This window comes from Salvelinus fontinalis, unplaced genomic scaffold (genome assembly GCF_029448725.1).
Source record: "Salvelinus fontinalis isolate EN_2023a unplaced genomic scaffold, ASM2944872v1 scaffold_0081, whole genome shotgun sequence".
NCBI classification, from domain to species: domain Eukaryota; kingdom Metazoa; phylum Chordata; class Actinopteri; order Salmoniformes; family Salmonidae; genus Salvelinus; species Salvelinus fontinalis.
The window spans coordinates 4-72,092 of NW_026600290.1; the positions used below are offsets into that span (position 1 = coordinate 4).

Below are 72,089 nucleotides of genomic sequence, written 5' to 3' on the forward strand. Positions count from 1 at the left end.
TACCTGGGTGACAGAGAGCTCTATTTAATACTGTGCTTTTCCTAGCCTCTGTTCTGGACGTGGGGACTGTGAAAAGACTGAGTGTTCACACCCATTGCATGTCTTGTGTTGTACCCGTGAGTGTTCAAACTGTGTGCTAACTGGTTGAAACAGACAGTCGGTACGTTCAACACATCAACACCTCACACAAAAGACCAATAGTGATGCAGTCAATCTCGCCTCAACATTGAGCCGGGAGAGATTGACAGGTCATTGTCATTCTCCCTCCTTGTACGTCTAAGTGCTGTTAGGTGCCTCCTCTGACATGTCATTGTCATTCTCCCTCCTTGTACATCTAAGTGCTGTTAGGTGCCTCCTCCGACATGTCGACTTTCGGCTACTTTCACAGTATCTTTTCCTTTAGCTTGTTGACTAGTTACACAAATGAACTCAATGAAACAAATACAAGAGGTTTCAAAGTTAGACTAAAACAATTATATTAAATCTAATAAATCGACCATTTGAAATTTGACCCAAATCATATAATTAATATCTAAGGGTTCATACTTCAATCAATTAAAATCCATAAATCACAATAAAATACACATTTTAAAATCTGACTTTAGACTAGATTGTACAAACTCCTCCCACTCCTCCCACCCCTGCTCCTTACTGGTTGCCACACCTCAGTCAATCTCATCAACCTGGAAGGGGCGGGTCAAGCCCTTTAATGGAACCCTAGAGATGTGTTACTGACTGTGACTATGGACCACCATGGAACCCTAGAGATGTGTTATTGACTGACTATGGACCAGCATGGAACCCTAGAGATGTGTTATTGACTGAGTATAGACCAGCATGGAACCCTAGAGATGTGTTATTGACTGAGTATGGACCAGCATGGAACCCTAGAGATGTGTTATTGACTGAGTATAGACCAGCATGGAACCCTAGAGATGTGTTATTGACTGAGTATGGACCAGCATGGAACCCTAGAGATGTGTTATTGACTGAGTATGGACCAGCATGGAACCCTAGAGATGTGTTATTGACTGAGTATGGACCAGCATGGAACCCTAGAGATGTGTTATTGACTGAGTATGGACCAGCATGGAACCCTAGAGATGTGTTATTGACTGTGACTATGGACCAGCATGGAACCCTAGAGATGTGTTATTGACTGAGTATGGACCAGCATGGAACCCTAGAGATGTGTTATTGACTGAGTATGGACCAGCATGGAACCCTAGAGATGTGCTATTGACTGACTATGGACCAGCATGGAACCCTAGAGATGTGTTATTGACTGTGACTATGGACCAGCATGGAACCCTAGAGATGTGTTATTGACTGAGTATGGACCAGCATGGAACCCTAGAGATGTGTTATTGACTGAGTATGGACCAGCATGGAACCCTAGAGATGTGTTATTGACTGAGTATGGACCAGCATGGAACCCTAGAGATGTGTTATTGACTGAGTATGGACCAGCATGGAACCCTAGAGATGTGTTATTGACTGACTATGGACCAGCATGGAACCCTAGAGATGTGTTATTGACTGTGACTATGGACCAGCATGGAACCCTAGAGATATGTTATTGACTGAGAATGGACCAGCATGGAAACCTAGAGATGTGTTATTGACTGAGAGTATGGACCAGCATGGAACCCTAGAGATGTGTTATTGACTAAGTATGTACCAGCATGGAACCCTAGAGATGTGTTATTGACTGAGAGTATGGACCAGCATGGAACCCTAGAGATGTGTTATTGACTGAGAGTATGGACCAGCATGGAACCCTAGAGATGTGTTATTGACTGAGAGTATGGACCAGCATGGAACCCTAGAGATGTGTTATTGACTGAGTATGGACCAGCATGGAACCCTAGAGATGTGTTATTGACTGTGACTATGGACCAGCATGGAACCCTAGAGATGTGTTATTGACTGACTATGGACCAGCATGGAACCCTAGAGATGTGTTATTGACTAAGTATGGACCAGCATGGAACCCTAGAGATGTGTTATTGACTGTGACTATGGACCAGCATGGAACCCTAGAGATGTGTTATTGACTGTGACTATGGACCAGCATGGAACCCTAGAGATGTGTTATTGACTGTGAGTATGGACCAGCATGGAACCCTAGAGATGTGTTATTGACTGAGAGTATGGACCAGCATGGAACCCTAGAGATGTGTTATTGACTGAGAGTATGGACCAGCATGGAACCATAGATACAGTTGAAGTCGGAAGTTTACATACACTTAAGTTGGAGTCATTAAAACTAGTTTTTCAACCACTCCACAAATTTCTTGTTTACAAACTATAGTTTTGGAAAGTCGGTTAGTACATCTACTTTGTGCATGACACAAGTAATTTTTCCGACAATTGTTTACAGACAGATTATTTCACTTATAATTCACTGTATCACAATTCCAGTGGGTCAGAAGTTTACATACGCTAAGTTGACTGTGCCTTTAAACAGCTTGGGAAAATACAGAAAATTATGTCATGGCTTTAGAAGCTTCCGATAGGCTAATTGACATCATTCGAGTCAATTGGAGATGTACCTGTGGATGTATTTCAAGGCCTACCTTCAAACTCAGTGCCTCTTTGCTTGACATCATGGGAAAATCAAAAGAAATCAGCCAAGACCTCAGAAAAACAATTGTAGACCACAAGTCTGGTTCATCCTTGAGAGCAATTTCCAAACGCCTGAAGGTACCACATTTATCTGTACAAATAATAGTATGCAAGTATAAACACCATGGGATCACGCAGCCATCATTCCCCTCAGGAAGGAGACTCCTAGAGATGAACGTACTTTGGTGTGAAAAGTACAAATCAATCCCAGAACAACAGCAAAGGACCTTGTGAAGATGCTGGAGGAAACAGGTACAAAATGACCTATATCCACAGTAAAACAAGTCCTATATCGACATAACCTGAAAGGCTGCTCAGCAAGGAAGAAGCTACTGTTCCAAAACTGCCATAAAAAAGCCAGACTACAGTTTGCAACTGCACATGGGGACAAAGATCGTACTTTTAGGAGAAATGTCCTCTGGTCTGATGAAACAAAAATAGAACTGTTTGGCCATAATGACCATCATTATGTTTGGAGGAAAAAGGGGGATGCTTGCAAGCCGAAGAACACCATCCCAACCGTGAAGCACGGGGGTGGCAGCAACATGTTGTGGAGGTGCTTTGCTGCAGGAGGGACTGGTGCACTTCACAAAATAGATGACATCAGGCTGCAGGAAAATTATGTGGATATATTGAAGCAACATCTCAAGACATCAGTCAGGAAGTTAAAGCTTGGTCGCAAATGTGTCTTCCAAATGGACAATGGCCCCAAGCATACTTCCAAAGTTGTGGCAAAATTGCTTAAGGACAACAAAGTCAAGGTATTGGAGTGGCAATCACAAAGCCCTGACCTCAATCCTATAGAAAATTTGTGGACAGAACTGAAAAAGCGTGTGTGAGCAAGGAGGTCTACAAACCTGACTCAGTTACACCAGCTCTGTCAGGAGGAATGGGCCAAAATTAACCCAACTTTTTGTGGGAAGCTTGTGGAAGGCTACCCAAAAAGTTTGACCCAAGTTAAACAATTTAAAGGCAATGCTACCAAATACTAATTGAGTGTATGTAAACTTCTGACCCACTGGGAATGTGATGAAAGAAATAATAGCTTAAATAAATCATTCTCTCTACTATTATTCTGACATTTCAGATTATTAAAATAAAGTGGTGATCCTAACTGACCTAATACAGGGCATTTTTACAAGGATTAAATGTCAGGAATTGTGAAAAACTGAGTTTAAATGTATTTGGCGAAGGTATATGTAAACTTCAAACTTCAACTGTATGTTAGTGATGTTTCCTATAAACAATTTGGTTTATATTTTTGAGTAAGGGTTCACTTAAACAATTTGGTTTATGTGAGTAAGGGTTCACTTAAACAATTTGGTTTATGTGAGTAAGGTTTCATATAAACAATGATTTATTTGTTCATAAAAACAATATGACTTCAAGTTGCATAAACAAAGACACAAATTCTCAGTCAAAAACATAAGTCGGAACACAGCCTCTCTATTCTCTCATGTGATTTCAGGTCCTCTGACTGGGAAAATGCCTTTCCACAATGAGAACAGTGAAAAGGCTTCTCTCCTGAATGTGTTCTTTCATGTGATTTCAGGTGCTTTAACTGTTTAAAAGTCTTTCCACATTGGGAGCAGTGGTAAGACTTCTTTCCAGAGTGTATTTTGTTATGTATTTTCAGGCTCCCTAACTGGGTGAAACTCTTGCCACACTGAGAACATTGGTAAGGCTTTTCTCCTGTGTGTATTCTCTCATGCCTTTTCATGTTAACTAACAAGGTAAAACTCTTTCCACACTGAGAACATTGGTAAGGCTTTTCTCCTGTGTGTATTCTCTCATGCCTTTTCATGTTAACTAACACGGTAAAACTCTTTCCACAGTGGGAACATTGGAAAGGCTTTTCTCCCGTGTGTGTCCTCTCATGCTCTTTTAGGTTCCGTAACTTAGTAAAACTCTTTCCACAATGGGAACAGAGGTGTCGTCTTGCTGGTTTGGGAGTCTCTGGTTCCGGTTTCCCTGAAGGACTCTTCCTGCTATCGCAGAATCTCTTCCTGCTGGAGTGAGAATCTGGTCTCTTTCCTGCCAAAGACATATTATTTTGTTAAACAGAGACCTGAATGAAATCTACACATGATAAAACTTTATTTATTTTAGGGTTGCAAAAACCCAGTAGCATTCACAAAATTCCCAAGTTGTTCAGATATCCTGGTTGGAGGTAGAGGTCTTCACAGGTCCGAAAAGTTGGACCTGTTCCCGAAAGGGTCCGAAAGGGACCTGGGGCTCTACCACCCATATCCGTAAATCTACTTTATTATCTGAAGCTGACAAAGCACGAGAAGAGCGGGAGAGGTGCCGCTCTAGCAGGCGGAGGAGGGGCCGTACTGTGAAAGCTCGGGCTATAGTAGACTAATAGCTGCCATTACTAGGTTATTTATCAAATAAGATTACGTAGTACCCGTCTTGGAGTAAAAAACGGGAGAAACTAGTTGAGCTACATAGCTAAGGTTAGCTAGCTATGCTAATTGAGGATGGAGTGCATACGCTTTCTGATCCTACAGTTACAAATAACAACACCTCCATTCAGACTATTAAATAGCAGCCTGTTGGCTCTTGGTCGGTGTAGCCTGTCCTTCTTTAACTTTTAATTCCGTCATTTTAATTCCATCTTCCATTGATTAGATTCTCCAAACTTTTACAGAGAGTATCTGTAGCCTAGCGCTGCTTTGATGACTTGTGATTGGCCAACAACAAGCTACATGTTCAACGCTCCACTTTTCGTGAAAATCAAGAGCAGCAGCATAAATTATATTTAAAAAAATAAAATGTCTCTCTCTCTGCTGCAGAAGTCACGTTTGGATCTGTATGGGCCCTTCCGGACAAGTCAGTTAAAATTACACCCGAGACCCGTGACAATCATTTTAGATCCCAAAACACTATTTACAATACCAGGATTGCGTCTCGGTTATTCGGGAATAGTTGGAGCTGTGAAGACCTCTGATTCAGAAGACCTATAGTTATAATAGATGGAGACCTATAGTTATAATAGATGGAGACCTATAGTTATAATAGTTGGAGACCTATAGTTGTAATAGATGGAGACCTATAGTTATAATAGTTGGAGACCTATAGTTATAATAGTTGGAGACCTATAGTTATAATAGTTGGAGACCTATAGTTATAATAGATGGAGACCTATAGTTATAATAGTTGGAGACCTATAGTTATAATAGATGGAGACCTATAGTTATAATAGTTGGAGACCTATAGTTATAATAGTTGGAGACCTATAGTTATAATAGTTGGAGACCTATAGTTATAATAGTTGGGAGACCTATAGTTATAATAGATGGAGACCTATAGTTATAATAGTTGGAGACCTATAGTTATAATAGTTGGAGACCTATAGTTATAATAGTTGGAGACCTATAGTTATAATAGATGGAGACCTATAGTTATAATAGTTGGAGACCTATAGTTATAATAGATGGAGACCTATAGTTATAATAGTTGGAGACCTATAGTTATAATAGTTGGAGACCTATAGTTATAATAGTTGGAGACCTATAGTTATAATAGTTGGAGCTGTGAAGACCTCTGATTCAGGAGACCTATAGTTATAATAGTTGGAGACCTATAGTTATAATAGTTGGAGACCTATAGTTATAATAGTTGGAGCTGTGAAGACCTCTGATTCAGGAGACCTATAGTTATAATAGTTGGAGACCTATAGTTATAATAGATGGAGACCTATAGTTATAATAGTTAGATACCTATAGTTATAATAGTTGGAGACCTATAGTTATAATAGTTGGAGACCTATAGTTATAATAGTTGGAGACCTATAGTTATAATAGTTGGAGACCTATAGTTATAATAGTTGGAGACCTATAGTTATAATAGTTGGAGACCTATAGTTATGATAGATGGAGACCTATAGTTATAATAGTTGGAGACCTATAGTTATAATAGTTGGAGACCTATAGTTATAATAGTTGGAGACCTATAGTTATAATAGTTGGAGACCTATAGTTATAATAGTTGGAGACCTATAGTTATAATATTTGGAGACCTATAGTTATAATAGATGGAGACCTATAGTTATAATAGTTGGAGACCTATAGTTATAATAGTTGGAGACCTATAGTTATAATAGTTGGAGACCTATAGTTATAATAGTTGGAGACCTAAAGTTATAATAGATGGAGACCTATAGTTATAATAGTTGGAGACCTATAGTTATAATAGTTGGAGACCTATAGTTATAATAGTTGGAGACCTATAGTTATAATAGTTGGAGACCTATAGTTATAATAGTTGGAGACCTATAGTTATAATAGTTGGAGACCTACAGTTATAATAGTTGGAGACCTACAGTTATAATAGTTGGAGACCTATAGTTATAATAGTTGGAGACCTATAGTTATAATAGTTGGAGACCTATAGTTATAATAGATGGAGACCTATAGTTATAATAGTTAGAGACCTATAGTTATAATAGTTGGAGACCTATAGTTATAATAGTTGGAGACCTATAGTTATAATAGTTGGAGACCTATAGTTATAATAGTTGGAGCTGTGAAGACCTCTGATTCAGGAGACCTATAGTTATAATAGTTGGAGACCTATAGTTATAATAGTTGGAGACCTATAGTTATAATAGTTGGATACCTATAGTTATAATAGTTGGAGACCTATAGTTATAATAGTTGGAGACCTATAGTTATAATAGATGGAGACCTATAGTTATAATAGATGGATACCTATAGTTATAATAGATGGAGACCTATAGTTATAATAGTTTGAGACCTATAGTTATAATAGTTGGAGACCTATAGTTATAATAGTTGGAGACCTATAGTTATAATAGTTGGAGACCTATAGTTATAATAGTTGTAGACCTATAGTTATAATAGTTGGAGACCTATAGTTATAATAGATGGAGACCTATAGTTATAATAGTTGGAGACCTATAGTTATAATAGTTGGAGCTGTGAAGACCTCTGATTCAGGAGACCTACAGTTATAATAGTTGGAGACCTATAGTTATAATAGATGGAGACCTATAGTTATAATAGTTGGAGACCTATAGTTATAATAGTTGGAGACCTATAGTTATAATAGTTGGAGACCTATAGTTATAATAGATGGAGACCTATAGTTATAATAGTTGGAGACCTATAGTTATAATAGTTGGAGACCTATAGTTATAATAGTTGGAGACCTATAGTTATAATAGTTGGAGACCTATAGTTATAATAGATGGAGACCTATAGTTATAATAGTTGGAGACCTATAGTGATAATAGTTGGAGACCTATAGTGATAATAGTTGGAGACCTATAGTTATAATAGTTGGAGACCTATAGTTATAATAGATGGAGACCTATAGTTATAATAGATGGAAACCTATAGTTATAATAGTTGGAGACCTATAGTTATAATAGATGGAGACCTATAGTTATAATAGATGGAGACCTATAGTTATAATAGATGGAGACCTATAGTTATAATAGATGGAGACCTATAGTTATAATAGTTGGAGACCTATAGTTATAATAGTTGGAGCTGTGAAGACCTCTGATTCAGAAGACCTATAGTTATAATAGATGGAGACCTATAGTTATAATAGATGGAGACCTATAGTTATAATAGTTGGAGACCTATAGTTATAATAGATGGAGACCTATAGTTATAATAGTTGGAGACCTATAGTTATAATAGTTGGAGACCTATAGTTATAATAGATGGAGACCTATAGTTATAATAGATGGAGACCTATAGTTATAATAGATGGAGACCTATAGTTATAATAGTTGGAGACCTATAGTTATAATAGTTGGAGACCTATAGTTATAATAGTTGGAGACCTATAGTTATAATAGTTGGAGACCTATAGTTATAATAGTTGGAGACCTATAGTTATAATAGTTGGAGACCTATAGTTATAATAGTTGGAGACCTATAGTTATAATAGATGGAGACCTATAGTTATAATAGTTGGAGACCTATAGTTATAATAGTTGGAGACCTATAGTTATAATAGTTAGATACCTATAGTTATAATAGTTGGAGACCTATAGTTATAATAGTTGGAGACCTATAGTTATAATAGTTGGAGACCTATAGTTATAATAGATGGAGACCTATAGTTATAATAGATGGAGACCTATAGTTATAATAGTTGGAGCTGTGAAGACCTCTGATTCAGGAGACCTATAGTTATAATAGATGGAGACCTATAGTTATAATAGTTGGAGACCTATAGTTATAATAGTTAGATACCTATAGTTATAATAGTTGGAGACCTATAGTTATAATAGTTGGAGACCTATAGTTATAATAGTTGGAGACCTATAGTTATAATAGATGGAGACCTATAGTTATAATAGTTGGAGACCTATAGTTATAATAGTTGGAGACCTATAGTTATAATAGTTGGAGCTGTGAAGACCTCTGATTCAGAAGACCTATAGTTATAATAGATGGAGACCTACAGTTATAATAGATGGAGACCTATAGTTATAATAGTTGGAGACCTATAGTTATAATAGATGGAGACCTATAGTTATAATAGTTGGAGACCTATAGTTATAATAGTTGGAGACCTATAGTTATAATAGTTGGAGACCTATAGTTATAATAGTTGGAGACCTATAGTTATAATATATGGAGACCTATAGTTATAATAGATGGAGACCTATAGTTATAATAGTTGGAGACCTATAGTTATAATAGATGGAGACCTATAGTTATAATAGTTGGAGACCTATAGTTATAATAGTTGGAGACCTATAGTTATAATAGTTGGAGACCTATAGTTATAATAGTTGGAGACCTATAGTTATAATAGATGGAGACCTATAGTTATAATAGTTGGAGACCTATAGTTATAATAGTTGGAGACCTATAGTTATAATAGTTGGAGACCTATAGTTATAATAGTTGGAGACCTATAGTTATAATAGTTGGAGACCTATAGTTATAATAGATGGAGACCTATAGTTATAATAGTTGGAGACCTATAGTGATAATAGTTGGAGACCTATAGTTATAATAGTTGGAGACCTATAGTTATAATAGTTGGAGACCTATAGTTATAATAGATGGAGACCTATAGTTATAATAGTTGGAGACCTACAGTTATAATAGTTGGAGCTGTGAAGACCTCTGATTCAGGAGACCTATAGTTATAATAGTTGGAGACCTATAGTTATAATAGTTGGAGACCTATTGTTATAATAGATGGAGACCTATAGTTATAATAGTTGGAGACCTATAGTTATAATAGTTGGAGACCTATAGTTATAATAGTTGGAGACCTATAGTTATAATAGTTGGAGACCTATAGTTATAATAGTTGGAGCTGATGAAACGAGGAGCGTGGCTCGCTCATTACAGCAGCAGGCCCCAGTGAAACAGGGGCAAGAGGAGAGTGGCTCGCTCATTACAGCAGCAGGCCCCAGTGAAACAGGGGCAAGAGGAGAGTGGCTCGCTCATTACAGCAGCAGGCCCCAGTGAAACAGGGGCAAGAGGAGAGTGGCTCGCTCATTACAGCAGCAGGCCCCAGTGAAACAGGGGCAAGAGGAGAGTAGCTCATTACAGCAGCAGGCCCCAGTGAAACAGGGGCAAGAGGAGAGTGGCTCATTACAGCAGCAGGCCCCAGTGAAACAGGGGCAAGAGGAGAGTGGCTCGATCATTACAGCAGCAGGCCCCAGTGAAACAGGGGCAAGAGGAGAGTGGCTCATTACAGCAGCAGGCCCCAGTGAAACAGGGGCAAGAGGAGAGTGGCTCGCTCATTACAGCAGCAGGCCCCAGTGAAACAGGGGCAAGAGGAGAGTGGCTCGATCAGTACAGCAGCAGGCCCCAGTGAAACAGGGGCAAGAGGAGAGTGGCTCATTACAGCAGCAGGCCCCAGTGAAACAGGGGCAAGAGGAGAGTGGCTCGCTCATTACAGCAGCAGGCCCCAGTGAAACAGGGGCAGAGCGCACACACGTTCACTGCAGGAATCATGAGGATAATGCGCTTTACTGTTTGATCTAATCATGGTTTTAGCCGACCCAAAAGGTTTCTACGTTCAGTCACCCTTTACATTTGGTACGGTCAATGATCTTGGCTGTCTGACTGATGACAGTCACCCTTTCCATTTGATACGGTCCATGATCTTGGCTGTCTGACTGATGACAGAGTCACCCTTTCCATTTGGTACGGTCCATGATCTTGGCTGTCTAACTGATGACAGGCACCCTTTACATTTGGTACGGTCCATGATCTTGGCTGTCTAACTGATGACAGGCACCCTTTCCATTTGGTACGGTCCATGATCTTGGCTGTCTAACTGACGACAGTCACCCTTTCCATTTGGTACGGTCCATGATCTTGGCTGTCTAACTGATGACAATCACCCTTTCCATTTGGTACGGTCCATGATCTTGGCTGTCTAACTGATGACAGAGTCACCCTTTCCATTTGGTATGGTCCATGATCTTGGCTGTCTAACTGACGACAGAGTCACCCTTTCCATTTCATACGGTCCATGATCTTGGCTGTCTGACTGATGACAGTCACCCTTTCCATTTGATACGGTCCATGATCTTGGCTGTCTGACTGATGACAGAGTCACCCTTTCCATTTGGTACGGTCCATGATCTCTGCTGTCTAACTGATGACAGGCACCCTTTCCATTTGGTACGGTCCATGATCTTGGCTGTCTAACTGATGACAGGCACCCTTTCCATTTGGTACGGTCCATGATCTTGGCTGTCTAACTGACGACAGTCACCCTTTACATTTGGTACGGTCCATGATCTTGGCTGTCTAACTGACGACAGTCACCCTTTCCATTTGGTACGGTCCATGATCTTGGCTGTCTAACTGACGACAGTCACCCTTTACATTTGGTACGGTCCATGATCTTGGCTGTCTAACTGACGACAGTCACCCTTTCCATTTGGTACGGTCCATGATCTTGGCTGTCTAACTGATGACAGAGTCATCCTTTCCATTTGGTACGGTCCATGATCTTGGCTGTCTAACTGATGACAGAGTCATCCTTTCCATTTGGTACGGTCCATGATCTTGGCTGTCTAACTGATGACAGAGTCATCCTTTCCATTTGGTACGGTCCATGATCTTGGCTGTCTAACTGATGACAGAGTCATCCTTTCCATTTGGTACGGTCCATGATCTTGGCTGTCTAACTGATGACAGAGTCATCCTTTCCATTTGGTACGGTCCATGATCTTGGCTGTCTAACTGATGACAGAGTCATCCTTTCCATTTGGTACGGTCCATGATCTTGGCTGTCTAACTGATGACAGTCACCCTTTCCATTTGGTACGGTCCATGATCTTGGCTGTCAGACTGATTACAGAGTCAAAGCAGGTCTCTTTGCTGATGCTGCGGTTGACTTTGAATGTGAGTTTGCGTGAATTCAACAACAACAAAAATATTTTCCACCATAATTGCTCTTGGATCACCAAGATTCAGATCTGTACATATCTATTTCATAATAACTATGTTATTTCATAATAAATATATTATTTTATAAAAAACATGTTATTTTATAATAATTACGTTATCTTTAAGTACACATATTTGGATAAAAAACTAAATGCACCATCAAATTAAGACACACTTAAGTATCCATTTTATTTAGACTAACATTTCCTAAAGATGGTGCTTCATGGTGAAGAAAAGAGGGTTTCAGAAATGAGCATGTTTCGCTAATGAGCGTTGCATTACATCACCAGACTGTACTGATCTCTATCAGAGATTCAGTAACCCAATAAATCACCAAACTGTACTGGTCTCTATCAGTGATTCAGTAACCCAATACATCACCAGACTGTACTGGTCTCTATCAGAGATTCAGTAACCCAATAAATCACCAAACTGTACTGGTCTCTATCAGTGATTCAGTAACCCAATACATCACCAGACTGTACTGGTCTCTATCAGAGATTCAGTAACCCAATACATCACCAAACTGTACTGGTCTCTATCAGAGATTCAGTAACCCAATACATCACCAGACTGTACTGGTCTCTATCAGAGATTCAGTAACCCAATACATCATCAGACTGCACTGGTCTCTATCAGAGATTCAGTAACCCAATACATCACCAGACTGTACTGATGTCTATCAGGTCTTTACAGGAAATATCAGTGTTTTAAGACATGGATAAGTGTGGTTCAAATCAAATTAAACTGTATTTATCAGATGCGCTGAATACAACAAGTGTAGACTTTACCGTGAAATGCTGAATACAACAAGTGTAGACCTTACCGTGAAATGCTGAATACAAAAAGTGTAGACCTTACCGTGAAATGCTGAATACAACAAGTGTAGACCTTACCGTGAAATGCTGAATACAACAAGTGTAGACCTTACCGTGAAATGCTGAATACAACAGGTGTAGACCATACCGTGAAATGCTGAATACAACAAGTGTAGACCTTACCGTGAAATGCCGAATACAACAGGTGTAGACCTTACCGTGAAATGCCGAATACAACAAGTGTAGACCTTACCGTGAAATGGCGAATACAACAAGTGTAGACCTTACCGTGAAATGCTGAATACAACAAGTGTAGACCTTACCGTGAAATGCTGAATACAACAAGTGTAGACCTTACCGTGAAATGCTGAATACAACAAGTGTAGACCTTACCGTGAAATGCCGAATACAACAGGTGTAGACCTTACCGTGAAAAGCCCGAATACAACAGGTGTAGACCTTACCGTGAAATGCTGAATACAACAGGTGTAGACCTTACCGTGAAATGCTGAATACAACAGGTGTAGACCTTACCGTGAAATGCTGAATACAACAAGTGTAGACCTTACCGTGAAATGCTGAATACAACAGGTGTAGACCTTACCGTGAAATGCCGAATACAACAGGTGTAGACCTTACCGTGAAATGCCGAATACAACAAGTGTAGACCTTACCGTGAAATGGCGAATACAACAAGTGTAGACCTTACCGTGAAATGCTGAATACAACAAGTGTAGACCTTACCGTGAAATGCTGAATACAACAAGTGTAGACCTTACCGTGAAATGCTGAATACAACAAGTGTAGACCTTACCGTGAAATGCCGAATACAACAGGTGTAGGCCTTACCGTGAAATGCCGAATACAACAAGTGTAGACCTTACCGTGAAATGCCGAATACAACAAGTGTAGACCTTACCGTGAAATGCTGAATACAACAGGTAACCCAATACATCAGGTAACCTTACCGTGAAATGCTGAATACAACAGGTGTAGACCTTACCGTGAAATGCCGAATACAACAGGTGTAGACCTTACCGTGAAATGCTGAATACAACAAGTGTAGACCTTACCGTGAAATGCTGAATACAACAGGTGTAGACCTTACCGTGAAATGCTGAATACAACAGGTGTAGACCTTACCGTGAAATGCTGAATACAACAGGTGTAGACCTTACCGTGAAAAGCCCGAATACAACAGGTGTAGACCTTACCGTGAAATGCTGAATACAACAGGTGTAGACCTTACCGTGAAATGCTGAATACAACAGGTGTAGACCTTACCGTGAAATGCTGAATACAACAAGTGTAGACCTTACCGTGAAATGCTGAATACAACAGGTGTAGACCTTACCGTGAAATGCTGAATACAACAAGTGTAGACCTTACCGTGAAATGCCGAATACAACAGGTGTAGACCTTACCGTGAAATGCCGAATACAACAGGTGTAGTAGACCTTACCGTGAAATGCTTACTTACAAGCCTTTAACCAACAGTGCAGTTCCAGAAGAGTTAAGAGAATATTTACCAAATAAACTAAAGTAAAAAATAATCAAAAGTAACATAAAGTAACAATAACGAGGCTATATACAGGAGGTACCGGTACAGCGTCAGTGTGAGGGGGTGGGGGGTGTCAATGGAATAGTCCGGTGGCAACGTGATTAGTTGTTCAGCAGTCTTATGGCTTGGGGGTAGAAGCTGTTAAGGAGCCTTTTGGTCCTAGGCTTGGCATTGCGGAACCGCTTGCCGTGCTTTTAAGGTATTTTAGATAGAATCTCACTCAACTTAGAAATATAAGGGAAAATGGCATAACATGATATGCCTTTTAAGTATCTAAATATGTGGGATATGATCCAACAGGTGGGATATCTAACAGCACTATAGGTAGGTGTTATAACAGGTAGGATATCTAACAACACTATAGGTAGGTGTTATAACAGGTAGGATATCTAACACTATAGGTAGGTGTTATAACAGGTAGGATATCTAACAACACTATAGGTAGGTGTTATAACAGGTAGGATATCTAACACTATAGGTAGGTGTTATAACAGGTGGGATACCTAACAACACTATAGGTAGGTGTTATAACAGGTAGGATATCTAACACTATAGGTAGGTGTTATAACAGGTGGGATACCTAACAACACTATAGGTAGGTGTTATAACAGGTAGGATATCTAACACTATAGATAGGTGTTATAACAGGTGGGATATCTAACACTATAGGTAGGTGTTATAACAGGTAGGATATCTAACAACACTATAGGTAGGTGTTATAACAGGTGGGATATCTAACAACACTATAGGAAGGTGTTACAACATGTAGGATATCTAACAACACTATAGGTAGGTGTTATAACAGGTAGGATACCTATCAACACTATAGATAGGTGTTATAACAGGTGGGATATCTAACAACACTATAGGTAGGTGTTATAACAGGTAGGATATCTAACACTATAGGTAGGTGTTATAACAGGTAGGATATCTAACACTATAGGTAGGTGTTATAACAGGTAGGATATCTAACAACACTATAGATAGGTGTTTTAACAGGTAGGATATCTAACAACACTATAGGTAGGTGTTTTAACAGGTAGGATATCTAACAACACTATAGGTAGGTGTTATAACAGGTAGGATACCTATCAACACTATAGATAGGTGTTTTAACAGGTAGGATACCTATCAACACTATAGATAGGTGTTATAACAGGTGGGATATCTAACAACACTATAGGTAGGTGTTATAACAGGTAGGATATCTAACAACACTATAGATAGGTGTTTTAACAGGTAGGATATCTAACAACACTATAGGTAGGTGTTATAACAGGTAGGATATCTAACAACACTATAGATAGGTGTTTTAACAGGTAGGATATCTAACAACACTATAGGTAGGTGTTATAACAGGTAGGATACCTATCAACACTATAGATAGGTGTTTTAACAGGTAGGATACCTATCAACACTATAGATAGGTGTTATAACAGGTGGGATATCTAACAACACTATAGGTAGGTGTTATAACAGGTGGGATATCTAACACTATAGGTAGGTGTTATAACAGGTGGGATATCTAACAACACTATAGGTAGGTGTTATAACAGGTGGGATATCTAACACTATAGGTAGGTGTTATAACAGGTGGGATATCTAACAACACTATAGGTAGGTGTTATAACAGGTGGGATATCTAACACTATAGGTAGGTGTTATAACAGGTGGGATATCTAACAACACTATAGGTAGGTGTTATAACAGGTGGGATATCTAACACTATAGGTAGGTGTTATAACAGGTGGGATATCTAACAACACTATAGGTAGGTGTTATAACAGGTGGGATATCTAACACTATAGGTAGGTGTTATAACAGGTGGGATATCTAACACTATAGGTAGGTGTTATAACAGGTGGGATATCTAACAACACTATAGGTAGGTGTTATAACAGGTAGGATATCTAACACTATAGGTAGGTGTTATAACAGGTGGGATATCTAACAACACTATAGGTAGGTGTTATAACAGGTGGGATATCTAACAACACTATAGGTAGGTGTTATAACAGGTGGGATATCTAACACTATAGGTAGGTGTTATAACAGGTAGGATATCTAACACTATAGGTAGGTGTTATAACAGGTGGGATACCTAACAACACTATAGGTATGTGTTATAACAGGTGGGATATCTAACACTATAGGTAGGTGTTATAACAGGTAGGATATCTAACAACACTATAGGTAGGTGTTATAACAGGTAGGATATCTAACAACACTATAGGTAGGTGTTATAACAGGTGGGATATCTAACAACACTATAGGTAGGTGTTATAACAGGTAGGATATCTAACAACACTATAGGTAGGTGTTATAACAGGTGGGATATCTAACAACACTATAGATAGGTGTTTTAACAGGTGGGATATCTAACACTATAGGTAGGTGTTATAACAGGTGGGATATCTAACAACACTATAGGTAGGTGTTATAACAGGTAGGATATCTAACACTATAGGTAGGTGTTATAACAGGTGGGATACCTAACAACACTATAGGTAGGTGTTATAACAGGTGGGATATCTAACAACACTATAGGTAGGTGTTATAACATGTAGGATATCTAACAACACTATAGGTAGGTGTTATAACAGGTGGGATATCTAACACTATAGGTAGGTGTTATAACAGGTAGGATATCTAACAACACTATAGGTAGGTGTTATAACAGGTGGGATATCTAACACTATAGGTAGGTGTTATAACAGGTAGGATATCTAACAACACTATAGGTAGGTGTTATAACAGGTGGGATATCTAACACTATAGGTAGGTGTTATAACAGGTAGGATACCTAACAACACTATAGGTAGGTGTTATAACAGGTGGGATACCTAACAACACTATAGGTGGGTGTTATAACAGGTGGGATATCTAACAACACTATAGGAAGGTGTTACAACATGTAGGATATCTAACAACACTATAGGAAGGTGTTACAACATGTAGGATATCTAACAACACTATAGGTAGGTGTTATAACAGGTGGGATATCTAACAACACTATAGGTAGGTGTTATAACAGGTGCACACATCAAAATGAGGGGATATCCTTCTTTAAGTGCTCTTTGCTGAAAAACAAACTCCAGATTGTGGCTTTATGTTAATTCAATAGGGTTTTTATACTCCTATTTATTGACAACCTCTCTTAATCAGATAACTGAAGGTTTACAAAATAATCTATACAATAGGTGAAAGCAGTGGTCCGAGTAAATAATGAAAGTTACCAGCACAGCACACCCACTGACGATACATTAGAATTAGCTTATTATCATTACCGAAATTAAGGTTCTCATCCCGAACGGGCCTAAAAATTATGCGGTAATGAGAAATGTGTGTTTTGGTAATGAGAGGCCCTTAGCTTCATCTGGAAGTAACAGGAGACAGACATTATGAGTCAGCAAACTATTGACCACATTACTAAAGCCCATCCATGTCTCCATGTTGGTAAGGTAATGGTTCTCTAAGTGTTTACCACATCACTAAAGCCCATCCATGTCTCCACGCTGGTAAGGTAATGGTTCTCTAAGTGTTTACCACATCACTAAAGCCCATTCATGTCTCCATGTTGGTAAGGTAATGGGTCTCTAAGTGTTTACCACATCACTAAAGCCCATCCATGTCTCCATGTTGGTAAGGTAATGGTTCTCTAAGTGTTTACCACATCACTAAAGCCCATCCATGTCTCCACGCTGGTAAGGTAATGGTTCTCTAAGTGTTTACCACATCACTAAAGCCCATTCATGTCTCCATGTTGGTAAGGTAATGGGTCTCTAAGTGTTTACCACATCACTAAAGCCCATTCATGTCTCCACGCTGGTAAGGTAATGGTTCTCTAAGTGTTTACCACATCACTAAAGCCCATTCATGTCTCCATGTTGGTAAGGTAATGGTTCTCTAAGTGTTTACCACATCACTAAAGCCCATCCATGTCTCCATGTTGGTAAGGTAATGGTTCTCTAAGTGTTTACCACATCACTAAAGCCCATTCATGTCTCAATGTTGGTAAGGTAATGGTTCTCTGAGTGTTTACCACATCACTAAAGCCCATTCATGCCTCCATGTTGGTAAGGTATTGGGTCTCTATGTGTTTACCACATCACTAAAGCCCATTCATGTCTCCATGCTGGTAAGGTAATGGTTCTCTAAGTTTTCCCCAATTTTTTGTCATTTCGGTAATGTCAAGGTCAAGTATCGTAAAGGGGGTGTTTGAGAATAAGATCCTCATTCTGAATGCATATGTGAAAAATGTTAACGAACTTGGGCTCATCTAAGGGCTACTCCACTAGATGATGCATCCTGGGTGAATAAGGGCTACTCCACTAGATGATGCATCCTGGGTAAATAAGGACTACTCCACTAGATGATGCATCCTGGGTAAATAAGGGCTACTCCACTAGATGATGCATCCTGGGTGAATAAGGGCTACTCCACTAGATGATGCATCCTGGGTGAATAAGGGCTACTCCACTAGATGATGCATCCTGGGTAAATAAGGGCTACTCCACTAGATGATGCATCCTGGGTAAATAAGGACTACTCCACTAGATGATGCATCCTGGGTAAATAAGGGCTACTCCACTAGATGATGCATCCTGGGTAAATAAGGACTACTCCACTAGATGATGCATCCTGGGTGAATAAGGGCTACTCCACTAGATGATGCATCCTGGGTAAATAAGGGCTACTCCACTAGATGATGCATTCTGGGTGAATGAGGGCTACTCCACTAGATGATGCATCCTGGGTGAATAAGGGCTACTCCACTAGATGATGCATCCTGGGTAAATAAGGGCTACTCCACTAGATGATGCATCCTGGGTAAATAAGGGCTACTCCACTAGATGATGCATCCTGGGTAAATAAGGGCTACTCCACTAGATGATGCATCCTGGGTGAATAAGGGTTACTCCACTAGATGATGCATCCTGGGTGAATAAGGGTTACTCCACTAGATGATGCATCCTGGGTGAAAAAGGGTTACTCCACTAGATGAAGCATCCTGGGTAAATAAGGACTACTCCACTAGATGATGCATCCTGGGTAAATAAGGGCTACTCCACTAGATGATGCATCCTGGGTAAATAAGGGCTACTCCACTAGATGATGCATCCTGGGTGAATAAGGGCTACTCCACTAGATGATGCATTCTGGGTAAATAAGGACTACTCCACTAGATGATGCATCCTGGGTGAATAAGGGCTACTCCACTAGATGATGCATCCTGGGTGAATAAGGGCTACACCACTAGATGATGCATTCTGGGTAAATAAGGGCTACTCCACTAGATGATGCATCCTGGGTAAATAAGGACTACTCCACTAGATGATGCATCCTGGGTAAATAAGGGCTACTACACTAGATGATGCATCCTGGGTAAATAAGGACTACTCCACTAGATGATGCATCCTGGGTAAATAAAGGCTACTCCACTAGATGATGCATCCTGGGAAAATAAGGACTACTCCACTAGATGATGCATCCTGGGTGAATAAGGGCAACTCCACTAGATGATGCATTCTGGGTAAATAAGGGCTACTCCACTAGATGATGCATCCTGGGTGAAAAAGGGCTACACCACTAGATGATGCATCCTGGGTGAATAAGGGCAACTCCACTAGATGATGCATTCTGGGTAAATAAGGGCTACTCCACTAGATGATGCATCCTGGGTGAATAAGGGCTACACCACTAGATGATGCATCCTGGGTGAATAAGGACTACTCCACTAGATGATGCATCCTGGGTAAATAAGGGCTACTCCACTAGATGATGCATCCTGGGTGAATAAGGGCTACTCCACTAGATGATGCATCCTGGGTAAATAAGGGCTACTCCACTAGATGATGCATCCTGGGTGAATAAGGGCTACTCCACTAGATGATGCATCCTGGGTGAATAAGGGCTACTCCACTAGATGATGCATCCTGGGTAAATAAGGACTACTCCACTAGATGATGCATCCTGGGTGAATAAGGGCTACTCCACTAGATGATGCATCCTGGGTAAATAAGGACTACTCCACTAGATGATGCATCCTGGGTAAATAAGGGCTACTCCACTAGATGATGCATCCTGGGTGAATAAGGGCTACACCACTAGATGATGCATCCTGGGTAAATACGGGCTACTCCACTAGTTGATGCATTCTGGGTGAATAAGGGCTACTCCACTAGATGATGCATCCTGGGTGAATAAGGGCTACACCACTAGATGATGCATCCTGGGTAAATAAGGGCTACTCCACTAGATGATGCATCCTGGGTAAATAAGGGCTACACCACTAGATGATGCATCCTGGGTGAATAAGGACTACTCCACTAGATGATGCATCCTGGGTAAATAAGGGCTACTCCACTAGATGATGCATCCTGGGTGAATAAGGGCTACTCCACTAGATGATGCATCCTGGGTGAATAAGGGCTACTCCACTAGATGATGCATCCTGGGTAAATAAGGACTACTCCACTAGATGATGCATCCTGGGTGAATAAGGGCTACTCCACTAGATGATGCATCCTGGGTAAATAAGGGCTAATCCACTAGATGATGCATCCTGGGTAAATAAGGACTACTCCACTAGATGATGCATCCTGGGTAAATAAGGACTACTCCACTAGATGATGCATCCTGGGTAAATAAGGGCTACTCCACTAGATGATGCATCCTGGGTAAATAAGGGCTACTCCACTAGATGATGCATCCTGGGTAAATACGGGCTACTCCACTAGATGATGCATCCTGGGTGAATAAGGGTTACTCCACTAGATGATGCATCCTGGGTAAATACGGGCTACTCCACTAGATGATGCATCCTGGGTGAATAAGGGCTACTCCACTAGATGATGCATCCTGGGTAAATACGGGCTACTCCACTAGATGATGCATCCTGGGTGAATAAGGGTTACTCCACTAGATGATGCATCCTGGGTAAATAAGGGCTACTCCACTAGATGATGCATCCTGGGTAAATAAGGGTTACTCCACTAGATGATGCATCCTGGGTAAATAAGGGCTACTCCACTAGATGATGCATCCTGGGTAAATAAGGGCTACACCACTAGATGATGCATCCTGGGTAAATAAGGACTACTCCACTAGATGATGCATCCTGGGTGAATAAGGACTACTCCACTAGATGATGCATCCTGGGTGAATAAGGGCTACTCCACTAGATGATGCATCCTGGGTAAATAAGGGCTACTCCACTAGATGATGCATTCTGGGTGAATGAGGGCTACTCCACTAGATGATGCATCCTGGGTGAATAAGGGCTACTCCACTAGATGATGCATCCTGGGTAAATAAGGGCTACTCCACTAGATGATGCATCCTGGGTAAATAAGGGCTACTCCACTAGATGATGCATCCTGGGTAAATAAGGGCTACTCCACTAGATGATGCATCCTGGGTGAATAAGGGTTACTCCACTAGATGATGCATCCTGGGTGAATAAGGGTTACTCCACTAGATGATGCATCCTGGGTGAAAAAGGGTTACTCCACTAGATGAAGCATCCTGGGTAAATAAGGACTACTCCACTAGATGATGCATCCTGGGTAAATAAGGGCTACTCCACTAGATGATGCATCCTGGGTAAATAAGGGCTACTCCACTAGATGATGCATCCTGGGTGAATAAGGGCTACTCCACTAGATGATGCATTCTGGGTAAATAAGGACTACTCCACTAGATGATGCATCCTGGGTGAATAAGGGCTACTCCACTAGATGATGCATCCTGGGTGAATAAGGGCTACACCACTAGATGATGCATTCTGGGTAAATAAGGGCTACTCCACTAGATGATGCATCCTGGGTAAATAAGGACTACTCCACTAGATGATGCATCCTGGGTAAATAAGGGCTACTACACTAGATGATGCATCCTGGGTAAATAAGGACTACTCCACTAGATGATGCATCCTGGGTAAATAAAGGCTACTCCACTAGATGATGCATCCTGGGAAAATAAGGACTACTCCACTAGATGATGCATCCTGGGTGAATAAGGGCAACTCCACTAGATGATGCATTCTGGGTAAATAAGGGCAACTCCACTAGATGATGCATCCTGGGTGAATAAGGGCTACTCCACTAGATGATGCATCCTGGGTAAATAAGGGCTACTCCACTAGATGATGCATCCTGGGTGAATAAGGGCTACTCCACTAGATGATGCATCCTGGGTAAATAAGGACTACTCCACTAGATGATGCATCCAGGGTGAATAAGGGCTACTCCACTAGATGATGCATCCTGGGTAAATAAGGGCTACTCCACTAGATGATGCATCCTGGGTAAATAAGGGCTACTCCACTAGATGATGCATCCTGGGTGAATAAGGGCTACTCCACTAGATGATGCATCCTGGGTGAATAAGGACTACTCCACTAGATGATGCATCCTGGGTGAATAAGGACTACTCCATTAGATGATGCATCCTGGGTAAATAAGGGCTACTCCACTAGATGATGCATCCTGGGTAAATAAGGGCTACTCCACTAGATGATGCATCCTGGGTGAATAAGGGCTACTCCACTAGATGATGCATCCTGGGTGAATAAGGGCTACACCACTAGATGATGCATCCTGGGTGAATAAGGGCTACACCACTAGATGATGCATCCTGGGTGAATAAGGACTACTCCACTAGATGATGCATCCTGGGTAAATAAGGACTACTCCACTAGATGATGCATCCTGGGTGAATAAGGGCTACTCCACTAGATGATGCATCCTGGGTAAATAAGGGCTACTCCACTAGATGATGCATCCTGGGTGAATAAGGGCTACTCCACTAGATGATGCATCCTGGGTGAATAAGGGCTACTCCACTAGATGATGCATCCTGGGTAAATAAGGGCTACTCCACTAGATGATGCATCCTGGGTGAATAAGGGCTACACCACTAGATGATGCATCCTGGGTAAATACGGGCTACTCCACTAGATGATGCATCCTGGGTGAATAAGGGCTACACCACTAGATGATGCATCCTGGGTAAATAAGGGCTACTCCACTAGATGATGCATCCTGGGTAAATAAGGGCTACACCACTAGATGATGCATCCTGGGTGAATAAGGACTACTCCACTAGATGATGCATCCTGGGTAAATAAGGGCTACTCCACTAGATGATGCATCCTGGGTGAATAAGGGTTACTCCACTAGATGATGCATCCTGGGTGAATAAGGACTACTCCACTAGATGATGCATCCTGGGTAAATAAGGGCTACTCCACTAGATGATGCATCCTGGGTGAATAAGGGCTACACCACTAGATGATGCATCCTGGGTAAATACGGGCTACTCCACTAGATGATGCATCCTGGGTGAATAAGGGCTACACCACTAGATGATGCATCCTGGGTAAATAAGGGCTACTCCACTAGATGATGCATCCTGGGTAAATAAGGGCTACACCACTAGATGATGCATCCTGGGTGAATAAGGGCTACACCACTAGATGATGCATCCTGGGTAAATAAGGGCTACTCCACTAGATGATGCATCCTGGGTAAATAAGGGCTACACCACTAGATGATGCATCCTGGGTGAATAAGGACTACTCCACTAGATGATGCATCCTGGGTAAATAAGGGCTACTCCACTAGATGATGCATCCTGGGTGAATAAGGGTTACTCCACTAGATGATGCATCCTGGGTGAATAAGGACTACTCCACTAGATGATGCATCCTGGGTAAATAAGGGCTACTCCACTAGATGATGCATCCTGGGTGAATAAGGGCTACACCACTAGATGATGCATCCTGGGTAAATACGGGCTACTCCACTAGATGATGCATCCTGGGTGAATAAGGGCTACACCACTAGATGATGCATCCTGGGTAAATAAGGGCTACTCCACTAGATGATGCATCCTGGGTAAATAAGGGCTACTCCACTAGATGATGCATCCTGGGTAAATAAGGGCTACTCCACTAGATGATGCATCCTGGGTAAATAAGGGCTACACCACTAGATGATGCATCCTGGGTGAATAAGGACTACTCCACTAGATGATGCATCCTGGGTGAATAAGGACTACTCCACTAGATGATGCATCCTGGGTAAATACGGGCTACTCCACTAGATGATGCATCCTGGGTGAATAAGGGCTACACCACTAGATGATGCATCCTGGGTAAATAAGGGCTACTCCACTAGATGATGCATCCTGGGTAAATAAGGGCTACACCACTAGATGATGCATCCTGGGTAAATAAGGACTACTCCACTAGATGATGCATCCTGGGTGAATAAGGGCTACTCCACTAGATGATGCATCCTGGGTAAATAAGGACTACTCCACTAGATGATGCATCCTGGGTGAATAAGGGCTACTCCACTAGATGATGCATCCTGGGTAAATAAGGGCTAATCCACTAGATGATGCATCCTGGGTAAATAAGGACTACTCCACTAGATGATGCATCCTGGGTAAATAAGGACTACTCCACTAGATGATGCATCCTGGGTAAATAAGGGCTACACCACTAGATGATGCATCCTGGGTGAATAAGGACTACTCCACTAGATGATGCATCCTGGGTAAATACGGGCTACTCCACTAGATGATGCATCCTGGGTAAATAAGGGCTACTCCACTAGATGATGCATCCTGGGTGAATAAGGGTTACTCCACTAGATGATGCATCCTGGGTAAATAAGGACTACTCCACTAGATGATGCATCCTGGGTGAATAAGGGTTACTCCACTAGATGATGCATCCTGGGTAAATAAGGGCTACTCCACTAGATGATGCATCCTGGGTAAATAAGGGCTACTCCACTAGATGATGCATCCTGGGTAAATAAGGACTACTCCACTAGATGATGCATCCTGGGTAAATAAGGGCTACTCCACTAGATGATGCATCCTGGGTAAATAAGGGCTACTCCACTAGATGATGCATCCTGGGTAAATAAGGGCTACACCACTAGATGATGCATCCTGGGTGAATAAGGGCTACTCCACTAGATGATGCATCCTGGGTGAATAAGGACTACTCCACTAGATGATGCATCCTGGGTAAATAAGGGCTACACCACTAGATGATGCATTCTGGGTGAATGAGGGCTACTCCACTAGATGATGCATCCTGGGTGAATAAGGGCTACTCCACTAGATGATGCATCCTGGGTAAATAAGGGCTACTCCACTAGATGATGCATCCTGGGTAAATAAGGGCTACTCCACTAGATGATGCATCCTGGGTAAATAAGGGCTACTCCACTAGATGATGCATCCTGGGTGAATAAGGGTTACTCCACTAGATGATGCATCCTGGGTGAATAAGGGTTACTCCACTAGATGATGCATCCTGGGTGAAAAAGGGTTACTCCACTAGATGAAGCATCCTGGGTAAATAAGGACTACTCCACTAGATGATGCATCCTGGGTAAATAAGGGCTACTCCACTAGATGATGCATCCTGGGTAAATAAGGGCTACTCCACTAGATGATGCATCCTGGGTGAATAAGGGCTACTCCACTAGATGATGCATTCTGGGTAAATAAGGACTACTCCACTAGATGATGCATCCTGGGTGAATAAGGGCTACTCCACTAGATGATGCATCCTGGGTGAATAAGGGCTACACCACTAGATGATGCATTCTGGGTAAATAAGGGCTACTCCACTAGATGATGCATCCTGGGTAAATAAGGACTACTCCACTAGATGATGCATCCTGGGTAAATAAGGGCTACTACACTAGATGATGCATCCTGGGTAAATAAGGACTACTCCACTAGATGATACATCCTGGGTAAATAAAGGCTACTCCACTAGATGATGCATCCTGGGAAAATAAGGACTACTCCACTAGATGATGCATCCTGGGTGAATAAGGGCAACTCCACTAGATGATGCATTCTGGGTAAATAAGGGCAACTCCACTAGATGATGCATCCTGGGTGAAAAAGGGCTACACCACTAGATGATGCATCCTGGGTAAATAAGGGCTACACCACTAGATGATGCATCCTGGGTGAATAAGGACTACTCCACTAGATGATGCATCCTGGGTAAATAAGGGCTACTCCACTAGATGATGCATCCTGGGTGAATAAGGGCTACTCCACTAGATGATGCATCCTGGGTGAATAAGGACTACTCCACTAGATGATGCATCCTGGGTAAATAAGGGCTACTCCACTAGATGATGCATCCTGGGTGAATAAGGGCTACTCCACTAGATGATGCATCCTGGGTGAATAAGGACTACTCCACTAGATGATGCATCCTGGGTGAATAAGGACTACTCCATTAGATGATGCATCCTGGGTAAATAAGGGCTACTCCACTAGATGATGCATCCTGGGTAAATAAGGGCTACTCCACTAGATGATGCATCCTGGGTAAATAAGGGCTACTCCACTAGATGATGCATCCTGGGTGAATAAGGGCTACTCCACTAGATGATGCATCCTGGGTGAATAAGGGCTACTCCACTAGATGATGCATCCTGGGTAAATAAGGACTACTCCACTAGATGATGCATCCTGGGTGAATAAGGGCTACTCCACTAGATGATGCATCCTGGGTAAATAAGGGCTACTCCACTAGATGATGCATCCTGGGTGAATAAGGGCTACTCCACTAGATGATGCATCCTGGGTGAATAAGGGCTACTCCACTAGATGATGCATCCTGGGTAAATAAGGGCTACTCCACTAGATGATGCATCCTGGGTGAATAAGGGCTACACCACTAGATGATGCATCCTGGGTAAATACGGGCTACTCCACTAGTTGATGCATTCTGGGTGAATAAGGGCTACTCCACTAGATGATGCATCCTGGGTGAATAAGGGCTACTCCACTAGATGATGCATCCTGGGTAAATAAGGGCTACTCCACTAGATGATGCATCCTGGGTAAATAAGGGCTACACCACTAGATGATGCATCCTGGGTGAATAAGGACTACTCCACTAGATGATGCATCCTGGGTAAATAAGGGCTACTCCACTAGATGATGCATCCTGGGTGAATAAGGGCTACTCCACTAGATGATGCATCCTGGGTGAATAAGGGCTAATCCACTAGATGATGCATCCTGGGTAAATAAGGACTACTCCACTAGATGATGCATCCTGGGTAAATAAGGACTACTCCACTAGATGATGCATCCTGGGTAAATAAGGGCTACACCACTAGATGATGCATCCTGGGTGAATAAGGGCTACTCCACTAGATGATGCATCCTGGGTAAATACGGGCTACTCCACTAGATGATGCATCCTGGGTGAATAAGGGTTACTCCACTAGATGATGCATCCTGGGTAAATAAGGGCTACTCCACTAGATGATGCATCCTGGGTAAATAAGGGTTACTCCACTAGATGATGCATCCTGGGTAAATAAGGGTTACTCCACTAGATGATGCATCCTGGGTAAATAAGGGCTACTCCACTAGATGATGCATCCTGGGTGAATAAGGGTTACTCCACTAGATGATGCATCCTGGGTGAATAAGGGTTACTCCACTAGATGATGCATCCTGGGTGAATAAGGGTTACTCCACTAGATGATGCATCCTGGGTAAATAAGGGCTACACCACTAGATGATGCATCCTGGGTAAATAAGGGCTACTCCACTAGATGATGCATCCTGGGTAAATAAGGGCTACTCCACTAGATGATGCATCCTGGGTGAATAAGGGCTACACAACTAGATGATGCATTCTGGGTAAATAAGGACTACTCCACTAGATGATGCATCCTGGGTGAATAAGGGCTACTCCACTAGATGATGCATCCTGGGTGAATAAGGGTTACTCCACTAGATGATGCATCCTGGGTGAAAAAGGGTTACTCCACTAGATGAAGCATCCTGGGTAAATAAGGACTACTCCACTAGATGATGCATCCTGGGTAAATAAGGGCTACTCCACTAGATGATGCATCCTGGGTAAATAAGGGCTACTCCACTAGATGATGCATCCTGGGTGAATAAGGGCTACACAACTAGATGATGCATTCTGGGTAAATAAGGACTACTCCACTAGATGATGCATCCTGGGTGAATAAGGGCTACTCCACTAGATGATGCATCCTGGGTGAATAAGGGCTACACCACTAGATGATGCATTCTGGGTAAATAAGGGCTACTCCACTAGATGATGCATCCTGGGTAAATAAGGACTACTCCACTAGATGATGCATCCTGGGTAAATAAGGGCTACTACACTAGATGATGCATCCTGGGTAAATAAGGACTACTCCACTAGATGATGCATCCTGGGTAAATAAAGGCTACTCCACTAGATGATGCATCCTGGGAAAATAAGGACTACTCCACTAGATGATGCATCCTGGGTGAATAAGGGCAACTCCACTAGATGATGCATTCTGGGTAAATAAGGGCAACTCCACTAGATGATGCATCCTGGGTGAAAAAGGGCTACACCACTAGATGATGCATCCTGGGTAAATAAGGGCTACACCACTAGATGATGCATCCTGGGTGAATAAGGACTACTCCACTAGATGATGCATCCTGGGTAAATAAGGGCTACTCCACTAGATGATGCATCCTGGGTGAATAAGGGCTACTCCACTAGATGATGCATCCTGGGTGAATAAGGACTACTCCACTAGATGATGCATCCTGGGTGAATAAGGACTACTCCATTAGATGATGCATCCTGGGTAAATAAGGGCTACTCCACTAGATGATGCATCCTGGGTAAATAAGGGCTACTCCACTAGATGATGCATCCTGGGTGAATAAGGGCTACTCCACTAGATGATGCATCCTGGGTGAATAAGGGCTACTCCACTAGATGATGCATCCTGGGTAAATAAGGACTACTCCACTAGATGATGCATCCTGGGTGAATAAGGGCTACTCCACTAGATGATGCATCCTGGGTAAATAAGGGCTACTCCACTAGATGATGCATCCTGGGTGAATAAGGGCTACTCCACTAGATGATGCATCCTGGGTGAATAAGGGCTACTCCACTAGATGATGCATCCTGGGTAAATAAGGGCTACTCCACTAGATGATGCATCCTGGGTGAATAAGGGCTACACCACTAGATGATGCATCCTGGGTAAATACGGGCTACTCCACTAGATGATGCATCCTGGGTGAATAAGGACTACTCCACTAGATGATGCATCCTGGGTAAATAAGGGCTACTCCACTAGATGATGCATCCTGGGTGAATAAGGGCTACTCCACTAGATGATGCATCCTGGGTGAATAAGGGCTACTCCACTAGATGATGCATCCTGGGTAAATAAGGACTACTCCACTAGATGATGCATCCTGGGTGAATAAGGGCTACTCCACTAGATGATGCATCCTGGGTAAATAAGGGCTAATCCACTAGATGATGCATCCTGGGTAAATAAGGACTACTCCACTAGATGATGCATCCTGGGTAAATAAGGACTACTCCACTAGATGATGCATCCTGGGTAAATAAGGGCTACACCACTAGATGATGCATCCTGGGTAAATAAGGGCTACACCACTAGATGATGCATCCTGGGTGAATAAGGACTACTCCACTAGATGATGCATCCTGGGTAAATACGGGCTACTCCACTAGATGATGCATCCTGGGTGAATAAGGGTTACTCCACTAGATGATGCATCCTGGGTAAATAAGGGCTACTCCACTAGATGATGCATCCTGGGTAAATAAGGGTTACTCCACTAGATGATGCATCCTGGGTAAATAAGGGCTACTCCACTAGATGATGCATCCTGGGTAAATAAGGGCTACACCACTAGATGATGCATCCTGGGTAAATAAGGACTACTCCACTAGATGATGCATCCTGGGTGAATAAGGACTACTCCACTAGATGATGCATCCTGGGTAAATAAGGGCTACTCCACTAGATGATGCATCCTGGGTGAATAAGGGCTACTCCACTAGATGATGCATCCTGGGTAAATAAGGACTACTCCACTAGATGATGCATCCTGGGTGAATAAGGGTTACTCCACTAGATGATGCATCCTGGGTAAATAAGGGTTACTCCACTAGATGATGCATCCTGGGTAAATAAGGGCTACTCCACTAGATGATGCATCCTGGGTGAATAAGGGCTACTCCACTAGATGATGCATCCTGGGTGAATAAGGGCTACTCCACTAGATGATGCATTCTGGGTGAATAAGGGCTACTCCACTAGATGATGCATCCTGGGTGAATAAGGACTACTCCACTAGATGATGCATCCTGGGTAAATAAGGGCTACTCCACTAGATGATGCATCCTGGGTGAATAAGGGCTACTCCACTAGATGATGCATCCTGGGTAAATAAGGACTACTCCACTAGATGATGCATCCTGGGTGAATAAGGGTTACTCCACTAGATGATGCATCCTGGGTAAATAAGGGTTACTCCACTAGATGATGCATCCTGGGTAAATAAGGGCTACTCCACTAGATGATGCATCCTGGGTGAATAAGGGTTACTCCACTAGATGATGCATCCTGGGTAAATAAGGACTACTCCACTAGATGATGCATCCTGGGTGAATAAGGGTTACTCCACTAGATGATGCATCCTGGGTAAATAAGGGCTACTCCACTAGATGATGCATCCTGGGTAAATAAGGACTACTCCACTAGATGATGCATCCTGGGTAAATAAGGGCTACTCCACTAGATGATGCATCCTGGGTAAATAAGGGCTACTCCACTAGATGATGCATCCTGGGTAAATAAGGGCTACACCACTAGATGATGCATCCTGGGTGAATAAGGGCTACTCCACTAGATGATGCATCCTGGGTGAATAAGGGCTACTCCACTAGATGATGCATCCTGGGTAAATAAGGGCTACACCACTAGATGATGCATCCTGGGTGAATAAGGGCTACTCCACTAGATGATGCATCCTGGGTAAATAAGGGCTACTCCACTAGATGATGCATCCTGGGTAAATAAGGGCTACTCCACTAGATGATGCATCATGGGTAAATAAGGGCTACTCCACTATATGATGCATCCTGGGTAAATAAGGGCTACACCACTAGATGATGCATCCTGGGTGAATAAGGGCTACTCCACTAGATGATGCATCCTGGGTAAATAAGGGCTACTCCACTAGATGATGCATCCTGGGTAAATAAGGGTTACTCCACTAGATGATGCATCCTGGGTAAATAAGGGTTACTCCACTAGATGATGCATCCTGGGTAAATAAGGGCTACTCCACTAGATGATGCATCCTGGGTAAATAAGGGCTACACCACTAGATGATGCATCCTGGGTGAATAAGGGCTACACCACTAGATGATGCATCCTGGGTAAATAAGGGCTACACCACTAGATGATGCATCCCGGGTAAATAAGGACTACTCCACTAGATGATGCATCCAGGGTGAATAAGGGCTACTCCACTAGATGATGCATCCTGGGTGAATAAGGGCTACTCCACTAGATGATGCATCCTGGGTAAATAAGGGCTACTCCACTAGATGATGCATCCTGGGTAAATAAGGGCTACTCCACTAGATGATGCATCCTGGGTAAATAAGGGCTACTCCACTAGATGATGCATCATGGGTAAATAAGGGCTACTCCACTATATGATGCATCCTGGGTAAATAAGGGCTACACCACTAGATGATGCATCCTGGGTGAATAAGGGCTACTCCACTAGATGATGCATCCTGGGTAAATAAGGGCTACACCACTAGATGATGAATCCTGGGTGAATAAGGGCTACTCCACTAGATGATGCATCCTGGGTAAATAAGGGCTACTCCACTAGATGATGCATCCTGGGTAATTAAGGGCTACTCCACTAGATGATGCATCCTGGGTAAATAAGGGCTACTCCACTAGATGATGCATCCTGGGTGAATAAGGGCTACTCCACTAGATGATGCATCCTGGGTAAATAAGGGCTACTCCACTAGATGATGCATCCTGGGTAAATAAGGACTACTCCACTAGATGATGCATCCTGGGTAAATAAGGGCTACTCCACTAGATGATGCATCCTGGGTAAATAAGGGCTACTCCACTAGATGATGCATCCTGGGTAAATAAGGACTACTCCACTAGATGATGCATTCTGGGTAAATAAGGGCTACACCACTAGATGATGCATCCTGGGTAAATAAGGGCTACTCCACTAGATGATGCATCCTGGGTAAATAAGGACTACTCCACTAGATGATGCATCCTGGGTAAATAAGGGCTACACCACTAGATGATGCATCCTGGGTAAATAAGGACTACTCCACTAGATGATGCATCCTGGGTAAATACGGGCTACTCCACTAGATGATGCATCCTGGGTGAATAGGGGTTACTCCACTAGATGATGCATCCTGGGTAAATAAGGGCTACTCCACTAGATGATGCATCCTGGGTAAATAGGGGTTACTCCACTAGATGATGCATCCTGGGTAAATAAGGACTACTCCACTAGATGATGCATCCTGGGTAAATAAGGGCTACTCCACTAGATGATGCATCCTGGGTAAATAAGGGCTACTCCACTAGATGATGCATCCTGGGTAAATAAGGGCTACTCCACTAGATGATGCATCCTGGGTGAATAAGGACTACTCCACTAGATGATGCATCCTGGGTAAATAAGGGCTACTCCACTAGATGATGCATCCTGGGTAAATAAGGGCTACACCACTAGATGATGCATCCTGGGTAAATAAGGGCTACTCCACTAGATGATGCATCCTGGGTAATTAAGGGCTACTCCACTAGATGATGCATCCTGGGTAATTAAGGGCTACTCCACTAGATGATGCATCCTGGGTAAACAAGGGCTACTCCACTAGATGATGCATCCTGGGTAAATAAGGACTACTCCACTAGATGATGCATCCTGGGTAAATAAGGGCTACTCCACTAGATGATGCATCCTGGGTGAATAAGGGCTACTCCACTAGATGATGCATCCTGGGTAAAAAAGGCCTACACCACTAGATGATGCATCCTGGGTAAATAAGGGCTACACCACTAGATGATGCATCCTGGGTAAATAAGGGCTACTCCACTAGATGATGCATCCTGGGTAATTAAGGGCTACTCCACTAGATGATGCATCCTGGGTAATTAAGGGCTACTCCACTAGATGATGCATCCTGGGTAAATAAGGGCTACACCACTAGATGATGCATCCTGGGTAAATAAGGGCTACTCCACTAGATGATGCATCCTGGGTAATTAAGGGCTACTCCACTAGATGATGCATCCTGGGTAATTAAGGGCTACTCCACTAGATGATGCATCCTGGGTAAACAAGGGCTACTCCACTAGATGATGCATCCTGGGTAAATAAGGACTACTCCACTAGATGATGCATCCTGGGTAAATAAGGGCTACTCCACTAGATGATGCATCCTGGGTGAATAAGGGCTACTCCACTAGATGATGCATCCTGGGTAAAAAAGGCCTACACCACTAGATGATGCATCCTGGGTAAATAAGGGCTACACCACTAGATGATGCATCCTGGGTAAATAAGGGCTACTCCACTAGATGATGCATCCTGGGTAAATAAGGGCTACTCCACTAGATGATGCATCCTGGGTGAATAAGGACTACTCCACTAGATGATGCATCCTGGGTAAATAAGGGTTACTCCACTAGATGATGCATCCTGGGTGAATAAGGGTTACTCCACTAGATGATGCATCCTGGGTAAATAAGGGCTACTCCACTAGATGATGCATCCTGGGTAAATAAGGGTTACTCCACTAGATGATGCATCCTGGGTAAATAAGGACTACTCCACTAGATGATGCATCCTGGGTAAATAAGGGCTACTCCACTAGATGATGCATCCTGGGTAAATAAGGGCTACTCCACTAGATGATGCATCCTGGGTAAATAAGGGCTACACCACTAGATGATGCATCCTGGGTAAATAAGGACTACTCCACTAGATGATGCATCCTGGGTAAATAAGGACTACTCTACTAGATGATGCATCCTGGGTGAATAAGGGCTACTCCACTAGATGATGCATCATGGGTGAATAAGGGCTACTCCACTAGATGATGCATCCTGGGTAAATAAGGACTACTCTACTAGATGATGCATTTTGGGTGAATAAGGGCTACTCCACTAGATGATGCATCCTGGGTGAATAAGGACTACTCCACTAGATGATGCATCCTGGGTGAATAAGGGCTAATCCACTAGATGATGCATCCTGGGTAAATAAGGGCTACTCCACTAGATGATGCATCCTGGGTAAATAAGGACTACTCTACTAGATGATGCATTTTGGGTGAATAAGGGCTACTCCACTAGATGATGCATCCTGGGTAAATAAGGACTACTCTACTAGATGATGCATTTTGGGTGAATAAGGGCTACTCCACTAGATGATGCATCCTGGGTGAATAAGGACTACTCCACTAGATGATGCATCCTGGGTGAATAAGGGCTACTCCACTAGATGATGCATCATGGGTGAATAAGGGCTACTCCACTAGATGATGCATCCTGGGTAAATAAGGACTACTCTACTAGATGATGCATTTTGGGTGAATAAGGGCTACTCCACTAGATGATGCATCCTGGGTGAATAAGGACTACTCCACTAGATGATGCATCCTGGGTGAATAAGGGCTAATCCACTAGATGATGCATCCTGGGTGAATAAGGACTACTCCACTAGATGATGCATCCTGGGTAAATAAGGGCTACTCCACTAGATGATGCATCCTGGGTGAATAAGGGCTACACCACTAGATGATGCATCCTGGGTAAATAAGGGCTACTCCACTAGATGATGCATCCTGGGTAAATAAGGGCTACTCCACTAGATGATGCATCCTGGGTAATTAAGGGCTACTCCACTAGATGATGCATCCTGGGTAATTAAGGGCTACTCCACTAGATGATGCATCCTGGGTAAATAAGGGCTACACCACTAGATGATGCATCCTGGGTAAATAAGGGCTACTCCACTAGATGATGCATCCTGGGTAATTAAGGGCTACTCCACTAGATGATGCATCCTGGGTAATTAAGGGCTACTCCACTAGATGATGCATCCTGGGTAAACAAGGGCTACTCCACTAGATGATGCATCCTGGGTAAATAAGGACTACTCCACTAGATGATGCATCCTGGGTAAATAAGGGCTACTCCACTAGATGATGCATCCTGGGTGAATAAGGGCTACTCCACTAGATGATGCATCCTGGGTAAATAAGGGCTACACCACTAGATGATGCATCCTGGGTAAATAAGGGCTACACCACTAGATGATGCATCCTGGGTAAATAAGGGCTACTCCACTAGATGATGCATCCTGGGTAAATAAGGGCTACTCCACTAGATGATGCATCCTGGGTAAATAAGGGCTACTCCACTAGATGATGCATCCTGGGTGAATAACGTTTGTAAAAACAAATATTGGAGTTTTTACAGCAACTTGAACAAGTGTTACGGTAATGAGAAATATGTCCACAGACACTTTTCATGAGAATCACCTCTTTCACCACATGATTTAGAAACCTAAATCCAACGGTCCATTATTCCTGTCATGAGAATCACCTCTTTCACCACATGATTTAGAAACCTAAATCCAACGGTCCATTATTCCTGCCATGGAAAGGCATGTTGAACACTCTTTAGATTAAAATGTAGATTTTTAACAAATCACGTAATTTCAATAGCTCATTCACAATGTGACCGAGAACCCTAAAACCAACTTAGGATCGTTCACAGGGTAGGTTTTCCCATAGGATTGTTCAACCTATGGTTTACCCATAAAGCACTTCCTTACCCATAAAGCACTTAGCACAAATTTCAATACCTCGCCTTCAAACATGTGACCTAGCAATATTCAAGGACTGAAGAGTTTTTGCCCCCGTTTTTAAGACACTACTTACCGGTGTTACTCAGATCTCCCGTCTCCTCTTCCTCCTCCTCTTTCAACGTGACAGTAATCTGCCCCTCCTCTTCTTCCTCTTTCAACGTGACAGTAATCTCCCCCTCTATCTTCACCCCGAAAACTTCTTCCTCCTCTTCTTTCACAGTAACATCCTCCTCCTCTTTCACTCTGAAAGCTTCTTTCTCTTCTGTCACAGTAACTTCTTTCTCTTCTTCTTTCACAGTAACATCCTCCTCTTTCACTCTGAAAGCTTCTTTCTCTTCTTCTTTCACAGTAACATCCTCCTCCTCCTCTTTCACTCTGAAAGCTTCTTTCTCTTCTTTCACAGTAACAGCCTCATTCTCTACTTCTTGTTTAACTGTAACAGCCTCTTCTTCCTCCGTCCAGCAGATCTCTTCTTTATCAGAGTGCCTTAGTGAACTCATGGTAGGGGATGTTAACTAGCTAGCTACTTAGCATTAGCGATTAGCCTAGTGCAAAACTAATTTGGCAAGCCAGCTACCTGACAAACAACGTAAATATTAACGTTACAGTAAATGGGCCAACAAGTAGACACGACAGAAGTATGTTTAAAACACAGTGACTGTTTTCAGCAATGTTGGCTACGGAGGTGGCTGACTAACTGTTGTTACTGTTGATGAAGTGTCCCGTCCACTACATTAGACGTCACACTAGCGGTATTGCCTGAAATATGCCCATCGCCGTCTGCTGACTGGAGTGGGTAACGCAGTTGTATTCATTACATTTTTGGGGTGCAAACATTTGTTTCATAGAAGTGTAATATTTTATGTAAACGTACAAAGAGACGCGTGTATTGCTGGATTAGTGCGGATTTCGTAAAGAGAGAATATAAATACTATTAAGACACAACAGTAGTAGGCCTGATTACCAACAATGACGAGACATCTACAAAGCTGGGACCTAGAGACTGAAAAACAGCTTCTATCTCAAGGCCATCAGACTGTTTTTTAACTATCACCGAGCTGGTTTCCACCCGGTTACTCAACCCTGCACATTAGAGGCTGCCGGCGTATGTACATAGACATGGAATCACTAGTCACTTTAATAATGTTTACATACTTTTGTACCCACTTCATATGCATATACTGTATTCTACTGTATTTTAGTCAATGCTACATTGCTCATCCTAATATGTATATATTTCTTAATTCCATTATTTTACTTTTAGATGTGTGTGTATTGTTGTGAATCGTTAGATACTACTGCACTGTTGGATCTAGGAACACAAGCATATCGCTACACCCGCAATAACATCTGCTAAATATGTGAATGTGACCAATACAATTGGATTTGATTTTACAGCGCATCTGCATGTGCATTTAAACCCTAGTTCATGCATCGCTCTATCGCCGCATCAAACAAAAAAAGACGTCCCTTTCTCTTTGGAAGATTGGCGACAGAGTGGCCTGACGACTCAGACTGAATTATTCCACTGTTCTGTCGTTCGCTACATACTTCAGTCTGAGACTGACGTCATTGAAGTCGATTGTGGTGACGTCGAAATGAGGGGTGTTGTACAAAACAAAGTAATCAGCGATTGGCTCATCCTCAACCAATCAGAGTAGCAACGCCAGACGAACCGTCACTCACAAACCAGCGACAACTGGAGACTCATTGTTAACGCCTCCCTCTAAAAACCCCGCCCTTCATGGAAAAATAATGACAAAACTCTCATTCCGAAAGACTGGCGGTGAAAGAAAAGATACGAGCAGCGTTAGTACATGCAGGCAAGAGCGTAGGCAAAATGTATTCAATAGGATTGGTTGCTGAGAAAGTTTAACTGAAAACGATTTTTGCATTCGATTTTAAATATTGATTTTATTCATTTGTCATTGAGTTTTGCTCTCGCCTTAATTATTTGCTTACAAGTTTTGGGGTTTTGCTTTTAATGTCCTTTTACATTATTTATTTTTTCTTCATTTTGAAATATGTTTACATTCACAACTTTATTTTTCATTTTTACGATTTGAATTCAATACATATGGCGTGAATTTGACTCCATAGGAGTCTGCTGCAGTGTTGAGAGCGGTTGTATGAAACCAATCAGTACATCAAGCAGAGCTCTCAACCGTTCCAAGCTGCTCTTAATTGTTCCCTTTGATGAAATTTGAGGACGTGACTGTGGAACGGTCTTATTCCGTTAGTACTTTAGTATGTTAGTAAGTTCGTACCTTAGTCACGTGCGATATCTCAGACAGCACTGGCCTGATTTTGACAAAACTTGGGTGAATGATGCGTCTGGCCATAGAGATCTGGCATTTACAAAATTACACTGATTGGCCAGATGATGGTGCTGTAACAAGAGATTGAAAATGTACACGTTGAAAGGTCATGCTCCCTTCACCCCGTTTTACTCAAAGTCATGAAATTCGGTACATAGGTCCCTCTCCTCACAAGGAACCAATTTGTCTCAGGGACCCATGGTCGTCACCAGTTACCACAGCAACTAAGTCAGAAGGCCCGCCTCCTCAACCAATCAGATGACCAGCTTCATAAGTGTCATGGGATCTTTAGTGACCACAGAGTTGAGACACCTGTTTAAAGTCCCATTTCTTCCATTTTGTTGAGGAATATTCCATTGTTAGTCAGTAATTCAACACAATTCAAATGAAATTAATGTTGTAAATATGTATGGTATAAATTACAGTGATCTGTCTTTGCAATTACAGTCTTCTTGTTAATTTCAGCCTCATATTTCTCTTTGGCTTTTGTTTGTCTGTCTTTCCTCTTGGTGACATTCATACGTCTTTGTGCCAACAACTTGAAATGGAACCCCATTTAAATAGGAGCCTGTTCCTCTCCCACCTGTTGTTTTCCTGTTAAAGGCATCTGGTGAAGGTCAACAACATAATATATTACTATTAGAATGAAAGGCTTGTATGGAAACTAACAACGTTTCTCTGTCCAATAGAATAACTCCTCTGTGTTTGGAATGGAATCCCTCAAACCAGCTAGCGAGCTCATTTTAGATGAGGGTATTAACAGTTAGCTACAAGGCATCTAAAACAAGACTATCCTACTTACCCTTTTGACCCCAAAAATTGTCCTTTCGCAATGTTGTGAATGTTAGGGACGTTGGTCCTTCCTCAATGTTATGAATGTTTGGGATATCGGTCCTTCCTCAATGTTGTGAATGTTAGGGATGTCGGTCCTTCCTCAATGTTATGAATGTTAGGGACGTTGGTCCTTCCTCAATGTTATGAATGTTAGGGACATTGGTCCTTCCTCAATGTTATGAATGTTTGGGACATTGGTCCTTCCTCAATGTTATGAATGTTAGGGACATTGGTCCTTCCTGAATGTTATGAATGTTTGGGACATTGGTCCTTCCTCAATGTTATGAATGTTAGGGACATTGGTCCTTCCTCAATGTTATGAATGTTAGGGACGTTGGTCCTTCCTCAATGTTATGAATGTTAGGGACATTGGTCCTTCCTCAATGTTATGAATGTTTGGGATATCGGTCCTTCCTCAATGTTATGAATGTTTGGGATATCGGTCCTTCCTCAATGTTATGAATGTTAGGGACATTGGTCCTTTCTCAACGTTGTGAGTTTGAGTGACGTTGCCAATTCTTGTTCCCGAATGTATTCAGATATTTGGTTCCCAAACTTGAACTCTCAAGATACAGAGCATTCAGAAAGTATTCAGACTGCTTAACTTTTTCCACATTTTGTTACGTTACAGAGCATTCAGAAAGTACTCAGACTGCTTAACTTTTTCCACATTTTGTTACGTTACGGAGCATTCAGAAAGTACTCAGACTGCTTAACTTTTTCCACATTTTGTTACGTTACGGACCATTCAGAAAGTATTCAGACTGCTTGTTCTAAAATTGATTGAGCTGTTTTTTTCTCTCGTCATCAATATACACACAATACCCGATGACAAAGCAAAAACAGGTTGTTTGAAATGATCAAATGTATAAAATAAAAACATATGACATTTACATAAATATCCAGACTCAGTACTTTGTTGAAGCACCTTGGGCAGCGATTACAGCCTTGAGTCTTCTTGGGTATGACGCTACAAGCTTGGCTAACCTATATTTGGGGAGTTTCTCCCATTCTTCTCTGCAGATCCTCTCAAGCTCTGTCAGGTTGGATGGGGACCAGATATTTTCAGGTCTCTCCAGAGATGTTCAATCAAGTTCATCAAGACTTAAAACGAATCACCCAGCGATCATACACTGTTTACCAGGGGGCAGGGCTACCGACGTTAAGGCTAATCTGAAGATGGTGCTGGCTAAAGCTAAAACTGGCGAGTGTAGAGAGTATAGAGATATTGTTATCCACGTCGGCACCAACGATGTTAGGATGAAACAGTCAGAGGTCACCAAGCGCAACATAGCTTCAGCGTGTAAATCAGCTAGAAAGATGTGTCGGCATCGAGTAATTGTCTCTGGCCCCCTCCCAGTTAGGGGGAGTGATGAGCTCTACAGCAGAGTCTCACAACTCAATCGCTGGTTGAAAACTGTTTTCTGCCCCTCCCATAAGATAGAATTTGTAGATAATTGGCCCTCTTTCTGGGACTCACCCACAAACAGGACCAAGCCAGACCTGCTGAGGAGTGACGGACTCCATTCTAGCTGGAAGGGTGCTCTCATCTTATCTACCAACATAGACAGGGCTCTAACTCCTCTAGCTCCACAATGAAATAGGGTGCAGGCCAGGCAGCAGGCTGTTAGCCAACCTGTCAGCTTAGTGGAGTCTGCCACTAGCATAGTTAGTGTAGTCAGCCCAGCTATCCCCATTGAGACTGTGTCTGTGCCTCGACCTAGGTTGGGCAAAACTAAACATGGCGGTGTTCGCCTTAGCAATCTCACTAGGATAAAGACCTCCTCCATTCCTGCCATTATTGAAAGAGATCGTGATACCTCACATCTCAAAATAGGGCTACTTAATGTTAGATCCCTCACTTCAAAGGCAGTTATAGTCAATAAACTAATCACTGATCATAATCTTGATGTGATTGGCCTGATTGAAACATGGCTTAAGCCTGATGAATTTACTGTGTTAAATGAGGCCTCACCTCCTGGTTACACTAGTGACCATATGCCCCGTGCATCCCGCAAAGGCGGAGGTGTTGCTAATATTTACGATAGAAAATTTCAATTTACAAAAAAAAAAATGACGTTTTTGTCTTTTGAGCTTCTAGTCATGAAATCTATGCAGCCTATTCAATCACTTTTTTATAGCTACTGTTTACAGGCCTCCTGGGCCATATACAGCGTTCCTCACTGAGTTCCCTGAATTCCTAGCAGATAATATAGCAGATAATATTATAATTTTTGGTGATTTTAATATTCATATGGTAAAGCCCACAGACCCACTCCAAAAGGCTTTCGGAGCCATCATCGACTCAGTGGGTTTTGTCCAACATGTCTCTGGACCTACTCACTGCAACAGTCATACTCTGGACCTACTTTTGTCCCATGGAATAAATGTTGTAGATCTTAATGTTTTTCCTCATAATCCTGGACTATCGGACCACCATTTTATTACGTTTGCAATCGCAACAAATAATCTGCTCAGACCCCAACCAAGGAGCATCAAAAGTCGTGCTATAAATTCTCAGACAACACAAAGATTCCTTGATGCCCTTCCAGACTCCTTCTGCCTACCCAAGGACGTCAGAGGACAAAAATCAGTTAACACCCTAACTGAGGAACTCAATTTAACCTTGCGCAATACCCTAGATGCAGTTGCACCCCTAAAAACATTTGTCATAAGAAACTAGCTCACTGGTATACAGAAAATACTCGAGCAAGCTTCCAGAAAATTGGAATGGAAATGGCACCACACAAAACTGGAAGTCTTCCGACTAGCTTGGAAAGACAGTAGTATCGAAGAGCCCTCACTGCTGCTCGATCATCCTACTTTTCCAACTTAATTGAGGAAAATAAGAAAAATCCAAAATTTATTTTTGATACTGTTGCAAAGCTAACTAAAAAGCAGCATTCCCCAAGTGAGGATGGCTTTCACTTCAGCAGCAATAAATTCATGAACTTCTTTGAGGAAAAGATCATGATCATTAGAAAGCAAATTACGGACTCCTCTTTAAATCTGCGTATTCCTCCAAAGCTTAGCTGTCCTGAGTCTGCACAACTCTGCCAGGACCTAGGATCAAGAGAGACACTTAAGTGTTTTAGTACTATATCTCTTGACACAATGATGAAAATAATCATGGCCTCTAAACCTTCAAGCTGCATACTGGATCCTATTCCAACTAAACTACTGAAAGAGTTGCTTAATGTGCTTGGCCTTCCTATGTTGAACATAATAAACAGCTCTCTATCCACCGGATGTGTACCAAACTCACTAAAAGTGGCAGTAATAAAGCCTCTCTTGAAAAAGCCAAACCTTGACCCAGAAAATATAAAAAACTATCGGCCTATATCGAATCTTCCATTCCTCTCAAAAAGTTTAGAAAAAGCTGTTGCGCAGCAACTCACTGCCTTTCTGAAGACAAACAATGTATACGAAATGCTTCAGTCTGGTTTTAGACCCCATCATAGCACTGAGACTGCACTTGTGAAGGTGGTAAATTACCTTTTAATGGCATCAGACCGAGGCTCTGCATCTGTCCTCGTGCTACTAGACCTTAGTGCTGCCTTTGATACCATCGATCACCACATTCTTTTGGAGAGACTGGAAACCCAAATTGGTCTACACGGACAAGTTCTGGCCTGGTGTAGATCTTATCTGTCGGAAAGATATCCGTTTGTCTCTGTGAATGGTTTGTCCTCTGACAAATCAACTGTACATTTCGGTGTTCCTCAAGGTTCCGTTTTACACTGGCTTCCTGTTAAGGCAAGGGCTGATTTCAAGGTTTTACTGTTAACCTATAAAGCGTTACATGGGCTTGCTCCTACCTATCTTTCCGAGTTGGTCCTGCCGTACATACCTACACGTACTCTACGGTCACAAGACGCAGGCCTCCTAATTGTCCCTAGAATTTCTAAGCAAACAGCTGGAGGCAGGGCTTTCTCCTATAGATCTCCATTTTTATGGAACAGTCTGCCTACCCATGTGAGAGACGCAGACTCGGTCTCAACCTTTAAGTCTTTACTGAAGACTTATCTCTTCAGTAGGTCATATGATTGAGTGTAGTCTGGCCCAGGAGTGTGAAGGTGAACAGAAAGGCTCTGGAGCAACGAACCGCCCTTGCTGTCTCTGCCGGGCCGGTTCCCCTCTCTACACTGGGATTCTCTGCCTCTAACCCTATTACAGGGGCTGAGTCACTGGCTTACTGGTGCTCTTTCATGCCGTCCCTAGGAGGGGTGCGTCACTTGAGTGGGTTGAGTTACTGACGTGATCTTCCTGTCTGGGTTGGCGCCCCCCCTTGGTTTGTGCTGTGGTGGAGATCTTTGTGGGCTATACTCGGCCTTGTCTCAGGATTGTAAGTTGGTGGTTGAGGATATCCCTCTAGTGGTGCGGGGGCTGTGTTTTGGCAAAGTGGGAGGGGGTATATCCTTCCTGTTTGGCCCTGTCCGGGGGTATCATCGGATGGGGCTACAGTGTCTCCTGACCCCTCCTGTCTCAGCCTCCAGTATTTATGTTGCAGTAGTTTATGTGTCGGGGGGCTAGGGTCAGTTGGTTATATCTGGAGTACTTATCCGGTGTCCTGTGTGAATTTAAGTATGCTCTCTCTAATTCTCTCCTTCTCTCTTTCTTTCTCTCTCTCGGAGGACCTGAGCCCTAGGACCATGCGTCAGGACTACCGGGCATGATGACTCCTTGCTATCCCCAGTCCACCTGGCCTTGCTGCTGTTCCAGTTTCAACTGTTCTGCCTGCGGCTATGAACCCTGACCTGTCCACCAGACGTGCTACCTGTCCCAGACCTGCTGTTTTCAACTCTCTAGAGACCGCAGGAGCGGTAGAGATACTCTTAATGATCGGCTATGAAAAGCCAACTGACATTTACTCCTGATTATTATCTGACCATGCTGGTCATTTATGAACATTTGAACATCTTGGCCATGTTCTGTTATAATCTCCACCCGGCACAGCCAGAAGAGGACTGGCCACCCCTCATAGCCCGGTTCCTCTCTAGGTTTCTTCCTAGGTTTTGGCCTTTCTAGGGAGTTTTTCCTAGCTACCGTGCTTCTACACCTGCATTGCTTGCTGTTTGGAGTTTTAGGCTGGGTTTCTGTACAGCACTTCAAGATATTAGCTGATGTACGAAGGGCTATATAAAAAATAAACTTGATTCAAGTCCGGGCCACTCAATGACATTCAGAGACTTGGCCCGAAGCCACTCCTGCGTTGTCTTGGCTGTGTGCTTAGGGTCGTTGTTCTATTGGAAGGTGAACCTTCGCCCCAGTCTGAGATCCTGGGTGCTCTGGAGCAGGTTTTCATCAAGAATCTCTCTGTACTTTTCTCCGTTCATCTTTCCCTCGATCACCTCCCTGACCAAGGCCCTTCTCCCCTGATAGGTCAGTTTGGCCTGGCGGCCAACTCTAGGAAGAGTCTTGGTGGTTCCAAACTTCTTCCGTTTAAGAATGATGGAGGCCACTGTGTTCCTGGGGACCTTCAATGCTGCAGACATGTTTTGGTACCCTTCCCTAGATCTGTGCCTCAACACAATCCTGTCTCGGAGCTCTACGTTCAACCTCATGGCTTGGTTTTTGCTCTGACATGCAAAGTCAACTGTGGGAACTTATATATAAAATCATGTCCAATCAATTGAATTTACCACAGGTGGACTCCTAATGAAGTTGGAGAAACATCTCAAGGATGATCAACGGAAACAGGATGCACCGGAGGTCATTTTCGAGACTCATAGCAGAGGGTCTGAATTCTTAAACAAGGTATTTCATTTTTTTTCTCATATTTTAATACATTTGCAAACATTTCTAAAAACCTGTTTTCGCTTTGTCATTATGGGGTATTGTGTGTAGATTGATGAGCATTTTTATATATTTAATCCATTTTAGAATAAGGCTGTAACGTCACAAAATGTGGAAAAGGCAAGGGGTCTGAATGCTTTCCGAATGTAATTTAAAAAAAATGTGTTTCATGCAAATCGGAATACACTCCTCATCTGATTGGTCAAGTAGGCGGACCTTCAGACTTTGTGCCAACTTTGGAATTTTGTGGAAAACACTGAAAACTCTACTCTTCTGGCACCGAATGATTGATCTGCACCAAACTTGATATGTGGCATCTATGGCCAAAAGACTCTAAACACAATATTTTCCAGACTTGTACCTAAAATAAAATGGCTGCTATTTGACCAATAACCCTGCAGGTGGGCGTGGTCTGGCACATAAATCAGTCAAGTATGTTCGTATTGTAACAAAACTTGGTACACATGTTGCAAAGACTGTCAAGACTCAATATATGCAAGAACATTCTTATCTACCACACGGTGGTGATCTGTTTGACTCAGAGTGGTGAAATTTGGCACACATGCTCAGGGATATGAGTCTAGCTAACCCAAATTATATCTCAGACCCCACTGGGCTAATTTTGACGAAACTTGGGTGAATTATGTGTTTTTGCATTAGATCCGGCATTTGCTAAATTACACTGATTGGCCCAAAGGGGGCGGTGCATCATTCATGAGGGTCAACATGTTTACTGGTGCCATTTTTCTATTCAATTCAACTCACCTTAAATTCGGCATCTGAACAGTGCGTAAGGCAATTTCATATTAATTCAAGTAGACTAACAGATAATATTAAAATGAACAGACTAGGTCTTTACTCCTCCTGCATGGTGTAACAATACATAGATGTATATAATGAACAGACTAGGTCTTTACTCCTCCCGCGTGGTGTAACAATACATAGATGTATATAATGAACGTCCACTAGTAGCTAACAGTTAAAAAATATGAATATTATTTTAATCTAGAAAAATATGTTGCATTCATCAAATCCTTTTTTGCAATCATCAACAGTGTTTTCTCTGACATGGTGGAATAACAGGACTCTCAAGACACGGTGGAATAACGGGACTCTCAAGACACGGTGGAATAACGGGACTCTCAAGACACGGTGGAATAACGGGACTCTCAAGACACGGTGGAGTAACGGGACTCTCAAGACACGGTGGAATAACGGGACTCTCAAGACACGGTGGAATAACGGGACTCTCAAGACACGGTGGAATAACGGGACTCTCAAGACACGGTGGAATAACGGGACTCTCAAGACACGGTGGAATAACGGGACTCTCAAGACACGGCGGAATAACGAGACTCGCAAGACACGGCGGAATAACGGGACTCTCAAGACACGGTGGAATAACGGGACTCTCAAGACACGGCGGAATAACGGGACTCTCAAGACACGGCGGAATAACGGGACTCTCAAGACACGGTGGAATAACGGGACTCTCAAGACACGGTGGAATAACGGGACTCTCAAGACACGGTGGAATAACGGGACTCTCAAGACACGGTGGAATAACGGGACTCTCAAGACACGGTGGAATAACGAGACTCGCAAGACACGGCGGAATAACGGGACTCTCAAGACACGGCGGAATAACGGGACTCTCAAGACACGGCGGAATAACGGGACTCTCAAGACACGGCGGAATAACGGGACTCTCAAGACACGGTGGAATAACGGGACTCTCAAGACACGGTGGAATAACGGGACTCTCAAGACACGGTGGAATAACGGGACTCTCAAGACACGGTGGAATAACGGGACTCTCAAGACATGGTGGAATAACGGGACTCTGTAGACATGGTGGAATAACGGGACTCTCAAGACATGGTGGAATAACGGGACTCTCAAGACATGGTGGAATAACGGGACTCAAGACATGGTGGAATAACGGGACTCTCAAGACATGGTGGAATAACGGGACTCTCAAGACATGGTGGAATAACGGGACTCTCGAGACAACTGGGAACTCTGAAAAAAACAAGGTCAAATCATAATAAATACAAACACAAAGGCTTGTGCAAGGCTACTTACTTATATAATAATTTACATTTTGCAATAGAAAATCATATGATGAACAACATCAGAGGGTTTATACTTGTATCAAATCAACCAATCAAAGCTCATAATCAAAACCCAATAGACATTTTTAAATATTTAATCTGATATTAGACATGATCATGTCTCGAAATGAAATAACAAAAGTAAAACCGTATTCTGGTTTCATACAATTTGATTTCATGAGGATGAAACAAAAACACAAATGATCAGTCAAAAACTCAAGTCAGAACACAGCCTCTCTATTCTCTCATGTGATTTCAGGTCCTCTAACTGGGAAAATGTCTTTCCACAATGAGAGCAGTGGTATGTCTTCTCCTCCTGTGTATGTATTCTTTCATGCTTATTCAGGTGCCTTAACCAATTAAATCTCTTTCCACACTGGGAGCAGTGGTAGGTCTTATCCCCTCCTGCGTGTGTCCTGTCATGCATAATCAGGGCTTCCAACTGGGTAAACCGCTTTCCACACAAGGAACATTGGTAGAGCTTTTCCTTGTTGTGTGTGCTCACATGCGATGTCAGATTCCCTACCAACTTAAAACTCTTACCACAATGGGAACATGTGTAAGACTTCTCTCCAGAGTGTATTTGCTTATGACTTTTCAGGCTCGATAACACCCGAAAACTCATTCCACACTGGGAACAGTGGTAAGGCTTTTCTCCTGTGTGTATTCTCTTGTGTACTTTCAGTTGTTGTGAATGGATAAACCTTTTTCCACACTGGGAGCAGTGGTAAGGCTTTTCTCCTGTGTGTGTTCTCTTGTGTACTGTCAGATCTTGTGATCGGCTATAACTCTTTCCACACTGGGTACAGTGGTAAGGCTTTTCTCCTGTGTGTGTTCTCTTGTGTAATTTCAGATGTTCTGCTTGAACAAAACTTTTTCCACACTGGGAACAGTGGTAAGGCTTCTCTCCAGAGTGTATTCGCTTATGAATTTTTAGGCTCGATAACTGACTAAAACTCTTTCCACACTGGGAACAGTGGTAAGGCTTTTCTCCTATGTGTGTTCTCTTGTGTAATTTCAGTTCTTGTGATTGGCTATAACTCTTTCCACACTGGGTACAGTGGTAAGGCTTTTCTCCTGTGTGTGTTCTCTTGTGTAATTTCAGCTGTTGTACTCGGGCAAAACTTTTTCCACACTGGGAACAGTGGTAAGGCTTCTCTCCAGAGTGTATTCGCTTATGAATTTTTAGGCTCCATAACTGACTAAAACTCTTTCCACACTGGGAACAGTGGTAAGGCTTTTCTCCTGTGTGTGTTCTAATGTGTAATTTCAGGTGTTGTGATTGGATAAAACTCTTTCCACACTGGGAACAGTGGTAAGGCCTTTCTCCTGTGTGTGTTCTCTCATGTAATTTCAGGTGTTGTGATCGGTTAAAAGTTTTTCCACACTGGGAGCAGTGGTGTCGTCTTGCTGGTTTGGACGTCGCTGGGTCTGGTTCCCCTGAATGACTCTCCCCGCTGTCAGAGTGAGAGTCTGGTCGCTCTCCTGCTAAAGACAAACAGTTTCAAGTTAAATATTAAACAGAGACTTGAATGAAACCATGTGATAAAAGTATCTTATCATGTGGTTTAATGGGCTGTAGGTAGCCTAGCAGTTAAGAGCAATTAAAAAAACGATTTAACCAATTTTAGAATAAGGCAGTAACGTAACAAAATTTGTAAAAAAGTCAAGGGGTCTGAAAACTTTACGAATGCACTGTATATCTGGCCTTGTGTATTGGGTTATTGTCCTGCTGAAAGGTGAATTTGTCACCCAGTTATACTCTAGGGTTTTGCCTGTGCTTGGGGCTATTTGGTTAGTTTTTATTTTATTTTAAACTTCCTAGTCCTTGCAGGTGACAAGCATACCCATAACATATGAAGAGTGGTACTTGTCAAGGCTGTCCAGCGTCCAGTCTCCTATTTGCCCTAACAATGGAGCCTTTAACAAAAAAAAAGTACATCAAGATATAGGGCAAATATCATTCAACTCCACTAGGGTACGGGGGCAGCATCCGGAATTTTGGATGAAAAGCATGCCCAAATTAACCTGCCTTCTACTCAGCCATAAAAGCTAGAATATGCATATAATTAGTAGATTTGGATAGAAAACACCATGAAGTTTCTAAAACTGTTTGAATGATGTCGGTGAGTATAACAGAACTCATATGGCAGGCGAAAACCTGAGAAAAAATCCAACCAGGAAGTGGGAAATCTGAGGTTTGTTTCTACGACATGTAACGGTACTTTGAGTTTTTGTCTGGACCTAGTTTAGATGGATTACTGGGCTGAACACGTTAACAACAGTGGCTATTTGGACATAAATTATGGACTTTATGGAACTTTATGGAACAAATCAGTCATTTATTGTTGAACTGGGATTCCTGGGAGTGCATTCAGATGAAGATCATCAAAGGTAAGTGAATATTTATAATGTTATTTCTAACCTCTGTTGACTCCAACATGGCGAATATTTCTTTGGCTGGATTGGGCCCTGAGCGCCGTACTCAGAATATGCTTTTTCAGCATTTTTTTTTGGAAACAGCGGTTGCATTAACCTGTTTGGCGTGCAAGCCCGACGTCGGTACACTTATGACAACAGCCAGCTCAAAGTGCAGGGCGCGAAATTCAAAAGATATATTTTTTTTAATATTTAACTTAACTTTCACACATTAACAAGTCCAAGACACCAGATGAAAGGTACACATCTTGTGAATCAAGCCAACATGTCCGATTTTTAAAATGTTTTACAGGGAAGACACGATATGTAAATCTATTAGCTAACCACGTTAGCAAAAGACACCACTATTTTTACTGCATCAGTTTTTTACTACATCAGTAGCTATCACAAATTCGACCAAATAAAGATATAAATAGCCACTAACCAAGAAACAACTTCATCAGATGACAGTCTGATAACATATTTATTGCATAGCATATGTTTTGTTAGAAAAATGTGCATATTTCAGGTATAAATCATAGTTTACATTGCAGCTACAGTCAGAAATTGCACCGAAAGCAGACAGAAAAATTAGACACCAACGCCAAATAACTAAATACTCATCATAAAACATTTCTGAAAAATACATAGTGTACAGCAATTGAAAGACAGGCATCTTGTGATTCCAGACAATATTTCCGATTTATCAAGTGTTTTACAGGGAAAACACAATATAGCGTTATATTAGCTTAGCACAATAGCAAACATAACAACAGCATTGATTCAAGGCAAAAATAGCTATAACGTATAAACCACCAAAATATATTAATTGTTTCACTAACCTTCTCAGAATTCTTCAGATGACAGTCCTGTAACATCATATTACACAATGCATATAGAGTTTGTTCGAAAATGTGCATATTTAGCGGCACAAATCGTGCTTATACAATGAGAAGTGTCCATAACGTCAAGCAATCTGTCCGGCGCCATCTTGTAAAGGCACCTTTTCTTATCGAAAACTATTCATAAACTTGACAAAAAAAATACAGGTACATTATATACAGCTATTTAACATCACCAGTTAGTCCTAGCAGTAAGGGTACATTACATACAGCTATTTAACACCACCAGTTAGTCCAGCAGTAAGGGTACATTACATACAGCTATTTAACACCACCAGTTAGTCCTAGCAGTAAGGGTACATTATATACAGCTATTTAACACCACCAGTTAGTCCTAGCAGTAAGGGTACATTACATACAGCTATTTAACACCACCAGTTAGTCCTAGCAGTAAGGGTACATTACATACAGCTATTTAACACCACCAGTTAGTCCTAGCAGTAAGGGTACATTATATACAGCTATTTAACACCACCAGTTAGTCCTAGCAGTAAGGGTACATTATATTCAGCTATTTAACACCACCAGTTAGTCCCAGCAGTAAGGGTACATTATATACAGCTATTTAACACCACCAGTTAGTCCTAGCAGTAAGGGTACATTATATACAGCTATTTAACACCACCAGTTAGTCCCAGCAGTAAGGGTACATTATATACAGCTATTTAACACCACCAGTTAGTCCCAGCAGTAAGGGTACATTATATACAGCTATTTAACACCACCAGTTAGTCCTAGCAGTAAGGGTAGATTACATACAGCTATTTAACACCACCAGTTAGTCCTAGCAGTAAGGGTACATTACATACAGCTATTTAACACCACCAGTTAGTCCCAGCAGTAAGGGTACATTATATACAGCTATTTAACACCACCAGTTAGTCCTAGCAGTAAGGTACATTATATACAGTATAATATATATATATTATGAATATAAACGTACATGTTGACATGTAACACCCCTTCACTACGGGCCTGCCACCCCTCCGTAACACCCCTTCACTACGGGCCTGATACCATGTCTTGTTGACAATAGAATCATCTAGATTTGTAATGGAGGGGTTTTGACATGTAACACACCTTCACCACGGGCCTGCCCTCTCAGCAGTGGGGTCCTTCCTGGGTCTCCTACCATATAACCCCCTTTCACTGAGTTGGCGACGGATGGAACGAGTTGAAACTGTCGTATCTCGTGTCTGAAGGTCAGCTTGAATCTGTTTGGCAGTTGATCAAGGTGCTTTTCTCCACTATAGGAACAATCCTTCACTGCAATCTCCCATCAAGTGTTCTGTTGTGGCCACATCCAGTGAGGTTGACTACAGTGGCATGGGTCTTAAACATCTTGTGGCCACGTCCAGTGAGGTTGACTACAGTGGCATGGGCCTTAAACATCCTGTGGCCACGTCCAGTGAGGTTGACTACAGTGGCATGGGCCTTAAACATCTTCTGGCCACGTCCAGTGCGGTTGACTACAGTGGCATGGGCCTTAAACATCCTGTGGCCACGTCCAGTGAGGTTGACTACAGTGGCATGGGCCTTAAACATCTTCTGGCCACGTCCAGTGAGGTTGACTACAGTGTCATGGGCCTTAAACATCTTGCGGCCACGTCCAGTGCGGTTGACTACAGTGGCATGGGCCTTAAACATCCTGTGGCCACGTCCAGTGAGGTTGACTACAGTGGCATGGGCCTTAAACATCTTCTGGCCACGTCCAGTGCGGTTGACTACAGTGGCATGGGCCTTAAACATCCTGTGGCCACGTCCAGTGAGGTTGACTACAGTGGCATGGGCCTTAAACATCTTGATAACATTACGTACGGTGGATACAGGAACATCGTTGGCTACAATCTTGTGTCTGACCTCAGATAATTCTCTGGTTTTCTTTCTTTTTGTCCATGCTCATTGTGGTACACATAGTGACACCAAACAGCAGAATGAGTCCTTTTCTCTAGTCAAACTGGCTGAATGAGTCCTTTTCTCTAGTCAAACTGGCTCAATGAGTGATTTTTATATTTCAGGCACCTGCAACTCACCACAGGTGAGTTCTATTCCAAAGTAAAGGAGAATCAGCAGCTTGAAATCTCATTATTTCTAACTGCTTCTAGAAGGTGTCAATAATATTGGAATTTCTTTGTGGAAAAAGCTAACATTTAGTCAATTATTCAGATTATTTTGTTTTGTTCAACTGTAAACCGAAGACATATGTGGACACCAAAATATGTTTTAATACGAACAGTTTTGGAAGATTTTATGTAACCTTTATTTAACGAGGCACGTCAGTTAAGAACCAATTCTTATTTACAATGACTGGCCTACCCCGGCCAACGACTGGCCTACCCCGGCCAAACCCGGACGACGACTGGCATACCCCGGCCAAACCCGGACGACGACTGGCCTACCCCGGCCAAAACAGGACGACGCTGGGCCAATCGCGCGCCGCCCTATGGGACTCCCAATTACAGCCGGTTGTGATACAGCCTGGAATCAAACCAGGGTCTGTAGTGACACCTCTAGCACTGAGATGCAGTGCCTTAGACTGCTGTGCCACTCGGGAGCCCAAGAAATGGTGCATTATTTGAAAAAAGTTCAAGGGTGTCAATATTTTTGTATTTACGACTGTATGTTGGGAGTTCAGGCTTTATTTGACCTGATCAAGTAGGAAATAGCATCATTTTGACCATTACAGAGGAGGCCAAGTATGGCTGATAGAAACGGCTTAGAGAGCTTGTTTAACATTTTTTTAACAGTCACAGCTGTCCCCCAGTGTAAGTTCTGAAGATGAGATGTTAATGAAGAAATACAGACCACATTGAAGTGTCTGGAGTTTAGTTTGTGTGTTCTAGAGTCTTGTAAAGAAAGGGGGGTTGACTGGGACAGACAATGTAACATCCATAATGTTTTGAGAAAATGTTTATGTGAAACATGCACCTTACATCAGATCATCTTGAAACTTTCTCTCTAAAGATAACTTTCACCAAGGTTTTATATGGTCTATTGGTTTCTCTCTTTTCATTGGCAGAATCCTTTTTCAGTGTTATGATATTCATAACATCCATATCCACCAGTCCATCTTCCTGTCAACTAACAGAACTCTGCTGGTTGTCCTGGTAACAGATACCAGTCTATCTTCCTGTCAACTAACAGAACTCTGCTGGTTGTCCTGGTAACAGATACCAGTCTATCTTCCTGTCAACAGAACTCTGCTGGTTGTCCTGGTAACAGATACCAGTCTATCTTCCTGTCAACAGAACTCTGCTGGTTGTCCTGGTAACAGATACCAGTGGGCAGATCTATTGTATTTGTTCAAACTAAACTACTTACTTTGATGTGTCAAATCTGATCCCAGCAGTAAGGTGCTACCGGGAGAGGCAGGACACGGGGACTCCAGGAGGGTGGAAGGGCTAGCGTTGTCCTGGTAACCATAAAGAGGGGACAGACACATATCATTATGGATGCTGATGCCACTGTTGTCATGAAGTGCTTTACAGAAACCCAGCCCAGACCCCGATAGAGCAAGATGTATGCTAGACCAAACCAAGCTGTACCATCTGGTGTTCTGATCTGGAGAGACTCTTCTCTGCCTCGTCAGCATCAGGATGTTGTTGAGGCTCCCCAGAGGATCCACGATAGTCATGTCTCTCTCCTGTGTGAACGAGGACATCAAACCGATGATCTACTATTGCAATTAGATAGTCTTACAAGAGACTTGAATATGTCTAAAAATGGCCTAAAATGGCCACTTTCATCATGATTTTATAAAACATTGTTTATGATGCAACTGTATGAGGGTCGTTCAACAAAATGGGTGCATTTTTTGTCCCTTTGATATTTTAAGTAGAAATTACACACCAGTATTGAATTTTAAAAGCCTGTTATATTATATGAAGTGCACGTTAATATAGACTACATGGAGAATTAAATAAATCAAATTTAAAAGTCCAAAAAATACATGTACCAATGGCAGATTGAAACTAACAATTTATACAGTATTGAATATTCAACATATTCAAGTGTAGAACTTTAGTAGAATCACCCTTTAAAACCCTGCATTGGGGACCCCTTAAACAATTCCTACAGTACTGAGCAACATATTCAAGTGTAGAACTTCAGTAGAATGCCCCTTTAAAACAACACATTATTTCAAGAACTGCATTATGCCCGTACTCACTGGTGGTAATCTGATCTCCAGTCTCCTCCTCCTCTTTTATTGAGATAGCCTCCTCTGCCACTCCAAACGGTTCTTTCTCTTCTTTCACTGTAATATCCACCTCTTCTTCTTTCAATGTGATATCCTCTAATTCATTTTTTATTCTGAAAGCTTCTTCCTCTTCTTTTACGATCATGTTCAGCTCCAGAGCTTCTTTCTCCGAATATCTTAGTGAGCTCATGGTCAGGATGTTAGCTAGCTAGATAGTTAGCATTAGCGATTAACCTAGTACAGTAACGTTAACAATTGAACAAATTAGCCAATTTCATTTAACAAGCAAATCACTTTTTTTTTAAACTAGTCAATACGTAAACAGAATTATGTTTAAGAACACTGACATTAATGTAAACAAGACTGGTTTAATGTGCGCTACAAGCTACCGAAGTGGTTGCATCAGTAGTCTTTTACCGCCGTTGAAGCGTCCACTAGATTATACGTCACGCAAGAAACATCACCTGAAATCTTTCCATCGCCATCTGCTGACTGGAGTGGGTAACGCAGATTGGTAAAAAATCTCCATTACATCGTTAATTCTGGCAAACAATGTCATAAGAAGTAATTTAAAAACAATCAGATGCTATGTTCTCTTTTACTTCATATAGCTAGTACTTTCCTCCAGGGCTGACCTGCCCAATAACCAAAACACATGGCTAACAACACATAATTGGGGCGGCAGGTAGCCTAGTGGGTAGAGCATTGGACTAGTAACCGAAAGGTTGCACGATTGAATCCCCGAGCTGACAAGGTAAAAATCTGTCGTTCTGCTCCTGAACAAGGCAGTTAACCCACTGTTCCTAGGCCTTTATTGAAAATAAGAATGTGTTCTTAACTGACTTGCCTAGTTAAATAAAGGTAAAATAATACCTCACATAATTCTGCCCAAAAACAATGAAAACTTCTCTCACCCAGTGGCATATGGTCTATTTAGGTGAGTGTTGGTGTTGCCACATGAAGCAGTGCCCACTTTGCAAAAGGAAACATGGACAGATATGACTCTACCTGTGTAGAGCACATGCCACTTTACCCTTCCAGTCACTAAATTGCCCTTTTGGTTCGTAGTATAATGTGTATAGTTTTTCTGAACCCACTGCGAGCCTAATCGCCCAACATCAATGCCGGACCTCAGTAATGCTAATGGCTGAATGGAATCAAGTCCCCGCAGCAATGTTCCAGCATCTAGTGGAAAGCCTTCCCAGAGGAGTGGAGGGAGGCTGTAAGAGCAGCAATGTTCCAGCATCTAGTGGCCTTCCCAGAGGAGTGGAGGGAGGCTGTAAGAGCAGCAATGTTCCAGCATCTAGTGGCCTTCCCAGAAGAGGGGAGGGAGGCTGTAAGAGCACCAAAGGGTGGACCAATTCCATTTTAATGCCAATGATTTTGGAATGAAATGTTCGATGAGCAGGTGTCCACATACTTTTGGTCTTGTAGTGTATTATTGTTGACTTTAAAGTCTGTTTAAAAATGTTTTCCTGGGCCTTCCGAGTGGTGCAGCAGTCTAAGGCACAGCATCGCAGTGCTAGAGACGTCACTACAGACCCGTGTTCGATCCCGGGCTGTGTTGCACCCGGCCGCGACAGGGAGTCTCATGAGGCGGCACACAATTGGCCCAGTGTCGTTCGTGGTAAGGGGAGGGTTTTGGCCGGCCGGGATGTCCTTGTCCCATCGCGCTCTAGCTACTCCTTGTGGCGGGTCGGGCCAACGCACGCTGACTTCTGTCGCCCGCTGTACGTGTTTCCTCCGACACATTGGTACAGCTGGCTTCCGGGGTTAAGCGAGCAGTTTGTCAAGAAGCAGTGCGGCTTGGCGGGGTCGTGTGTCAGAGGACACATTGGCTCTCGACCTTCGCCTCTTCTGAGTCCGTATGGGAGTGGCATCGTTGAGACAAGACTGTAACTACCAATTGTAGAGAAAGAGGGGCCTTTGTAGCAAAAGAACAGTGTTGTTTAACTCTGGATGTCTTCATGTCATTGTATGTTTTTAAACTGTGGGTGTCAGTGGGCGTGGCCTGAAATATTTATTTATACATATTTTTATTGAACCTTTATTTAACTAGTCAGTTAAGAACAAATTCTTATTTACAATGACGGCCTACCGGGAAACAGTGGGTTAACTGCCTTGTTCAGGGGCAGAACGACAGATTTTCACCTTGTCAGCCCGGGGGATCCAATCTTGCAACCTCACAGAACAAGTCGCCTGGATTGACTTGAGATGGTGCCTGTTTTAGTGGTTCCATTCTCCATCAGTAGAACAGCAATCTACTAGGGTGAAGATCTCAGGTCTTTCCTTGATTTCCCAGCATCCTCTCTGGTCGTATTGGAGAAGAAGATCATCTCAGATCTCCTCCAATGAGTTTTGGAGGGGGGGAGGACGCAAGGAATCAAGGAAAGACTTTAGGGCGGCAGGTAGTCTAGTGTTGGGCCAGTAACTGAAAGGTCGATGGTTAGAATCGCCCAGCCGATTAGCTGATAAATCTGTCGATGTGTCCTTGAGCTGGAACTTAACCCTAATTGCTCCTGTAAGTCGCCCTGGATAAGAGTGTCCGCTAAATGACTCAAATGTAAACATTTTATCAGAACAAGTCATCACAGTTTCATACTCCTTTATCTTGTTGAATAGTACACAAATTTACTCGATGAAAAACAAAATTAAAGATTAAAGTTCAAAGAATCAAGGTTAGAATCAAAAATTACAAATTATATTAATCTATATGTTAAGTTACATTATGAAATATCCAAATTATAACATTTCTAATAGTTTGTATCCAATCAAAGTTTATAATCAAAATAAGATAGAAAATGCATTTGTTCACATCTGACCAAGATGAAAAATAGAAAAACTAATTTAGGCCTATTTGTGAGTATGATTTAATATATACAATTAGATTTCATGACAAAAACACATTCTCAGTCAAAACCATAAGTCAGAACACAGCCTCTCTTTTCTCTCATGTGATTTCAGATCCTCTGAAAATGAGTGACATGAAGAGTGTATGTATTATTTTATGCTCTTTCAGGACCCTTAATTGGGTAAAACTCTTTCCACACTGGGAGCAGAGGTGAGGCTACCCTCCTTTGTGTGTCACCATATGACTTTTCAGGCTCCTTAATTGGGTAAAACTCTTTCCACATTGGGAACAATGGAAAGGCTTTTCTCCTGTATGCATTCTCTCATGCATTTTCAGGCTCCCTGACTGGGTAAAACCCTTTCCACATTGAGAGCATTGGAATGGCTTTTCTCCTGTGTGTATTCTCTCATGCTCTTTCAGTGTCCCTGACCAGCTGAAACTCTTTTCACAATGGGAACAATGGTATGGCTTTTCCCCTGTGTGTATTCTCTCATGTGATTTCAGGTTTACTAACAGGATAAAACGCTTTCCACACTGAGAGCACTGGAAAGGCTTCTCTCCTGTGTGAATCATCTCATGCGTTTTCAGGTACCGTAACTGGCCAAAACCCTTTCCACACTGCGAGCATTGGAATGGCTTTTCTCCTGTGTGTATTCTCTCATGCTCTTTCAGTGTCCCTGACCAGCTGAAACTCTTTTCACAATGGGAACAGTGGTAAGGCTTTTCCCCTGTGTGTATTCTCTCATGTGATTTCAGGTCCCCTGGTCGGGAAAATGTCTTTACACACTGAGAGCATTGGAATGGTTTTTCCCCTGTGTGTATTCTCTTATGAACTTTCAGTTCTGTTGACTCAATAAATCTCTTACCACACTGAGAGCATTGGTAAGGCTTATCTCCTGTGTGTCGTCTCTCATGCGATTTTAGGTTACATAAATGGTTAAAACTCTTTGCACACTGAGAGCAGTTGTAAGACTTTTTCTCTGCATGTGTTCTCTTATGGTTTTTAAGATTCCCTAAATGGTTAAAACTCTTTCCACACTGGGAACAGTGGTAAGACTTCTTCTCTACATGTGTTCTCTTGTGGTTTTTCAGGCTCCATAAACGGGTATAACTCTTTCCACACTGGGAACAGTGGTGTCGTCTCGCTGGTTCAGACGTCTCCAGTTCCTCTGGTTCTGGTCGGTCTTCTGCCAAAGACAAACAGAGTGGTTAAACAGGGAGACCTGAATGAAATCTCCACATACATTTTAGTCATTTAGCAGACGCTCTTATCCAGAGAGACTTACAGTGAAGTGCTCTTAGCATGTGATGCATGTGCTCCATTGTTTACATGACCCATGTGTTTTACACTGTGGTTTTAAGGGAATAGTATGGTCACTATTCAGAGCAACTTGTTAGTGCATCCATCTTAAGGTAGCTAGGTGAGACAACCACAACAGTGATAGTAAATACAGTTTCCCTCAGTTAGTGCATCCATCTTAAGGTAGCTTGGTGAGACAACCACAACAGTGATAGTAAACACAGTTTCCCTCAGTTAGTGCATCCATCTAACCTCTTAGCGCTAGAGGTCAGATTATTATTATTATTTTTTTTAAATAACGTGCCCAACGTAAACGGAAATTTTCTCTGGCCCAGATCGTAGAATATGCATATAATTTAAAGATTAGGATAAACACTCCAAAGTTTCCAAAACTGTCAAAATATTGTCTGTGAGTATAACAATACTTATTCTGCATGCGAAAACCTGAGAAAATGTAACCCGGAAGTGATATATATATATTTTTTAATCTGTGTTCCCTGGCCAGTCTAACCTCCATTTAAAGGGGTATTACCCATATTATTTTTCCAATGGCTTCCTCAGGCTGTGACCAGGCTTTAGACAAAGTTTCAGGCTTTTATTTTGAAAAATGAGCGAATTTTTTCAAAAGTAGTCAGGTGTCCTCTGAATATTTCCTGCGTGCGAGAGAGGGGCACCCCATTTTCCTTTTGTCTCTTAATGAATAGGTTATGGTCCGGGTGAAATATTATGTTTGATTATGTTTGTTAAAAACAACCCGAGGATTGATTATGAAAAACATTGGATATGTTTCTACGACCATAACGGATATTTTTGGGAATTTGTCGAACGGAACACGGCTTTGGTTTTCTCAACATAAAGCGCAACCCAAATCACGTTTTTTTGTGATAAAAGTAATATTTATCGAACAAAATACACTTTGGTTGTGTAACTGGGAGTCTCGTGAGTGGAAAAATCCGAATATTATCAAAGGTAAGCGATTCATTTGATTGCTTTTCTGACTTTCGTGACCAAGCTAACCAAGCTAATATAAGGCTAGCTGGTGTAGCATTGAAAGCTACACTCACAAAAGCGTGGATTTCTTTCGCTGTAAAATATATTTTCAAAATCTGACACGATAGGTGGATTAACAACAAGCTAAGCTGTGTTTTGGTATATTTCACTTGTGATTGCATGATTATAAATATTTTTAGTAATATTTTTTAATCTGATACGTTTGGAAATTTTCATCTTCCTTTCAGGACCAGAACGAGGCTGTAGTTCTCAGCATAACACGCAACCCAAATGGTGTTTTTTTGTGATAAAAGTCATATTTATCGAACAAAAATGACATTTATTGTGTAACTGGGAGTCTCGTGAGTGCAAACATCCGAAGATTATCTAAGGTAAGTGATTCATTTGATTGCTTTTCTGACTTTCATGACCATGCTAATTTGGGGCTAGCTGTTGTAGCATTGAAAGCTACATTCACAAAAGCGTGGATTTCTTTCGCTGTAAAATATATTTTCAAAATCTGACACGATAGGTGGATTAACAACAAGCTAAGCTGTGTTTTGGTATATTTCACTTGTGATTGCATGATTATAAATATTTTTTGTAATATTTATGCATTTGGCACCCTGCAATTCTAGCAGTTGTTTAGGAAAGTGATCCCATAAAAGGGATCTGTAGCAGAGAAGTTAAGGTAGCTAGGTGAGACAACCACAACAGTGCCATTTTTGAGATCTAGGAAAAATCTGAGAAATTTGATTTTTTTTTGTGTAGTTACCCTTTAATTGAAGTGCCACCAGACACAAGTCTGTCTGTAATGCAGTTGCAATGGGAGTTTTTCAAACAAAATGGCCACCGGATTGATGCAAATAATCACGATTCTGGCAGGTAGACATAGGCTACTTTATTGTTATCTTTAAATTGTCTTTCAGTCTACCTGAAGACATTAGCATCGCTAACGGCTACACGGAGTGGTAGACATATAGACCCTACACCACACACACAGTGTTCAACATTCAGGTATATTTGCAAGTGGCAACAAAAATGTACTGGCCCGAAAAAAAAAAGCAAAAAAAAACTGTCCGGGGTGACGATCTGACAGGAAAGTGAATGATGCATAATTTCAATAGCAGGTGATTTTCATCTTTCATTTGCTGGCTGAGCAAGTGGCCTATACAGGGTTCTGACAGACATCGGCAAGTCAAATTCAAGGACTTTAAGGGACTTTTTCAAGCACTTCATTTCAAACATTTTAAGTGTAATTGTTGTAACAGCATAGAAGATAAAAACTCCCCCCAGTAGGCTAAAAAATTATATTTTTTTATAAGCCTACCCAATGGCATTATGCATTGACATTCACATAATTAACATTCTAAAATATGTCAGAATAATGTGGGCATCGCCTGACTAAATAAACAGCATGCTCCCCACAAACACACTAATGAAGTCTGTCCATGTGGTACTAGTCAGTCTGTCCACGTGGTACTAATCAGTCTGTCCATGTGGTGCTAGTCAGTCTGTCCACGTGGTACTAGTCAGTCTGCCCATGTGGTACTAGTCAGTCTGTCCACGTGGTACTAGTCAGTCTGTCCACGTGGTACTAGTCAGTCTGTCCACGTGGTACTAGTCAGTCTGTCCACGTGGTACTAGTCAGTCTGTCCACGTGGTAGTAGTCAGTCTGTCCACGTGGTAGTACTCAGTCTGTCCACGTGGTAGTAGTCAGTCTGTCCACGTGGTAGTAGTCAGTCTGTCCACGTGGTACTAGTCAGTCTGTCCATGTGGTACTAGTCAGTCTGTCCATGTGGTACTAGTCAGTCTGTCCATGTGGTACTAGTCAGTCTGTCCACGTGGTAGTACTCAGTCTGTCCACGTGGTAGTACTCAGTCTGTCCACGTGGTACTAGTCAGTCTGTCCACGTGGTACTAGTCAGTCTGTCCACGTGGTACTAGTCAGTCTGTCCACGTGGTACTAGTCAGTCTGTCCACGTGGTACTAGTCAGTCTGTCCACGTGGTACTAGTCAGTGTGTCCACGTGGTAGTAGTCAGTCTGTCCACGTGGTAGTAGTCAGTCTGTCCACGTGGTAGTAGTCAGTCTGTCCATGTGGTAGTAGTCAGTCTGTCCATGTGGTAGTAGTCAGTCTGTCCATGTGGTACTAGTCAGTCTGTCCATGTGGTACTAGTCAGTCTGTCCATGTGGTAGTACTCAGTCTGTCCACGTGGTAGTACTCAGTCTGTCCACGTGGTAGTACTCAGTCTGTCCACGTGGTACTAGTCAGTCTGTCCACGTGGTACTAGTCAGTCTGTCCACGTGGTACTAGTCAGTCTGTCCACGTGGTACTAGTCAGTCTGTCCACGTGATACTAGTCAGTCTGTCCACGTGGTACTAGTCAGTCTGTCCACGTGGTACTAGTCAGTCTGTCCACGTGGTAGTAGTCAGTCTGTCCACGTGGTAGTAGTCAGTCTGTCCACGTGGTAGTAGTCAGTCTGTCCACGTGGTACTAGTCAGTCTGTCCACGTGGTACTAGTCAGTCTGTCCATGTGGTACTAGTCAGTCTGTCCACGTGGTACTAGTCAGTCTGTCCACGTGGTACTAGTCAGTCTGTCCACGTGGTACTAGTCAGTCTGTCCACGTGGTACTAGTCAGTCTGTCCACGTGGTACTAGTCAGTCTGTCCACGTGGTAGTAGTCAGTCTGTCCACGTGGTAGTAGTCAGTCTGTCCACGTGGTACTAGTCAGTCTGTCCACGTGGTAGTAGTCAGTCTGTCCACGTGGTAGTAGTCAGTCTGTCCACGTGGTACTAGTCAGTCTGTCCACGTGGTACTAGTCAGTCTGTCCACGTGGTAGTAGTCAGTCTGTCCACGTGGTACTAGTCAGTCTGTCCATGTGGTACTAGTCAGTCTGTCCATGTGGTACTAGTCAGTCTGTCCATGTGGTAGTAGTCAGTCTGTCCACGTGGTAGTAGTCAGTCTGTCCATGTGGTACTAGTCAGTCTGTCCATGTGGTACTAGTCAGTCTGTCCATGTGGTACTAGTCAGTCTGTCCATGTGGTAGTAGTCAGTCTGTCCATGTGGTACTAGTCAGTCTGTCCATGTGGTAGTAGTCAGTCTGTCCATGTGGTACTAGTCAGTCTGTCCATGTGGTACTAGTCAGTCTGTCCATGTGGTAGTAGTCAGTCTGTCCATGTGGTACTAGTCAGTCTGTCCATGTGGTACTAGTCAGTCTGTCCACGTGGTAGTAGTCAGTCTGTCCACGTGGTAGTAGTCAGTCTGTCCATGTGGTAGTAGTCAGTCTGTCCACGTGGTAGTAGTCAGTCTGTCCACGTGGTACTAGTCAGTCTGTCCATGTGGTACTAGTCAGTCTGTCCATGTGGTACTAGTCAGTCTGTCCATGTGGTACTAGTCAGTCTGTCCACGTGGTACTAGTCAGTCTGTCCATGTGATACTAGTCAGTCTGTCCATGTGGTACTAGTCAGTCTGTCCATGTGGTACTAGTCAGTCTGTCCATGTGGTACTAGTCAGTCTGTCCACGTGGTACTAGTCAGTCTGTCCATGTGGTAGTAGTCAGTCTGTCCATGTGGTAGTAGTCATAGAAATGATAAAGACTTATTTAGTCACGAGGCATAATGTGTTTCTAACGGTCACAGAATTAAAAAAAAACACAAAAAAAACTAGTCATGTCGCAGACACCAACGCCACCCTGCCGCTAAAATACATGTTCTCCCACTTCGAGCATAAAGACGAGAATCCCTGAGGACAACGAGCGTGGTGCAAGGTACACAACCGGTCCCTCAACGTCAGCCAAACAAAGGAGCTGCTACCCGAGTGGCACAGCGGTCTAAGGCACTTGAGGTGTCACTCCAGACCCGGGTTCGATCCCAGAACTAACAGAACTCTGCTGGTTGTCCTGGTAACAGATACCAGTCTATCTTCCTGTCAACTAACAGAACTCTGCTGGTTGTCCTGGTAACAGATACCAGTCTATCTTCCTGTCAACTAACAGAACTCTGCTGGTTGTCCTGGTAACAGATACCAGTCTATCTTCATGTCAACTAACAGAACTCTGCTGGTTGTCCTGGTAACAGATACCAGTCTATCTTCCTGTCAACTAACAGAACTCTGCTGGTTGTCCTGGTAACAGATACCAGTGGGCAGATCTATTTATTTGTTCAAACTAAACTACAGCACTTACTTTGATGTGTCAAATCTGATCCTTTCTTCTCTTCTCTTCCTCTCACAGTTCCACTCAACCCCGTTGTTTTCCTGCAGTCCACTAGCAGCACAGACAACCTCTTCATAACCAGCAGTAAGGTGCTACCGGGAGAGGCACGACACGGGGACTCCATGAGGGTGAAAGGACTAGCGTTGTCCTGGTAACCATAAAGAGGGGACACAGACACATATCATTATGGATGCTGATGTCACTGTTGACATGAAGTTATTTACAGAAACTCAGCCCAGACCCAGATAGAGCAAGCTGAATGCTAGAACAAACCAAGCTGTACCATCTGGTGTTCTGATCTGGAGAGACTCTTCTCTGACTCGTCAGCAGGATGTTGTTGAGGCTCCCCAGAGGATCCACGATAGTCATGTCTCTCTCCTGTGTGAATGAGAACATCAAACAGATTGTAAACTTCTGATCTTCTATTACAATCACAGAGTCTTACAAGAGGCATTAATATGTCTAAAAAGGTCCTAAAATGTCCACTTTCATCATCATTTTATAAAATATTGTTTATGATGTAATTGTAAAAGGATCGTTCCACAAAATGAGTGCCTTTTGCATCCCTTTGAAATTTTAAGTAGAAATTATGCATCAATATTGCATTTTAAAAGTGTGTTATTAGATGAAGTGCAGCTTAATGTAGACCACATGGAGAATTCAATAAATGTATACATTTAAAAGTCCCAAAAATCTGTGTACCAATGGCAGATTGCCCCTTAAACAATTCCTACAGTACAGAACAACATATTCAAGTGTAGAACTACAGTAGAATGCCCCTTTAAAAAACACATTAGTTCAAGAACTGCATAGTTTGTGACTGTTTTTAAGACAGTACTCACTGGTGGTAATCAGATCTTCAGCCTCCTCCTTTTTCACTCCCAAAACGTCTTCCTCCTCTTTAATTGAGATGGCCTCCTCTTCCTCTTTTACTCCAAAAGGTTCTTCCTCTTTCAATGCTATGGCATCTTCCTCCTTTTTGATTCTGAAACTAGTGTTAATCAGATCTCCAGTCTCCTCTTCCTCTCCAAAAGGTCCTTTCTCTTCTTTCACTGTAAAATCCACCTCTTTTTCTAATGTGACAGTCTCCTCTTCTTCCTTTTTTACTCTTAAAGCGTCTTCCTCTTCTTCTTTTAAGATTATGTTCAGCCCTAGAGCTTCTTTCTCCATATATCTTAGTGAGCTCATGGTCGGGATGTTAGCTAGCTAGCTATTTAGCATTAGCGATTAGCCTATAGCTATTTAGCCTTAGCGATTAGCCTAGTGCAGCATTAGCGATTAGCCTAGTTAACTTGATCAATTTAACAAATTGGCGCATTTAATTTAACAAGCAAATACTGACATTAATATACTCAAGAATGTTCTAAAGAGTTCAGGTTTTAAGTTCGCTAGCAAACCACCGCATCGGTTGAATCAGAAGCCTTTTGTCGCTGTTGAAGAAGCTGCCCGTCCCGTCCACTAGATTATACGTCACGCAGGAAGCATCACCTGAAAGACTCATATCGCCATCTGCTGACTGGAGTGGGTAACGCAGATTGGAAAAATATTAATTACAATGTTTATTCTTGCAAGCAATGTCATGAGAGCTAATAAGAAATAAAAAAACAGATGTTATGTTTTCTCTTACTTCTTACAGCCAATAATTTACTCCAGGGCTGACCTGAAAGACGTACGTCGCCATCTGGTGACTGGAGTGGTTAACGCAGATTGGAAAAATCTCCATTACATAGTTTATTCTGGCAAACAATCAGATGCTATGTTCTTTCTTACTTACAGACAATTCTTCCCTCCGGGGCTGACCTGCACATTAAGCAAGATTAGGAGACAGATTGACGATGGTGGCATATTCCTGAGCTAAATCAGCCAAGACGCATGGCTAACAACACATAATAACACCTCATATAATTCTGCCCTAAAACAATGAAAACTTCTCTCACCCGGTGGCATATGGACTATTGAAGTGAGCAGCCACATGAAGCAGTGACAGATGGGGTTCTGTGTAGAGCACATGCCTCTTGGTCCTACCAGTCTCCAACGTGCCCTTTTGGGTGGTGGTATAAGTTGTATACATTTTTTAGGCGTAGTTGTAGAGGCTAAGTGAAAATGAAAAAAAAATACAACAAAATATAGCTAGCTCTCTCTCTCGCTTCTCTTTCATTTTTAAAGAAATGTATTTGTTCAAAACTGCTAAACTATTGTCCTCTCTCTCTTTGAGTCAACGACTCACCACATTTGATGCACTGCAGTGCTAGCTAGCTGTAGCTAATGCTTTCAGTACTAGATTCATTCTCTGATCCTTTGATTGGGTGGACAACATGTCAGTTCATGCTGCAAGAGCTCTGATAGGTTGGAGGATGTCCTCCGGAAGTTGTCATAATTACTGTGCAAGTCTATGGAAGGGCTTGAGAACCACGAGCCTCCTAGGTTTTGTATTGAAGCCAGAGGAGGACGTAAACTAGCTGTCCTGCGGCTACACCCTGGTGCTACCCTACAGAGTGCTGTTGAGGCTACTGTAGACCTTCATTGCAAAATAGTGTACTTTAATCAATTATTTGGTGACGTGAATATATATTTAGTGTATTTTTATCTAAAAAGGATAACTTTAATGTTAAACTTTTTTTTTAAATGAATTTCACTGAGGATCGTCCTCCCCTTTCTCCTCTGAAAAGCCTTCACTGATACATTCATACCTAGGCCTGACGTTAAATCACACACGACCATACCGCCAGTCATATTGCAGACTTTACCTTATTGCAAGTGTAATATTTAGCTGTCCTCATTCAATACTGCAAGAGTCATTTATCTGCCCTCATTCAATACTTTTTTGAATCATTTAGCTGTCCTCATTCAATACTGAGAGAGTCATTTAGCTTTCCTCATTCAATACTGCAAGAGTCATTTAGCTTTCCTCATTCAATACTGTGAGAGTCATTTAGCTTTCCTCATTCAATACTGCAAGAGTCATTTAGCTTTCCTCATTCAATAATGAGAGAGTCCTTTAGCTTTCCTCATTCAATACTGTGAGAGTCCTTTAGCTTTCCTCCTTCAATACTGCGAGAATCATTTAGCTTTCCTTATTCAATACTGTGAGAGTCATTTAGCTTTCCTCATTCAATACTGCACGAGTCATTTAGCTGTCCTCCTTCAATACTGCAAGAGTCATTTAGCTTTCCTCATTCAATACTGAGAGAATCATTTAGCTGTCTTTATTCAATACTGCAAGAGTCATTTAGCTTTCCTCATTCAATACTGAGAGAATCATTTAGCTGTCTTTATTCAATACTGTGAGAGTCATTTAGCTTTCCTCATTCAATACTGCAAGAGTCATTTAGCTGTCCTCATTCAATACTGCGAGAGTCATTTATCTGAACATTGTAATGAGAAACACTTCCGACCAGAAGTAATGAACCAAATCCATTATGTTATCTCTACCGAGTCTCTGGTGACATGATGAATCTCCCATTGACTGGAGTAGCCAACTCACATCCTAATGATCACCCGGGTCCAGACGATCTGATCTGGTGAGTAACACCATCCTATTGATCACCTGGGTCCAGACGGTCTGATCTGGTGAGTAACACCATCCTATTGATCACCCGGGTCCAGACGGTCTGATCTGGTGAGTAACACCATCCTATTGATCACCCGGGTCCAGACGGTCTGATCTGGTGAGTAACACCATCCTATTGATCACCCGGGTCCAGCCAGTCTGATCTGGTGAGTAACACCATCCTATTGATCACCCGGGTCCAGACAGTCTGACCTGGTGAGTAACACCATCCTATTGATCACCCGGGTCCAGACAGTCTGACCTGGTGAGTAACACCATCCTATTGATCACCCGGGTCCAGACAGTCTGATCTGGTGAGTAACACCATCCTACTGATCACCCGGGTCCAGACAGTCTGATCTGGTGAGTAACACCATCTTGATGGTCATTGTAAATGCTCTCAGGATGTCCTGTAATTTCTCCCAGGAACTCTGAGTGGGGGGGGGGGGGGGGGGGGTGCAAAGGTTGGAACGGCAGACAAAGGACTATTTCCCTAAAGAATATTACAATATCATGAACCTATTGTAACAATCTGCAATTGGTGTTTCATATCTAACACATGTTGCAGAGCCGCAGGGGAACACCCAAGGGTGTTTACATTATCATCTGATTAAGTCAGAAATGACAAAGACAAAAAAAACAATGTTTAATATCAGATATTCTCTTTCTTCTTTCTCAGACACCCAGCATCCCCAACACCCTTAATCACCCAGCATCCCCAACACCCTTCATCACCCAGCATCCCCAACACCCTTCATCACCCAGCTCCACCAACACCCTTCATCACCCAGCTCCACCAACACCCTTCATCACCCAGCTCCACCAACACCCTTCACCACCCAGCTTCACCAACACCCTTCACCACCCAGCTCCACCAACACCCTTCATCACCCAGCTCCACCAACACCCTTCACCACCCAGCTTCACCAACACCCTTCACCACCCAGCTCCACCAACACCCTTCATCACCCAGCTCCACCAACACCCTTCATCACCCAGCTCCACAGAAACCATTGATCACCCAGCTCTACCAACACCCTTCATCACCCAACTCCACCAAAACCATTGATCACCCAGCTCCACCAAAACCATTGATCACCCAGCTCTACCAACACCCTTCATCACCCAGCTGCACCAAAACCATTGATCACCCAGCTCTACCAACACCCTTCATCACCCAACTCCACCAAAACCATTGATCACCCAGCTCTACCAACACCCTTGATCACCCAGCTCCACCAACACCCTTCATCACCCAGCTGCACCAAAACCATTGATCACCCAGCTCTACCAATACCCTTCATCACCCAACTCCACCAAAACCATTGATCACCCAGCTCCACCAAAACCATTGATCACCCAGCTCTACCAACACCCTTGATCACCCAACTCCACCAAAACCATTGATCACCCAGCTCCACCAACACCGTTGATCACCCAGCTCCACCAACACTCTTCATCACCCAGCTCCACCAACACCCTTGATCACCCAGCTCCACTAATACTCTTGATCAGCCAGCTCCACCAACACCATTCATCACCCAACTCCACCAACTTTTCATCACCCAGCTCCACCAACACCCTTCATATTCCAGATCCACCAACACTCTTCATATTTCAGATCCACCAACACTCTTCATCACCCAGCTCCACCAACACCCTTGATCACCCAGCTCCACCAACACTCTTCATCACCCAGCTCCACCAACACCCTTCATCACCCAGCTCCACCAACACCCTTGATCACCCAGCTCCACCAACACCCTTGATCACCCAGCTCCACCAACACCCTTCATCACCCAGCTCCACCAACACCCTTGATCACCCAGCTCCACCAATACTCTTGATCAGCCAGCTCCACCAACACCATTCATCACCCAACTCCACCAACTTTTCATCACCCAGCTCCACCAACACCCTTCATATTCCAGATCCACCAACACTCTTCATATTTCAGATCCACCAACACTCTTCATCACCCAGCTCCACCAACACCCTTGATCACCCAGCTCCACCAACACCCTTCATATTCCAGATCCACCAACACTCTTCATCACCCAGCTCCACCAACACCCTTCATCACCCAACTCCACCAACACTCTTCATCACCCAGCTCCATCAACACCCTTCATCACCCAGCTCCACCAACACCCTTCATCACCCAGCTCCACCAACACCCTTCATCACCCAACTCCACCAACACTCTTCATCACCCAGCTCCACCAACACCAATGATCACCCAGCTCCACCAACACCCTTCATCACCCAACTCCACCAACACTCTTCATCACCTAGCTCCACCAACACCCTTCATCACCCAGCTCCACCAACACTCTTCATCACCCAGCTCCACCAACACCCTTCATCACCCAGCTCCACCAACACCCTTCATCACCCAGCTCCACCAACACCCTTCATCACCCAGCTCCACCAACACCCTTCATCACCCAACTCCACCAACACTCTTCGTCACCTAGCTCCACCAACACCCTTCATCACCCAGCTCCACCAACACCCTTTGGACAACAAAGAGCCCGGACCAACAACAGAACTGATAGCATGACAGACCGAGCCTGGTCCCTTAGCTCAGTGGGGCAACGGGTACATTAAACAAAAAAGGGAGAGAACCACTGAGCTAAGGGACCAGGCTCAGTCTGGTAAATACAGTACTACTATATACTGCCTCTATCACATGACTGTACCCTTGAGGATTAATACAGTACTACTATATACTGCCTCTATCACATGACTGTACCCTTGAGGATTAATACAGTACTACTATATACTGCCTCTATCCCATGACTGTACCCTTGAGGATTAATACAGTACTACTATATACTGCCTCTATCACATGACTGTACCCTTGAGGATTAATACAGTACTACTATATACTGCCTCTATCACATGACTGTACCCTTGAGGATTAATACAGTACTACTATATACTGCCTCTATCACATGACTGTACCCTTGAGGATTAATACAGTACTACTATATACTGCCTCTATCACATGACTGTACCCTTGAGGATTAATACAGTACTACTATATACTGCCGCTATCACATGACTGTACCCTTGAGGATTAATACAGTACTACTATATACTGCCGCTATCACATGACTGTACCCTTGAGGATTAATACAGTACTACTATATACTGCCGCTATCACATGACTGTACCCTTGAGGATTAATACAGTACTACTATATACTGCCGCTATCACATGACCATGCCTCAAGATGAAAAAAGAAAAACAAATGCAAGCCTAATTGTGAGTATGATTTTATATATACAATTATATTTCATGATAAAAACACACATTTTCAGTTAAAACCATAAGTCAGAACACAGCCTCTCTTTTCTCTCATGTGATTTCAGGTCCATGTCTTTCCACAAGAAGAGCAGTGGTATGTCTTCTCAAGACAAGAGACAAGGTTGCAGTCTGAGGCAAACTTTATTCAATATATAACAAATTAATTGGGGAACGAGACAAGGTTGCAGTCTGAGGCAAACTTTATTCAAAATATACAAATGAATTGGAGAGAGAGACAGGGTTTAAATTTGAGTCCAGCTGTATTAAACATAACAAACTTGAATGTCACAACATTTAAACAGACATCAAAGTCAGACTCAGACTCTCTCTCTCTCCCTCTACTAATTGGGGAGTTAGTTATACGTATCTTTGGCCAGGCCATGTTGCAGAAAACGGGGGAAGGGTGGGAAGTGGTCGGGGCAGGGGAACAAAGACTTGGGGAGGAGCAACTAAAAGCAGCAGGTGAGGGGTTAGAGACCAAGAGCCCTGTGAATCACAAAAGGCTTCGTTTTTAAACTACATTTTAGTCTGAGATCATTCTTTAAAAAATCAAAAGTCAATTCTATTTCAAGTTCTACATCGACAAATAAAGTTTAAACATCACAGCAATATTCTAGGGGTGGTTTTTGAGGGTCTGAAGGTCAGTTTGAACCCTGTTTGACCCCAACCATGACCAGAACCATCAGAGGGGTTGTGTCCTATATATCAGGGCCTCTCCTAAAGAGCTAGATCTACTCAGACTTATACTGTATAAAGCTAGCTAGATCTACTCTCTTATACTGTATAAAGCTAGCTAGATCTACTCTCTTATACTGTATAAAGCTAGCTAGATCTACTCTCTTATTCTGTATTAAGCTAGCTAGATCTACTCTCTTGTACTATATAAAGCTAGCTAGATCTACTCTCTTATTCCCTATAAATCTAGCTAGATCTACTCTCTTATACTGTATAAAGCTAGCTATATCTACTCTCTTGTACTGTATAAAGCTAGCTAGATCTACTCTCTTGTACTGTATAAAGATAGCTAGATCTACTCTCTTGTACTATATAAAGCTAGCTAGATCTACTCTC

The 72,089-nt window shown here is 42.5% G+C and overlaps 3 protein-coding genes across 3 annotated transcripts; all 3 read right to left on the reverse strand.

The window, feature by feature from the left end:
• Positions 1 to 3,962: 3,962 nt before the first annotated feature.
• Positions 3,963 to 36,940, reverse strand: LOC129842968 (zinc finger and SCAN domain-containing protein 21-like). The gene is made up of 2 exons (XM_055911689.1): positions 36,295 to 36,940; positions 3,963 to 4,662 (listed from the first exon to the last, which is right to left on the reverse strand). Exons 1-2 carry the CDS (start codon positions 36,719 to 36,721, stop codon positions 4,046 to 4,048), a joined length of 1,044 nt encoding a protein of 347 aa, XP_055767664.1. The 5' UTR covers positions 36,722 to 36,940; the 3' UTR covers positions 3,963 to 4,045.
• A 10,422-nt stretch (positions 36,941 to 47,362) lies between these two features.
• On the reverse strand, positions 47,363 to 55,311 carry LOC129842966 (zinc finger protein 883-like). Its single transcript, XM_055911687.1, has 4 exons — positions 54,772 to 55,311; positions 54,149 to 54,246; positions 53,925 to 54,015; positions 47,363 to 48,771 (listed from the first exon to the last, which is right to left on the reverse strand). Exons 1-4 carry the CDS (start codon positions 54,989 to 54,991, stop codon positions 47,492 to 47,494), a joined length of 1,689 nt encoding a protein of 562 aa, XP_055767662.1. The 5' UTR covers positions 54,992 to 55,311; the 3' UTR covers positions 47,363 to 47,491.
• Positions 55,312 to 57,389: 2,078 nt separating this feature from the next.
• LOC129842967 (zinc finger protein OZF-like) lies at positions 57,390 to 65,624 on the reverse strand. Its single transcript, XM_055911688.1, has 4 exons — positions 64,999 to 65,624; positions 64,440 to 64,534; positions 64,127 to 64,304; positions 57,390 to 58,839 (listed from the first exon to the last, which is right to left on the reverse strand). Exons 1-4 carry the CDS (start codon positions 65,342 to 65,344, stop codon positions 57,869 to 57,871), a joined length of 1,590 nt encoding a protein of 529 aa, XP_055767663.1. The 5' UTR covers positions 65,345 to 65,624; the 3' UTR covers positions 57,390 to 57,868.
• Positions 65,625 to 72,089: the final 6,465 nt, after the last annotated feature.

Excerpts from the sequence above, each read along its gene's own strand:
- LOC129842968 (XM_055911689.1), bottom strand. The coding sequence starts at position 36,721 with ATGAGTTCACTAAGGCACTCTGATAAAGAAGAGATCTGCTGGACGGAG. Across the intron at positions 4,663-36,294 it reads GGGAGATCTGAGTAACACCG|GAAAGAGACCAGATTCTCAC; the intron begins GTAAGTAGTGTC and ends TGTCTTTGGCAG.
- LOC129842966 (XM_055911687.1), bottom strand. The coding sequence starts at position 54,991 with ATGAGCTCACTAAGATATTCGGAGAAAGAAGCTCTGGAGCTGAACATG. Across the intron at positions 54,016-54,148 it reads CCAGATCAGAACACCAGATG|GACAACGCTAGCCCTTCCAC; the intron begins GTACAGCTTGGT and ends TATGGTTACCAG. Across the intron at positions 48,772-53,924 it reads ATCAGATTTGACACATCAAA|CAGGAGAGCGACCAGACTCT; the intron begins GTAAGTAGTTTA and ends GTTTGTCTTTAG.
- LOC129842967 (XM_055911688.1), bottom strand. The coding sequence starts at position 65,344 with ATGAGCTCACTAAGATATATGGAGAAAGAAGCTCTAGGGCTGAACATA. Across the intron at positions 64,535-64,998 it reads TGAAGATCTGATTACCACCA|GAGAGAGACATGACTATCGT; the intron begins GTGAGTACTGTC and ends TCATTCACACAG. Across the intron at positions 64,305-64,439 it reads CCAGATCAGAACACCAGATG|GACAACGCTAGTCCTTTCAC; the intron begins GTACAGCTTGGT and ends TATGGTTACCAG.